Here is a 72,089-nt window from a genome sequence, read left to right as displayed (position 1 = left end):
AGAAAATATAGTCGGGCTCGGGTCGGGCTCGGACACATCAGCGCGATAAGGCATTGAAGTCCACAACAACGTGGATTAAACCTCCAAGGTTGGACAATGTACATAGTTTTGTGTCGTGTGTATTCTATTTCTCCGCTTTTGCATTATTTATAATTTATTTTCAACGTGCTCGTGCATTTAACAGCGCTTGTTTGTTTGAGCGAGTATATTTATCTGTTGATGCCTGAGTTTAATAAAGGCAGGCAATAAAAAAAAACAAAAACGTTATTATGTGTGGAATGCCGTTCTAGTCAAAATTAAATAAATGAATAAATACGTAAATACATGAAATATGCATTTGAAATACATGATGAAAAAAACGAATGAGGCAATAAATACATAAATATTAAATACATTTAATTATTTCATGGTACTTTTATTTCATAATGCAATAAATACATAAATATTAAATACATTTAATTATTTCATGGTACTTTTATTTCATAATGCCACTTTTAATTTCCCGAGTCTTATTTCATAATGCCACTTTTCATTTCCAGAGTCTTTTATTTCATAATGCCGTTTTTCATTTCCAAAGACTTATTTCATAATTCCGTTTTACATTTCACGTTCTTATATGCATGTTACTGTATGTTAGTTATTTTAACATACTGTAAGATACCGTTAGAAATGCACCATAAATTTACAGCAATTTGTTACAGTGTAGTAAAATACTCAGTAGTCTGGGACACAGAAAAAATATAAAAAACACCATCTAGAGCAGTGATTCTCAACTGGTGGTTGCGGACCCGTTTTTAATGGGTCGCCTTTGCCTGGGAAAATAAAAATTTGAATTAAAAAAAAAGAAATTGTCATCCTGTGATTTTATTTTGAAGTGACTTTTTTAATGCAGCGGAGTGTCGTTTTTTTTGCCGGCTCGTCCGTCCATGTTTTCAGCAGCGTGTGCCAGGTTTAATTTATTTTGAATTTATGCAAAAGCTGCTCCTGAAGACATTTGTTTGAAATGGATGAAGATTCTTAATTGTTATGTATGTTGGAATACCTTGTGTCCTTACGGTACACTTTGTTTTTTTTTGCTAATTGACTTTTAATGTAAATAAACACATTCTATGATCTGAATTTAACAGAATGAGTGTGCTGATTACACATACAGAGAATACATTGCAAATATTAAAACTTCTATAACTTTTCTATAAATTAGTCAATGACATGCAATGTGGAAATTAAATTTTTTTTACAGACACTGCAGTGTCTATTTAAAAAGATTTAAGTCTTGATAAAATGACACTAATACAATTCAACTGTAGGCTGTTGATGTATGCCCCTAAAACAAAACAATAAAATGCTATGTAGTTTGTCACATAATATAACTGCACTTAGGTGACTTACGTTTAGCAATAAAATGACTCATTATCTGCTATGGAGCAGCGTGCATCGGTCAGTCTGGATCAGATGTTTATGACTTAATTTCTTGGCTAGTGTGTCCATGTATTTGCAGATGATTACCAGCATCACCTCATCGGTACCTCCACCAATTGAAAGTAACCTAGAATCTCTGTAGAATCTGCTGACAAGCATGTCGCTGGTGAAGCCCATGCCTCCCCAATACTGGAGGCAGCTGTCGCCCACCTCCCTGGCCAGACGGCCGGTCTTTAACTTGGCCATGGATGCCAGTTTGGTGACATCGTTGCCTTTAATGTACAATGCTGTGGCACGGTGGAGGAGGGAGCGGAGCAGCTCCACCTCCGTCTGCAGCTCGGCCAACCTGAAGTTAACTGATTGGTAGTAGAGGACGGGCAGCTTGAAGATCTTCCTCTGCCGGGTGTACTGGATGGTCTCCTGAATGATGTTGTCCATCATGGTCACGATATTGCCCACAGCCCAGAGCTGCTCCTCCTGGAACTGAAGCATCTGATAGGTGAAGCCCATGCCTTCCTGGCCAACGATGCTCTTGCAGGGCACACGGACGTCATCGAAGAACACTTCGGCCGTGTCCGACGACCACATGCCGAGTTTCTCAATCTTGTGGACTCCTGGCAGGTGCATGGGCAAACAGATGAGGGACTTGTTCCTGTGTGGGGGCCCGTCGCTTGTGTTGGCGAGGAGACGTATCCATATCCAGGCCTGGGTACCGTTGGTGGTCCACATCTTCCCCCCGTTGATCACATATTCATCCCCTTTCTTCACTGCCTTTGTCAGGATACTTGAGACATCAGAGCCGGCTCCGACTTCACTGACCCCGAGGCAGGCCACTTTGTCCCCCGCGATGGAGGGAAGGAGGAACTCTTCCTTTAGCTCGGCTGAACCAAACCTGGCCAGTGCAGGGGTGGCCATGTCCGTCTGCATCAACTGATTTGTTAACCCCGAGAAAGCCAGCGTTTCCTAAGATCTTGAAAACTTTGTGGGCTGGAAACGTCCCCTCTGCTTCCCACTGATTCACGTGGGGGTTGATCTCCTGGTCGACGATCTTTCTGAGGGACTCCTGCAATGCAAAGTGGTCTCGTGTGTAGATTAAATGGTCACCCGCCACCTCTGTGGCGCTGGACGGGACGGGTTTAGATGACACATTGTCAGACAGCGACCGGGCGCCAACACAACAAGTAAATTTGTAGAAATTACGACTGATGGCCAGCTGGTTCAACCTGGGTGAACGTGACATTAGAGGCATGAAGGTAAAACGGATTCATTGTAATTAAAAGCCTACAATGGACAATGGACCCTAATCAACACAACACAAGGCAAGAGCAGACTGAAAGTGAAATGTAAAGAAAAAGAACATCAGCGTGTGTTTGTTGTTGTTCCAGATGGACATGACTCATTATTAGGTGACAAAGCACGTGAAAGGTTAGGCTTAACTAAGAGGGTTTACTGCATTAGCAACATCAGTGCACAGCATAATGTAGCTTCAATTGTGGATCAGTATACAGACATCTTCAAGGGGTTTGGTGTCATATTATTCACCTACACAATACAATTGAAGGAAGCAGCCTATTGCCATTCATATTTGTTTATTTAAAAGGATGCCCATTAGCTGACGCTGAGACGACAGCTAGTCTTCCTGGGGTCCACAATTACAATTACTCACATATATCATATATAAATACACACAAAAGACAAGAAAAAGTAACAATTCTGAAAGTACTGATTAAGGTAATAAAAAATAATGCAAAACACCAGGACACATGATACAACTTCGCTCAACCATTCCAGACGATGTTATGATGTTGAAAACAAATGCAGTGTTAATCTTTTTTTAAAACCAGTTTTTCCCTTGATTTCACAAACCCCAACTGGAAGATTGTTCCAAAGCACAATTGACCTATAAAACACGGTCCTCTTCATAGAGTCAGATTTAGGTGGGGGTAAAGAAATCTGATGACTATTCGCCCCTCTTGTGTAATGTGAATGCATATCTGAATAGTAAATTATATTGTCATAAAGAAATTTAGGAATCCGGATGTTAATGATTTTATGAAAATACACTAACATATTAGCAGATAGTCTATGCTTGACCACCAGCCAAGCAAGACGGTCATGCATCTCTGCAACACTGGTTCGCAAAGAACAACCAAGAACCAGTCTTGCAGCCTTATTTTGAGCCACTTGTAATTTTTTTAAATGACTGCTTGCTGCAGCACACCATACAACAGAACAGTAATCCAGAGGACACAAAGCCAATGTACGAACAACACGACTGAACAACCGTGAATTTAGAAATTGTGCACATTTACGCGTTACTGCTACAGCTCTACCCATTTTAGCAACCACTTTGTTGATAAGTATATTCATTTTCGGATTATCAGATAGTCTATGCTTAGAACCCAATATTATACTCATAGTTTTTGAAATATTTAGAACAAGTTTATTTGTTTTGATCCAGTTATACAATTTGCTCATCTCGCAAGACAGAACCTGATTAAGCTCTGAACATGTGGGGGCTGCATAATAAAGAGTGGAATCATCAGCAAACATAGTTAATGTAGCCTTACTGAGTATATACGGCATATCATTCGCAAAAATCGGAAATAACAAAGGTCCGAGGCAACTTCCTTGAGGAACACCACAATCCAGGGACTTGCTACAAGATAATGCACCATTAAAATAAACTCTTTGCGACCTCTCCGACAAATAGCTCTTAAACCACCTGATTGCTGATGAAGTAAAACCATAACTAATGAGTTTGGAAATCAAAATGTCATGGTCAATCACATCGAAGGCAGCACTGAAGTCTAGTAATACTGTACCCACTAGCATTGAGTTATCAATTGCTGTTAGCCAGCTATCCAACATTTGCGTCATTGCAGTGCAGGTGGAATGACCATTCCTATAAGCATGCTGAAACATCGTAGTCAAATTGTTGTTAGAAAAGTAATCTTGTACTTGCTCAAATACAATCTTTTCCAGTAATTTACTTAGAATAGGCAGAATGCTAATAGGCCTACTATTTGGGCCACAGAAAGTTGATTTTGTATCTTTGGGTAAAGGGATTATCTTGCCCTCCTTCCAAAGTTTTGGACACACACCACTAATCCGACATCTGTTAAAAATGTGACAGATTGGCTTAGAAATATGTCCAGTTGATAACTTCAACAGCCGACTATCCAAGTTGTCTGTACCAACAGACCCACCAACAGTTAAAGATCTCAACAACATTTCCACCTGTACGACATTAACCTGATTAAATTCAAAACTACACATTTTATCTTTCATAATACACCTTTCAATTAGCTCATTTGAGTTTGAACCAACAGTGCATTTCATTGTCTCTCTAAAGTTAAAAACCTTATTAACAAAATAATCATTAAAATAATTTATATATATAAAATAATCTGTATTGGCTTAGTCAAATAAACTCCATCCAATTCAACAAAGGAAGTGCAAGTAGATTTTTTCCCCATGGTTTCATTGAGTACATTCCACATTCTCTTACTATCTGTACCACTATCGTCAATTCTCTTCTGAAAATATTTTTTCTTTTTCACTCTATTCTCCTTGGTCACCTGATTCCTTAAAATACGATAAAATGTTCTGTCCTCAAGAGAGTCCGAAAGTACCGCAACCTTTTTAGCCTCTTCCCTTTGAGCCATTAAGCTCCTTAACTCAGTATCAACCCAAGGAGCACTTTTGGCTTTAACTGTAACTTTCTTTAATGGAGCATGATTGTTAACAATTCTCATAAAACAATCCATAAATAAATCAAGGGATGCATCCACATCATTAATGTCACTAATCGAATTCCATTCAATATTATCCAATTCATTTAAAAAACTCTCCTCATTAAATACCCTATAAGATCTCTTCATAATTATTTTAGGAGAGGCTCTAGGTAGCTTAGTTCTTCTGGAGACAGCAATACAGTTATGATCGCTAAAGCCAACTGTTACAGAAATAGGTGTTGAGCACATATCAGGATTATTAGTGTAAATATGATCAATACATTTTGATGTTAAAGATCCTGTATTGTTACTAGAAACTCTTGTTGGTTGATCCATTAATTGAGATAAACCACAGGTGTCTGTCATGGTTTTAATCTTAATCTTCAGAGGACAAATATCAGACAGCCAATCAATATTTAGATCACCCAGCCCGTATAGCTCTCTGTTTTCCTCAGTCACCTTATCTAGCATATTACATAAACCATTTACGTACAATCGGTTTTACATGTGGAAGATGTACCTGTAACCATAACACTTCAATATCATCAACCATTAAGTTGTGTCTCAATTTAACAGGGAAATGATCCCGTATATAAATGGCCACACCACCTCCAAACCGGTTTCGATCTTTTCTATAAATTGAAAACCCCCCTATATCAACATCTGAATTGTCTATGAAGTGATCCAGATGAGTTTCAGAAATCATAAGTATGTCTATTTTGTTTTGTTCAAAAAATAAAAACAGGTCTTAAATTTTGTTCCTTAGACTACATATATTTATATGCGCAAGTATTAAACCTTTAGGTAGTTTATTTGTACTGGTCATCTTTGTTGAAAGTAAATAAGTCCTATACTATGATCTAGTTGAATATCTTATACACCGAGTTATTTTATTTTCATCAAGTAGGCTACAAACATAAGTCCTGCACACATGCATGTACACAAACATATATAAAATTGAGCTTTAATGATCACTAGGTCGATAACTGACTTTGTCCATCCCTTGGGGTGATGATTCAGTTTATCATACTTCAAACTCGCTTTATCCCCTCTCTCTCTTGCAGCTTTCACCATCGGCCACAACTCTTTCCTCCTCAGTTGCACAGCTTCCGAGAAATCTTCGTTAATGTAGATCTTAGTGCCCTTTAATTTCTTGGCAGAAGAAATTAAAGGCCATATGATTGGAACATGTCATGATTCAGAGTGGCATGGCAACACTGCGACAATAGCAATGTGTCGACTGTACATGCTAAAACAAATAAATTGAGAACCCCTTTTCCAGTGACTGCTTAATGAAATGAGCGGACAGGACGAGAGGATGAGAGGACATAGACACACGTTGTTCCCATTGATTAGTCTAAATGGTTGCGGTACGTTATCAAAACATTGGTCAAATGACCATTTTCACGCTATTAGCGAATATAGAACCCCTTTATCTTCATTGCTAAAGCCTCGCATTAACAAAACAAAAAAGACACATTTTTTTAAGACGCTGTGCTACTTTCAAGTAGCTGTGTTGTGGATGAGGGTGCAAGTCCACGCACCTGCTGAACCTGATCAACATGTAATAACACATCTTAACAATTATGTTTAACTAATTTTATACAGTCAAAAATCAAAACAATTGCCTCGCAGGGCTCTCCTATGTCCTTTGCTCCTAAACGCATTGACAGGAGCAACGTGGTATTGTCACGCTTTCTCCTTTCTCCCCCAAATCGTGATAATACTACGTTTTATTTTGGCCTATTCATTTACATTGCCTTGCAACTATGTCACTAGAAACTAATAAACGAAAGGTCTTCTACATTCTCTGATAGAAGATTATGAAAATATAACGCATACTTCTTGCTAGAAATGCCATCAAAAGGCATACAAATGCCGATGCTTTCTTAAAATATAGTGTTTTTCACAGATAATAGACCGACAGTCCGCCATTTTCTTTTTTTTTAGCCGAGGGAAAGTTGATAGTCACGTGACCTAGTTGCAAATAAAACGTTGTATTGTCGCGCTTTCTCCCCAAAAAGCGAAACAATACCACGTTGGTCCACAAGATAGCTATTACACGTTTTGTTGTGAAACTGAGTTGTCACTGGACAAGAGTTGATGGACAATGCTGTGCCGAAGGTTGTGGATGAGAGAGCAGTCCCAATAGCTGATGGAAGTGCATTTATTTGTCAAATAGATCAGTCTGAAGAGGTGAGAACCTGCTCAGTCAACTTTGGTAAGTAATCAGGCTGTTTAGGCATGTCAGTCAAGACAAAGTCGTGAAAACTAACTAAAATAGAAGCAAAATGGGGTTGTACACGTATGTAGGTCTACACAGGGGATTGATCGATTGATGAAGCATAGCCTTATCTAATTTTTCAAGTTCATTTTTTCAGTATATTAAAATCTTGACAGAACTCAGTCAATTCAGATTGGCCAGAGTTGGCCCTCATCAGTGGGTAAAATATCAAACTGCATTAGGAACAAGATAGATACAAAACAAAAAACCATCAATTCTTTACCATGTTCACTATCAAGAAGTAACATTACTCAAAAGAAGCAAAGACTGAATAAATAGAAACACCATAGATCAATCATAACTAAAACACCTAACAAGTTAACAGGCCAAGGGTCAGTTAGTAAGGAAGACATCCATCTGATGAATCAAAATTGACTTAATTGTTTTAAAGTTGTTTGTAAAAGTTATAAAAATTGTTGTTATAAAAAAACACTATAACTTACACTTTTACTAGATGCAGTTAATAATTTAGATTTTTTTCTAGCAGCAATAGTGCAAAGGGCCTCAGTGTATTGTGGTTCTGCAGAGGCATATAATACATGTTTAAAATTACTCCATAAAATATTAACAATGAGAAAAACTAACACTTGTCATGTTACAAGAAGGCTGACCTCACAAAAAATCCCCTTTGATAGTACAAGCAGAGGATCATGTTGTCATTGAAAAAAATAAAATAAAAAGGCATTCTTTCTCATACAGCGCATTTACACACACACACACACACACACACACACACACACACACACACCAGGTCATGGTGCCCAGCGTGAGTGCTATTCACTCTACTTCCTATTTCAGCTTTGTGTGATAATTTCACATGGACTGAAGTCAGCAGGCCAAAGAACACACACAGACGCACACACATTAGAACAAAGGAACAGCCAGGAGGATATCCCCATTTCTTCCATATGAAGGCCCCTTTGAAAGCTTTAACTCTGAGCTGAATGAGAGGTTTCACTGAAGCCATTCACCTCAATCTGCCATTCACCTCAATCTACTCACAATCAACCATATCTGTCATACATGGCTAGGTCTAAGACACAGGAGAGATGGGTGGTGGTGGTGACGGTGGGTATGAGGGGAGTAACTTAGTAGAAGGAAATAGTCTTGAAATAACGAAAGAAACAAAAAATGTGTCAACTCAAGCATATCAAAATGGTGTCAGATTGGTGTCACACTCAACATCATTAGTTCTGCTTCTTCCACAAAGTAATACATTTACAATGGGCATTACCAGTATGAAAAAACACACACAAACACACAGTGAGTGATACAATAGTTAAAGGGTCATTTCATGGGGGACGGTCTGAGAAAGGGGAGGAAAGCTGGTCTGTAAATCCGGAAAGATGGTGTGTAAACCCTTGCCTCCTAGGTCGAGTGCTAGTGCTCCACATTAGCTCATCAGTCCGATCTTCACAATGTCACTGGCCCACAATCAGGAAATCACTAAACATTTATTGCCATAATATGTCGGACATACAAGGAATTTGACTTGGTGGTTGGTGCATAACAGCAGACAGTACGACAATGGACGTAACACAATATAGTGGCAGGCAGGCCCCCTCACTTATATCCACAAATATGCTGATGCTGAATTTTGAAATAACACATTTCCCTTTTTACACAGTAAATTCCACATCTTTATAAAATCAAAGTTTTGTGAAGTTGGTAATTGATGTTATTGTAAACACACATAAGACGTGAGAACGTAAGTCCTATAACTCAGTCATCCTGTCTCTCCATAGAGCCCCTACTACAGAGCCCCTACTACAGAGCCCCTACTACTCCCTAACCTAAATCCCCTCTGGTTCCTAAGTTCCTCCATGTACGGCTTCTTATGAACATCAATGTATCTACACACATTTATAACAAATAGGAGCTACAAGTATGAACCTGAAATATCACTTTCTAATTCAGTAACGTTACAAGCATTTAGAATAAATATACAAAGATACTGAACTTGGTGGCTTTGCTATTTTTGTTTTGTGGTACGATTTTAAACTAACTATATATAACTTGTTTTGATTTAGGGAGACAGGAGAAAGCAGCATCAAGCTGAGGGGGGAAACAATGTGGGTTGTAACATTCAGCTACCCTAGCTTGGACATATTTTGTATTATCTTAAGGTTACAGTTATATTAGGTTGTATACTATGTATTAAAAAACTAATTCTGTGAAAACCAGTTAAATTTATTTAGCTGTGGTTTTATTGACTGTATTGATTGATTTCCTGCCTTAAGATTGCAATATTACTTTTAGATGTACATTGCTTTTAACCGATTTTAATTTAATTTAAAATGACCAGAAAATGTTCTTCTCTCAGCCTGGAATTGATCATGCTGCGGAGTTGAATCATATTAATCAAATTAAATAAGAAGAAGTTATTCGGGTTATAAGGCTTTCGATGTCAAGCGTGGCAAGTTGCTTGAAGCAGCGGAGAAAAAGCACATGGCGCAAGCAAGAATTCCCCCCGTTGGCCAGACCATCTCATCTCAGGGACCACTCAGTTCAGTCTATGCGGTCATTGAAGAACCCGGCCCACGTCGACTGTAAAGATTGGGTTCTCATCAGTGTTAATTTCGTCGAAGAAAACTATGACGAAAATTTTTCGTTAACGAACCTTTTTCCCATGACTAAGACGAGACTAAGACGTGATTAAAACAATCTTAAAAAATAAAAACTATGACTAAATCTATTCTAACTTTCGTTAACGAGACGAGACGAACATGTTGGTGGTTGACGGTTGACGAACAGACAGGCAAAGTACGGCGGATATTTACGTGTCATGATGACGTCATCCACGAACCCAGAACGCGCGCTCACATCGGTGCAACGGTGGTTCTTGTGCACCGACTACGGACCGCGACGACTATTTTACGCTTCGATGAGTTTGAACGTGCACTTCCTTAGTTTAGCTCAGCTGTCTCTGTTTAGCTGACTGTTAGCAGGCTGAAGCCGCGGTGCTTCACAGAAACATGAAGACTCGTTTAACAGACTGTCGACCTTTCTGCTCTGTTCTCTGGCGACGGCAGGCAGCGTTTCCTCGGCTGAATGAGACGGCCTGTTACAGGCTTCTCCAATCACGTCTAACATAATAAACTCATTGCAGGTTCTGAAGCCAAGAAAATAATGTATTGCAACGATTGTAGGACGTTAAGGGGTCTCTTTTATTGGGACAGTGGAAACAATAAAGGACCATGAAGTTTCCGGTGGCCATGTCAAAAGCATTGCAAGTAAACAGACAAAGACAGCAAAGTGTTGCGTTTAGATCCCTGGTCCTCATGAAGTTGTTACACCTTTGCCAATTTGTTAAATTGCCTTGCAAATAAATGCTTTGCTATTTGTTAAAATCCAAATCCTTTCATGTAATGATTTTTCACATGTAATTTATATTCGCTCAAACAAACACTTCAACCATTTGTTCTTGGCTCGGCTCCTCCGTCAAATTTTACAACCCATTGTGGCCCGCGAGTCAAAAAGTTTGCCGACCCCTGCTATAGACCTGTCCTAGGAGGGACATCTAATGGACAACCAAGTACTGCAAGCTAGACTATTATGCAGCTGTAGACACAACACAGGGGGTCCCTGGGCCTGAGAAGGGAAGAAAAGGAGTTTAATATGGCTATTAAATGTGACTAAAACTAGACTAAAACTATTACATTTTGGTCTAGTTTTCGTCGACGAAAACTAGACTAAAACTAAGAAGGATTAAAATGACTAAATGTGACTAAAACTAATATGCATTCGTCTAAAGACTAAGACTAAGACTAAATCAAAAATAGCTGCCAAAATTAACACTGGTTCTCATCAGGATGCAGCCGACCAAAAGACGCAGGTTATGTGCCGTGCTGTCCTGTCGCTGTTTCACAATGTGTTCACATGTTGCCTTTGAAAAAAGTGTCATGTCCACTCCCACTATGTCCGTTCTAAACGTTCTAATCTTTTCTCCCTCAGCGCAGTCATGTGCTCTTTCATCCTAGGTGATCCCTGTTGTCACTTTTTGTAAATTATGTGAGATTATGTCAGTGTTCTGACAGTTAACACCTGTCTTGGTATGCTTATTACCCTGTGTTGTGTGGGTATTTTCAGTGGGCGGCACATAACTATGTGGGCTGTTGCCTCTACTGCTTTAGCTACGGCAGCTATGTGTCTGCGGCATCCTACCTGGCCTGTCTTAATGGGGTCTCACAATATGTCATTACTGATATGATATCAGACTTTTCTTCAACTAACTTCTTCATCTAAGTGGAAATCTGACTCGTAGTTAGCCAGTGCAACGGTTTGGGTCAGGCATTGTTTTATTTCACTCTTCACCTGGTGTGATCCACACCAGAGTTGCTTTTAGATGTCGGTGTCCAACTTGTCACCATGTCTCTGAGGGGCTGGGTGATGCTGACCGGGATGTAATTTCAGCTCTAACCCGTGAGTCCCAGGAAACTAAGTATATCTTGAAACAGCGGTGGTTTGGGAAACGTTAAGGCGAATGATTTTTGTCCAGGTTCAACCTTTTAGTTTCCTGACCGCACTCCCCAAGAAGATCACCTGACCTCTTCCTACTCGTCTTTTCTTTCTTGATTTTGTAGCCGCGAGCTGACACGCTTCTTAGCACCATTTCAGTTGCTTCTAGGCAACCTTCTGCTGGTAGTACAGCCAATACTATGTCATCTACATATTGTATCAAATTGACTGGCTGGACATTGGAGGTTTTCTACATCAAGGAAGGCAGGAAGAGAAGAGAATCGACCGATCCTCCAAAACTGCACAGGCAGAAACCGGAAAATTAGCATAGAGTATTACAGCTACTGTAAAGAAAAGGGCACCGTCTCTCGCTCTTTAATCTCATGAAGTGCTCGGCAAGAATGACAGCTTTGTTTCTCCGACGCGCCCTGAAACAAGCTCCATATCTCACGCACTTGAGCGCCCGCTCAGCATCTCGCCGTCGTAGACCGAGCTTTGGCATGTTTGGCAGAGCGCCTTGAGCGCGGTGTACAACCAGTATGGATCAACCGATTGACCAATTGATCTATATATAAGGCTCTCCGGATTATAAGGTGTACTGTCGTTTTGTGAGAAAATTAAAAGGCTTTTAAGTGCGCCTTGGAAAATGCGGTATATTTACTTTAATACTACAAGACGGCGCCCCATTTGACACTGTTTTGTTTGGCGGCAGTTTCGAGCGAGAGCCTTATTGTTTTATTAATCTGTTCGTTTAAATTGTTTGTGCTTCATCAATTAATGTTTCACATAACTAATGTGCCGCATCATAAATATTTTGATATTAATTTCAAACTTTTCAATATTGAAAATGAAAAACATTTTATTTATTTATTATAAATGACGTCTCGCGGCCCACCTGCAGTACATTCAGGGCCCACCAGTGGGCCGCGGCCCACACTTTGGGAATCGCTGGTATAGAGTATCGGCAATCCTAATCAATTCGGCTTTATTTTGTGAACGGACCTCGAGCTAGTTTGGTGCCTTTCTCCTTGAGGAAGACTGAACGTGTCATTACCAGCAATCACAGCCTTAGAGGTTTTAGCAGTACTCTGACCCAAAAGCCCGAAATGGACAGACTGCAGGGAATGTGGGGTTTAGTCGATCCGTCAAGCAAACCATCTAAAAGGGGCAGGCAAAAACGCTGGAGACCTTGGCAGGAAAACAAAACAAAACAATCTGGCGTGGGATGAGGAACCCCTCTACTCTAAATGAAGGAAACTCATACAGTAAATGGTTTGTAATGGCCTGAGAAGCAGTAAGCATCAAAGGATGCCTCAAACATTTCCAGCAGTGTTTTTATCAAGATAACCGCATTCATCTTTTTATTGCGTTTTATATTAATTGTACTTTGTTTTATGTTAGTCATGTGCTTTGAAACAATCTTACTGGACTGTACTTGTATATTTCTTTATAATTAAATTATATTGTGGATTATTATGTGGAATTATTATGGTGGATCTGGTTTGAAGACTGGGTGGAGATGGGAAAGTGAAGGGATGTGTAACGGCAGCATGAACATACTTTAGATAGAGACAATCATATTTTGAAGAGACAGCAGCAAAATCATCGACAGCCCTGAACAATGACAGCTTGAACAATGATAGCCTGCGTAAGGAACTAATTAGCAGATGTATCAGATATAAACTACGGGTTTAGGAATAAAAAAAGTATAGTCCTCCTGAATGTTAGAGCTTCATTTGTGTGTTTCTGTTTTTGAAAGAGAGGGAGAGTGAAAGACAGTAGTGTGTGGCCTGCCCTCCCTCTGCACTCTAATCCCAGTGATAGAGTGCAGATCATGAACAGCCCTCTTGCTGGACCAGCTTTCACCACTTCACCATGTCTGATGTTGAAACATTCTCCTCAAATTATCATTCCCATCATTTTGAAAAGAACCCACTTTCTTTTATCCTGTCCTTCCTCCCATCACACCATGTTTTTAAACTGAGATAATTGATGCTTTTCTCATGGAAAAGAGTAAGAAAGCAATGAAGAGGAATCCTACGTGACTAATTCCATTTTTATCTAATTCTCTCATATGTTGCGAGAGAGAGAGAGAGAGAGAGAGAGAGAGAGAGAGAGAGAGAGAGAGAGAGAGAGGATAAAGTGATTTTTTTTACTAAAACATCTTTACTAATCCACATTTCAACATTGAAACTCATTTATAAACAACTTCACTGACACTTTCTTTGAGATTTGATTGTATGAGACTAGACATGTAGTTCACTTACATAAAACTAAATGTTACCATTTGACAACATCTATGAAAAACTGCAACTGTCTGACCTGCAAAATTACCTTTTTAAATTGATAAACAATGAGCACAAAAAAAATATCCCATTTAAAAATATCATTAAAAGAAATTTACAATGACAACAAATACATTGCTCAAAAAATAAGGGTATGACATGGATTCAATAGCACTTCTCTGATAATGATCTGGTCAGGTAAGTAACAAAGAAGAAGGTCCTCAACCCATCAGGAGGACTGATATCTGATGCTTTGTGCAAGATGGAACAGGTTGATCACTGCCCGAGCCCTACAGAATAACCTCCAGCAGGCTACTCGTTTGAATGTCTCTACCCAAATAATCAAACGGACACAAGGGTGGCTCGATTGGCATTTGCTATAGAACACCAGAATTGGTCAGGGTGAACCTGTGATGGACGTCGACATGGTTCAACATGACCGGTTTAGTGGTGGGTCAGTGATTGATGCTTTTCACACAAGGGAGCAGCGGCTTGATTGGTTTGGTTCCCTTGCTTCCAGCAAATGGGCGTCTTGTTGTCTTTTTTATATTTACTTGTTTCACGCTTACAGTATGCAGCGTTGTTTTTATTATCAATATTCATTTAGTAGTTGGGGGGGTGGTGGGATCGCTATGACTTGGTCAATTGAAAAGTATCTTGAGAGTCGAAATCCAGTTTAGATTCCCTTCAGTCATTACCACCCTTGTAGCAGTGCGACCCCATCGGTTTCCACCACAGGTGGTGAGCCCATGGGAATGAGAGTTCGGGGGTGACATGTCACTCCTTCGGGCTGTGCCCGGCCGGGCTTTGCAGCAAGCACAGCCACCAGACGCTTGCCGAGTCATCGCCCTGGCTCTAATTCGGGGCCCCAGGCTTCCTCTGGGCCGAAACCCAGGACTTGCTGCACCAGGGTCTAACCATGGGTTCAAGGATTTCAATAGGAATTTAAAAGAATGCTACTTGAATTCAAAATCATGTAAATTGATTTAATTTATTTTCAAAACATCAAAATTACTTAAAGACAGATTATCAACAGAGCTGAGTGCGACAGACATGGCAAAACAAAGTAAAATAAATAAAATAAAATGAATCAATTTACATGATCTTGAATAATTCAAGTAGCATTCTTAATTCATATTAATACTGCCAGAGTATCTGTGTCGATGTCAGTATCATGTCCACTTCTATAACATCCACTTCCATAGCTACATCCAAGTCGAGTCAACTGAAGTCAAAGTAACTCTAAGCTGTTCGACTCGAAAAAAAAGTATACCAGCCCCAGCTGCAGTCTCTCGTGTACCTTTTTGAGGCCTCATCTCAAACAAGTCTACATGATGAAGCCTACATGCTGTAAGCCCTGCTAAGCCACGCAGACCTTCATACATACAACCCTCGGACACCAGAGTGCCTAACTGATTATAAGTGCTGCTGCCGCTGCGGGACTTTGAAGTCCCACATACATCCATCTTTTTCTGTTCTCACCCTTCTCTACAAGTGTCTAATGCCATAATGGTGTAAAGAGGTAGAGGAGGAGGGGATTTAAATTAGAGCACCGTCTTTCTTCCTCATTGTATTTAATGGCGCTTATTGTGAGAGCTGACCGGCCACAAGGGAACCCTGAAGGAGTTAGAGGACCACTCTTCCTGAAACTCTAAAGAAAGGATGATGGAAAAAGTTGATCAAGAGAAGTATAGCTGGTGTGATGGGGAAGACCAAAGTGGAGTGATTTGAGAGGTAGAAAAAGAGTGCAGGCATTAAGCTCCTAACTCAGAAAAAGAAAGGCAAGGCTTGTTTAGAATTTCTCAGGGTGTTTTAATTAAAGCCCCAAGAAAGGACCCTCGGCACTTAACGCATTGGAAAACTCGTCTGGATTACAATGTGAGAGGCATAACAGAAGGGATGAAGAGGGGGGCACTGAAAGCAAATGAGAGGCTGTTTACAGATAAACCGATTAACATTTCTCGTTAATTAATTAAGTCATTCATGGAAAATGAAAAGGCAAATTAACTCCTGGTTAAAAAGGCATGGGAGCCTGATGAAGAATAGGTGCTTGCAGAATGAAGATTGTGAATAGGCAATAATCCATCTGAAACTGGCTTTTAGAATGATGGATATAAATGGTCTGGGCTGTGGTCCTCCCACTAATTGACCGGCGCAGCTGGAATTCATTCACCAATCAAGCTCCAGGCTTGATATTCCCCACCCCTCCACTCATGTCTTACCTGATCGCCAGTTCACAAACTTGGAACTAATGCTACGGTTAAAATCACTTAGCAATCATTGCCACCTTGTAACTTATTTTGTCTTCCTCAGCCTGAGGTTCTCTGCCCTTCTGGATTCCCTGCAACCTGCACTGTGGACAGCCTGCTGACCATTCCTCCAGCCTGCTCACAACATAGCGGCCCGAGGTTTTTTATAATAAAGACTGTTGAACCATTTTGGCTCGGTGTTATGTGCTTGGGTCCGGCACCATAACCAAAATGACAATAAAAACCTTAACTATTTTCGTCTTTGCTTTTCTTTCTTACTCAAACTAACTCCTCCCTTTCTCTTTTCATTAGATCGTTCCTCTTTCTTTGTCTTTGTTTAGAGTTAAATGAGAAAAACTGTTGAGCCTGCGAAGATACTTCTTATTATATATGCAGAAGGCATTTAATTATGTTAGTCTATGCAATTTTTATCTCAAAACCAAAAAACTCTTTTGACACTATATTTTCCTTTGTGAAATAGTGTCAATGGTTCAGCGCTTGTAGGCTGGTCTTCTCCTGTTTTTTGGGGTTTTTTTTTCAAGATGAGGATGAGAATGTAGTGCTGCAACCAACAGCTCTGTAGACAACGTTGACTATATAGTATAATAAAAGTACTTGAGACCTACCAACACCGATCCACACGTGCAGGATTCCATTGAATTTAATCAATTTTACTTTGCCAAAATAGCAAATTACAAATTTGCCTCAGAGGGCTTTTCAGTCTGTACAAATGCAACATCTCCTGTCCCCAAACTCTCCTATCGGCACAGGAAAACCCCCAAACGATGGATAGAATGCAATGCCTATCAAGTGTACCTGAAGAACAGGAACCATTTATTTACAAGACCTTCTTGGGACAGATATTGTGAACACCACGCGCCGCAGCCAACCATTCGCTGTCCCTGACTGTGAATTTCTGTATGCAATCCGGAGAACATTGGGATAGCCGCTGCATGCCTAGCTCTCAGTAAAGTTTATTTCTAAGTTTCTTCATAAACTTATGTTCTATGTTTTGCTGCTTCAATATATTGAATTTGTGATTATGAATAATACATGCATACATACTGATCTTTGAATCAATGTCAATATCTGGGAGCGCAAATCAAACATTCGCGTCCCCCAGAGTTTATCTCTGTTGAGAGTTATGCATTCCCAGAACTATGAAAATCCATTTCTACACCCCCCCTTAAAATCTTTTTTTACGAGATTACGATAAAACGTTGATAAAAGACCTCTGTAACTATAGAAACGTGAGGTGTCACCGAAGAGCCTATGTGCTTAATACATTATTTGAAGTGATGAAAGGTGTACAGTAGCCTGTAAGGGAAATATATTGGAAACATAGATTAATGGAACACTTTAAAAACAAATCAATTATCAATGTGAAAAAACATGCTGTATAGGCTATAAATGCTGAAATAGGTTGTGTGGACATTGGAGAAGTTATACTTTTCAACTGTAACATTCTGGGCATTCTTTTTTTTTTCTAATCAAGTCCTAGAGGTGCTCTCTTTTTTCCCCCATATTCCAGGCCTACACATATTTTTCTTTACTGTTTTCTTGATATTTAATAAACTAAAACTACATGCAATATTTACACATTAATTTACTGGCATTGGTTTAATTTTACTTTAACCAGGACAGCCTTACACATCACGTCAGGTCTGTCTGATCGAAACTCATAGTTTACCCACCTCATATAATCACCATCAAATACAACCACCGTCCACAAAAACTTGTGGGTAGAGAAAGCACAAAGACTTCAGGAACGAAGGAAAGTTGGCAGTGTTGATAATAGCAGCGTAAGTGTGTAGTGTAAGCAGGGACATGGCGAGAGGCAGTAACAGCTCCTCTTCTCAAATACAGCGGACACGACAGAAACCGACTACGCCTCCCTCCAGGCTTTCAGGAGGTTCAGGTGATATATCTGCGTACCATCGCCAAGGATTTGACCGCGCGTTCGTTACATTTAACATTTACATCTACATTTAACATTTTTTTCCATTTTTATTATTTAACAACTTTGTGTTACTGCCAAACATTATCCGTGGAAAAGTTATTGCATGAATTTACATGAATTTCTCTCTAAATGTTTGAAAAAGTGACATATGAATATTGTCGTGCTTTTTTGTTCATATGATAATGCTAAATGTAGCAAAACTGCGCAGGATTTTAGAACGTGCGCCCCATAGCTCGCTCGCCTGTTATCTGCTGGTGCGTGAGTAGTTTTTCTTTGACAGATAGTGGGCGGACCCAGTGAACATTGTATCTCTACATCCAAGTTGCTGGTTGGCGGGATAAAGCTATTTTGTGACTGGCCAATGACAGAAAACGCGCAATAGCGCAGAGATTGAAAAGCGGTAGGTGGCGGGTTCCTTTTTCAGAACGGCATAAACCGATCTCAGTTTTTTTTATCTTGGCAATTTCCTTCTTTGGCTAAATACGAGGCTTTAGAAAGGAAGGTAAAGGGATTCTGTATTTGTATAGAGCCCTAAACTGGTCATTTGGCTTGTTTTGATAACCTACCGCAGCATGTCTGACTAATCAATGGTAAGAACGTGTGTACGTACGTACTCCAACTCACTTCACTAAGCCGTCACTGAAAAATGGGTCCTCAATTTTTTAGCATGAAGTCAACAGATATGTGCCTCTCGATTGTTTTTTAGCGTTAATGAACCATAGCAGTGTATTCTCTCGTGAGCTCATGAATATGACTAACACAAAAAACTACCTTTTACAACATGGCTCGAGTGCATGCCTTTCTGAGATTTATGCACTTGGATGTTGACATTGATTTGCCTCAGAGAAGAGAGTCCGCTCTGGTCCTTGTGCTTAGCACATCTGTGTATTGACCACATTTCTCACCCATAATTAAGAAATATTTTATGGAACCAACCAACCAACTGTAAAATAGAGTAATCTGCTCATGCTCAATTTACCACAAATGTGGCAAGGGTGTTTTAAGGCCAGTTAGAAACGGGATCACGAAGTAGTGTGGCTGTAGTATCTTTTTCTGTCAACCCAACTTACTAGTGCCGATGGCTACCCACCCAAACCCATTGCCACTTTTTCCATTGTTGTGCTTGTAAGTGAATGCAAATGTTGCAAATCTGACTCTGCTAGTTGTAAAGAACTAGAGCAAACTTTGGTAGATTCTGTCAGCTTGACACCTTCTGCTGTCTAATGGCATGTGTGCAAATGACGCATCGCTTACATGAAACAAAACCTGGTTTCTAATGTGTGTGCGGTTACATTGTGAGTAAGAGTGTTAGACGATACCACACAGAGCTGTGACTAAAGGAGCAAAATACAGACATTTCTCACACACGCGTACACTTACCCAGCAGTTTTTCAGCTCATTAGGCAGAGTTGCATGTCTAATCATATTTTGCATGGATGGCTCTCTTCGGAGAGGGAAGGAAGAGGAGGATGGTTCAGTACAAAGAGGCATAGAAACGCAGTTTCCAGATACACAATTTTACACAGTTTAAACTGCAATGTGAACTTTTTTGATTCAGCAATAGCAAGATGTGTTGCTAATCAATTTCATTTCAACATTTTTTTTATCCTCAAGGCACCCCAGTAACAATTTAGAAATGTCATGTATTGTATTATATATTCTGTATATCTAAAAATTAAGGACAAATGAGTCTTCTCGGCCAATAATCTCTACCGCAGCATGAGAAAAGACTCAAAAAACAGACATTATAGACTTTTTTTAACAGAATTGTATTCAATCAGACTATCCAATGCAACATCCACAATAGATGAACGCCTCTTAATGATGCAGCTCTTTTAATGCTGAATTTGAAAATTTGAAATTTTTTTGGGATTTTTTTGCCAAATTTGATTAGATGAAAAGAATTAATAATTTGTAGAAATACAAAATAAACAAACAAACGGTCTTTAGGACGTTTAAAGCTTTCAATTGTATTGCGGACACAGGGCAGGGTGTGTGGTTGAAGTCTCTAATTGTTACTTCAGTTAGATTCACATGTTTGGCAGAATTAACTCTTTGGATGAGTGGAATGGGAAAAAAATCTTTCTCCGGACCCACATTTAGAAGCCAGTCAACTCTGTTTTGTAAATTATTTACAACGCAGACAATTTTACCCTTCGCTGTGTTATGTCGATACTGATCTCTATAGCCTACAGTGCAGCTGTACTCAAGGTAGACAGGTATGTCATAAAAGCATATAGTGTGAGTCTTTGGACATGTTTTTAAATGCATACTCCGCCAAAAAGAGGATAAAATCCTGATCAAGGGAGTTCCCAAAGATGTGGAGAAGGTATCCCCTAATAGACATCATCACAGGAGGATTTCCACAGCTTGATCCTGTGTTTCACACCCAACAACTTTGTTTTCACTTTGATGGAATGTTGTAATTGATTCTTTAACCTCTTATAACAATGTAACTGGTGTTGTTACAACTGGCTCAGTGGTTACATTTTTCACCAATCTATTTTTGTAGATTGTACCTTTTCATTTCATTCCATCTGCAGAAAAAGCTCAACAAATAAAAAGTCTAAAGTAAGTTAAAAAAGTAAAAGCATGGTGAATGCATTGGAGCCCCAGTGAAAACAGACACAATTATTTTAACTTTTTATAACATAATACAGTGAACATAAAATGTGGATTGCCTTTTAAATATAAATAAGGAACAATACACACAGTACGCAAGCTTATACTTTGCCCTTGAAATGCTGTAGAGATGCATAATAATAATACAAATATAACTGTTTTATATGATTATTTTATTCATAGATTATAATTGTTTTGGTGTGTTTTAATCTGCGTAAATTTTCATACCCATTTTATTGGGCTACTTGATAACTTGAGAATCACCAAACATTGAGTTTCAGTGGATGACAATGATCAGTAGTATAGAACAAGACTGACTGAACTGTAACAGTGGCTAAATGCTCTGCTTCATTTTAGATGTTTACTTAAATAAATCACGGTCGTGGGCATGGAGCTCCTTGTCCCTTCCACCCCAACTTCATTGTTGAATTACCCAACAGAATTTCTTCAGCCATTGAAATCCAAACATGGTCTAAACTACCACCATTTTTATTTACTCTACTTGCTTTCATGCTTGTTTGTGGTCAGATGTCACTAATTAGTATAACTTTGTCATGACACTTGTGTGTAGTGTAGATCAAAATGAAAGCGCAGTTTGGCATGTGGTCCGAGGAAACGAACTGGAAGTATGTAGTATTTTATTACTGTTCATAGATAAGGTAGATAAGGTTTGCAACATTAAAACAGCCGTCTTGTGCTGCTCACGCAGGCAGTATGGTCGGGTGTTATACTATGAAGGTCTGATTCTCTTTCTCTCGCTGCAATGCAAACTGCCTCTGTCGTCTTCACTGCCAACCGTTCTGAAGAAGTCTCCTCTTGGTTTAGAGCATTGTATAGTTTTGTCAATTCAAGGGTGTTCTGCTCACACTGATGGAGTCTTTCCTATGCGCTCTCATCATATCATATTCATCAGTGTGACGCAGTGACATAGGTATGTAGTCTGTAGCACAATGAATACAACAGGGATTCAACAGTCTTAAACTATGGTTTAAGGGTTGCAGATATGTTTTTTTCCTTTCATTAAATAGAGCTTTGGGTAACACACAAATAACAGCAACAATATACATCCATATTCCATATTCACAGCAGCTTGTGTTTCACTGTGACTAGTGGCTCGCTGCAGTGCCTTGAATAATTTCTCTGATTCTCTGCGTGTCTGCTTGCAACGCTTCGTTGTCAGGGTCAATCTTTAGAGCAGCTTGGTAGTCGTGTAGGCCTGAGAAAACATGCCACAGGTATATCAGCTGAGACCACTGAGCAGCAATTCACTTATTTTGAAAAGACAGGCTACAATGATATATTCACTATACAAAATGTGTGCGTCATTAAAACCAAGACATCAAATTCAATGATGTATAGTCACGTAAAAGTGTTCCAAATAGAACAGTAACTGCTGCTTATCAAACCTTCTGCGTAGAGCTGTAGCTGGCAGAAGGCAGATCCTCGGCGGACATGGGCTCTGGTTCTGGCTGCTGCATTGGCGCAAACTGGTGGAATTAACAGATCAAGTGCCTGCAGAGAAAAGTGTTCAGAAGTGTATTCCTACTTAACATAACAGCTTAATCTAGCTTTGCTATATCATGCAAGTAGAAACTAAATCAGACTGAAATTAAAAATAGTGAATATTAAAGATGTGTCCGATGTGAAGTGTATCAACGGTGCTGCAGTGGTAGAATTCATTCAACAGTTTCCAGACACCAACATGTGCAGTACAGCTTTGACTCAATACAGTGCAATGCAGCAATAAAAATTAACACATGTAAACACAGGGAATGTACAGACCTGAGAGGAGTCCGCAATGGCCTTGTGAAGGTTTTTTAACTTCAGATGGCAGGCAGACCTGTTTGAATATAGAGCTGGGATCTTTCTGTTTAGCCGGATAGCCAGGCTGTACGCGTTCACTGCCCCCAGGTGGTCACCAGTCATAAAACATTTGCTGAAAGAAAAGAACAATTTAGGGATACCGTGGATTACAAAAAACATGTGACAAAGATTTGAGATCAGACTTCACTCACTCCCCTTTGTCCTTTAACCAATCAGGATTCCTCTCCTCCCTCTTCAGGTCCTCCAGCTCTTCTACATCTGCATTCCCGGTACGCCTGGCTTCAGCTTGTTGTTTGAGCCACTGTTGATTCAATTATAGTTCAACTCAGAAAACAGAACGGACGGACGGACACCGACACATTTTCTGCCGCGTGCTCTCTGGCTCTGCTCGTGGGAGTGTGCTCAGCTTTGTGTGTATGTGTACGTGGACGCTTGTGCCTGTGTGCATGCATGCACGTGCCTATGTGATCTGGCGCTATATAGAAAATGAAATAAGACAAAATTAACCTTCTAAGGAGGGCTGGGGGTTTCTAATGATAGGCAAAACCCTGATTGAAGTGAATTAGTGCACCATGCATGCAAAGAGACAAAAAATGAGGAGGGAAGAATAAATCATGCCATCATTTTGTCGGTGGAAATCAAAGTGGCTTGTCCACTAAAGAGAAGATTGACAGCTCCATCCCATGCTCCTCCAGTGTGTTCTTTGGTAATCAGTGTGTGAATGTTGACACTTTGGGTACTGCACTGGAGAGGATTCTCTTCATTAAACTTACTGCTGTTTAACAACACTGACAGAAAAGGAAGTCAGAAATGCTCACCTCTTCCTCCTCTATCACTCTTGTTTCCCTCAGGGCTGTTAGAAAAAGCCGCGGGGTGAATGTGACTTGGATGTTTCCAACGAGTCTCGGAGCAGGGAGGTCCTTTTTTTTGCTCTTGCTCTTTGCTTCACTGTCACTTTTCAGATCTAAATGCAGGAATGTGCTAATTAAAAGAGAAAAAAACTAGTGTCTACTTGATCGCACAGGAAGTGACTTACCCCGTTTGCAACTTGCTCCATGAGAACAGGCATTTTCCTGCTTCTCTGTCATACTCTGTCCCTGACTGTGATCTTTGAGTTGGTCTTCTTGCTCTGCTCTTTGTTTTTGTCTCAGTTTCCATGCTGTCAACTCTGCTGTGCTTTTCTCTCGCTCTTTCTCCTTGATTTTCTGGATACCGTCTTTTTTCTCCTTTTCAAGCTGAGATCAAGTAAAATACACTGAATTTCCTTCTAGATTTCCCAGCAGATTTTATCTTGGTGTGATGTGTAAGTAGATGAAGCTTTCACTGAGTATGTTACCTTCATCATTCTCTCCAGTGCATATTTCTTATCTGCATGCTGTTTCTTTGCCTTTGATATGGACTGTGCAGAGAGCTTCTCCTGGTACTTCAATAGAGACCTTTCTCTGACCTCCTTCTTTTCTTTATCATCTGAAACATATTAAGTAGTAATTGTGAAATACTTTGCATTGGAGACTTTTAGTCAAGCGAACATTTCGCCTTCAGTCCGTCTGTCTGCTTACGTCTGTCTGTTGGTCTTGCTTATAGCTGTCTGTGTCTACACAGCCCTGTCTGTTATGCTTATTGCTGTCTGTCTGCTTATGGTTCTATGTCTTTATGCTTATGGCTGTCTGTCTGTCTACATGGCCCTGTCGGTCTTGCTTATGGCTGTGTTTTCTGGCTGAGGTTCTCTTTTTAAAATATTGCTCCCTCGGTGTGTGGGTGTCTGTGTTTGCATAACCATTTGATGAGCAAAGGTTGCTATTTTGGATTACCTGAGTGATTACAGCCCAATAACTCAATCAGAAATCATATTATCTAGGCCCAACAGTATCCGCCTCATTGAAAGTGCCCTATGGTCCTGTCATAAAGTCCATTTTATGAGAAGTACTAATCACAAACCACAACATTTGTCCGGTCCTGGTCCCTTAAAATTAGAAGAATCATCAAATCTTACCATTGTTGATCTGACCGTGGTGCATGGAGTACAGAGGGTGTGCTGTGTCGAACCCTGGTTGCTCCATGTCCCCCTATCTGCTCCCTGGGCACCCTTGCAATAAAATTTGCTGTGGCTAAAAGCGTCACCTAAATGAGATGACCTGGAAAAAGTCTTTGAGGCTTTTGTCTTGTCAAGACTTGAGCCCTGTAACTCCTCCTCTCAAGTTTATTATCTCACCTGCAGCTAGTTTTTCAATTTTCACTTTTAAGTTACATATGGGTCAAGCCTCAAAGTATATGTAATGAATGTTGACCGCTTATGGGCAAGCTCAGAGCCTTGATCCTCAGGGGAAAACAAAAGGGGGCTGTGCTTTGGAACGAGCTGGCTGAGGAGATAAGCCTCCGACAATCTCTTTTTAAATCACTTTTTTTTTTTTTACATTCAACAGAATGACTCATTCGGTTGAAAATTTAGTTTTTCCTAAATTTAATTAACTTTTACCTAATTAATAAATCCCTTTTCAACAGTTTTTTTTAGGTTCTATATAACAAAGTTACTGCTGTTATGATAATTGTGCATGAAATTAATCTTGGCCTACAGTGACCGACCCTTTGCCTTTTGGTCATATAATTGCATATCATGTGCATCATCATTTATAGTGATTATATTATATACTTGTTTTTATTACAGCACGTTGATCTGCAGTTATAAGTTATGTATTATATTACCAGGCGTAGCTGAGGTTTGTGCAGGTTGTACTGGGCCCTAGTTGAGCTGGTTGAAATGTGACCCTAGTATTTTAGACTATTTTTCTCCACATGGCCACAATCGTGAACTTTGTACACCGCTGCTCCAATTACTTTATATTAGCGTATATAAAACCGGGCCCGTGTTTTTCTTCACTACGGGTAAGAAGGCTTTCGAACAGTCTCTAGTCAGGTTTGGGGGGTAAAGCTTTGATCCTGAGGTTGTGATGTTTTAAACCTTAAGTCCATATAAAATGCATGGACAAAATACCTGAATTTGACCGGTAGTTTCTATTTCCGTTGACCAAGGGTCCTAAACAAATAGGAATCGGGAGTTTCTGTTAGCCATGGACCGGTAAGTCCAGGAAATAGAAGTTGTGAGTTCACTGTTACCGTGGCCGGGGAGAGTACTAAAAACAGGAATCGATTTGTTTCTATTAGCCGTTGCCATGGAGTAATACAAATTAGAAATCAGGTCTTTCTGTAGAACCGTGACAGTAAGAAACAGAAATTGGGAGTTCCTGCCGTGACAGTAAGTCGTAAAAATGGAAATCGTTTTATTGTTATCTGTGTCAGTAAGTCGTAAAAACAAAAGCTGGCTTCTATTAACCGTCAGGACAGTCCTGAAATAGTTCTAGATACAAGTGCTAGTAAATAATAATAATACATAGAATGGAGCCGCTCCCCAGCAAAAGATGGGGAGCGGCTCCATTCTATATGTATTATTATTAGAAGTTGGAAAATTCTTAAAAGTCGAAGATGATAAACGAGAGGAGTGTTAAAACACTTAAAAAGTTGAAAAAAAAAATAATATGGGATTGACATGAAGTTGACAGTTGTAAAATATCAGCTTCTGAAGGGTCAAATCGAGCACAGATGCAAAGGAAATCTAGGGAAAGAAAAGAAGGTTTAACTAAGGCAAAGCCATGGTAAAAGTGACTAACAAGATAATTGATAATGTGAAATAATCCTCCTGATTGGTTTTTGACATACTGGAGACAAAGCCTCCTCGGCCTGTTTTTCCTCCAACTCACTCTCCAGCCTTCATCCACCCGTCACATCCTCCTCCACCTCCTCAATCCCCATCACAAACCACAACCCTGGTCCCACAGAGCCAGAGCCCAGACGTGTGCTTGCATTAAACAAAGCTATGAGCCAGAACTTTAGCATCCAGCTACAGGACAGAGGGACTGGTAAGCAACAAATACCAGTACATTATTCCTGGGATTCTATGGACTCGAATCCCCAAACAAATGTGTTTATACCAGCCTCAATGGTGCTGCGGAGCAGAGAAAAGAAAAAGAGAAACAAAATAATTAATATGATGATGATGAAGTATTATCTAAAACCTGTCTGTTCTTATATGTAGTCCTGAGACAAATAGGGACGCGGAGGCCCGCGGACTAGGGTGCTGGGGACAAAATGAGTGGAGCAGGGAGGAGGCCTTCAAAAGACGGGATGGTGTTCGGGTGGAGGACAAAGAGGAGAGGACAAGCGGAGATGGTCTCCTGGGGAACAGGAGTCAAATATGTGTGTTATGTCAGAACTGTGTTCGCCTTTGTGTACACCGGGTGGGGGTCCACTAAGCACTAATTAGCTTGAGTATTTAGGTTGTGGACTTGCGGTGTTTGTCAGGTGTTTGACAACGGAGGGGTTTTTGACCGTGAAACCGGATGTTTGAATCTACCACGAACTGTTGCCTGTTAAACTGTAATGAATTGACTTTAAACTGTACCAGTGGACTGAATCTAATGTTTCCCACACAACAATGGGAAACCAAACGCAACATGCAGAGAGGTTGCATCAACAAGGTTGCTGTACGAGGGTGGGGGCCAACAAGGCAGCCTATAGGTTAATCCTCCTTTCTTGGAGTAACTCAAGCAAATTCAAGAACACGCACAGTGTTGCATTCAACACTGTGTGTGTTCTTGAATTTGCACAGTGTTGCATTCAACACTGTGTGTGTTCTTGAATTTGCTTGAGTGAAATGAATTCTGAGTGCAAATATTTATCTGGAATATAATTGGATTATGTACTTAATGTACTTGATTATGTTAATTAAATACAAGGGAATTCGTTTTGGCCTTTAATTTAGAAGAATAAGATCATAATTTCTGCAATGTACAAATTTACAACAAAACAGAAGCACAATTCTTAAATAGGAAAGATAAATAGGGAATAAAACTAAGTATGTCTAGAATTGATAGAAAATAGAAGACTGAACCTTGTTGTTTTTGTTTTTATCATTCGAGGATATGTTTGAGTGGATCCTGGACTCGACTTCGCTTCGCCGCCACACCAAGGATGAAGAAGAACCAACAACTACAGCCCCAATGAATATTACAAAATGCTTGGATGATCTGAGCGAGAGACGACAGGAGTCTGACGAGCAAAGAAACCAGGACTCATTTGGCGAGTCTGAAGATCCACAGGATTAAAGAGAACTTTTACTCCTTTGGACGTTGTCATGGAATTGAAACGTCAAGGAAGCAGACCTTTTGGAGAACAAACAAAGGCAGTTTTGTCAGCACAAACGATTCCAAGCTGACAAAGTAAGAACCCTTACAAAAGCAGCAGAGAAGCTGTACCAGGGACGAAGAAAGAAGAAACATTGTTGGGAAAAGACTTTTGAAACACCCCAGTTGAGAATGTTGTGTGTGATCACTACGGCAACGTAGACATTGAAGAATGTCACTGCCTTAGAAAACTAAACGAAGCTAAAGATACCAGGCAGTCCCTGGTAAAGATAATATTGATATGCGAACAGTTCAGTCTCAAACACATGTCAAAAGAGTCTAAAGAACCAACAAACAAATAAGCAAGCAGTTTTGAAAACTGTAACATCCAAATGTCTTTTTGATGAAACCATTTGATTGGATTTCTATTCATTATATATTTCTGATAACATCGGAAATAAATGTAAGAATCCAATTTTTGCATGGATTTTGTTTAAATGTGTATTACACTATTTTTGCGTGAAAAAATATTTTGGTGAATTCATTGAAATTCATTTGAGCCCACAATGATTGTACTGAAATGAGTCCAACCCGCAGTAATTTGGTGTCCAACAGACATCAAATACTGTATACATGTAACGGAGTTAGAAATACACTGTCATTTTCAATCTAATGTATCTTATTTTTGGTTATTATTCAACAATCTTGTTGAGTGTGTGTGTGTGTGTGTGAATTTTATTTTGATGAGTTAAATTTGCGGAAATTGCGATTCATCTCCCCTGCGCCTTCTAGGCTTCCGTAGTCCCGTTTTGCCTTCACAGAAGTGTTACTCTGTTGAAGGTAACATCAGCTACCATTAGCGTGGGTAACAGGACCACGGTTTCAGCTGTGGTGCGTCATTATTTTAGACGATGGAGTGGTGATAAAGTATACGTTTGGTCATTGTTTAATTTCGCGCCGTTTGTACTCGCTACATCCGGTCGTCCTGACGTATACGTTTCCCTCTATAGACCCTGTGTTTAGGGAGCTGATGTGCGGAGACCAGAAGGCAATGTCTGTTTTATTGTCTTTTGCAGGTATGTGTTTTCTTTTGTTTTAATGCTGGAATTTTTGCAGTTGTCACTGTTGTTTATTTTTGTCATAATTTGGATCTTTGACAAGCTATAATTTAGATTTTGCGTAAGTCCCGTTTTTCCTTCACAGAAGTGTTACTCTGTTGAAGACCCTGTGTGTAGGGAGCTGATGTGCGGAGACCAAAAGGCAATGTCTGTGTTTTATGGTCTTCTGCAGGAGCAAATAAATGCTGAAAAGATCAGTACCCGAGTCGACTACTTCCATGCCCTAAACACATCTGTTACATACACATATTTAATATTAGTATTTTATGTCAAGAGGATTAAAAATTCTTAACACTAGCCCGGCGCTGTTTGGCGTCTGGAGGTGGGAGGGTAATAAAGTGAGGAGGAGAAAGGGAAGAGAGGAAGGTAGACTTGAATATGAGCCTGGAGGGTTGCTGTGAGAACTGGAAAAACCCAAAACGTGTTGGACTGAATTATTTCCTCATAACTTTAACACTTAATCCAGTTGTTACAGCAACCCTAGCCTCACCATCAAGTCCACCCCCTCTCTTTCCTTTCCTCTCTCCCTCTTGACATAAAATATGTCTATACAAGATGACACAATTTTACTCTTACAACAATAATGATACAACAGAAAGTAATAACTAGAAAAAGACACTGGTGTAGATTAAGTGGATACAACCGACATTAGTTCTTGGTGTAGACACCTACGGGCTGAAAGGCATCCCAAAACACTCACACAAACCCCACCCAAAAAACACACCATACAATCTTCTCAAAAGACCATACTTTCACGCAACTATGTTTTCCTGTGTCTGCTTTTCAGTCCTACTGTCTGTGATTATCAGTCCCTAAGAATCGGCCCACTCAGCAAAAATTAGACAAGCCCATCTCCAAAAAAGAAAAGAAGAGAGGCATAGAGCAGCTGAGAGGTGCTCCACAGCATGTGTACTGGTAGTGATGTTAGCAGTTAGCTGTTAGCAGTTAGCTTTGTTATAACAATCAGTAGGGAGTGAGAAACTGCTAATAAAATGTATTTTGATAAGAGTTTGAGTCTCTGAAACAACACACAAAAGGGTTTGGAGCACACAGCTTTGACCTAAATATTAAATAACTTGAATGGAAGACAGATTGTAATGAAATGGGGTCAGCCAGATGCTCTTACTTGTAGTTGTCATCAGATGCTCCCAGACTTTATTGGTTCTCTTTGGCATACTAAAAACTGCAACTCCATCTCCGACCTTTGCAGTGCTTCCATCATCATCAACAGGTTCAAATAGGAAGGCTTCAAACAGATACGGTGGGTAATGCACCTGTGCAGGAAATAAAGAGGAAAACATTTCGTACTGTTTGGGAGGCAAGCCTAAACAAATAAGAGGCTAAAAAGAGGAAGAGATTCAAGGAAAGGTTTTCTAGATTCAAGAGCTGCCTTTAATCTACTGTATTTAGGCGTACGATTTGAGGACAGTTTTTTGCATTTGATGTCACCTAAGAATACATCAGGTGAGATTTTTTTTTAACCTTTTTAATAGAAATACTTTTTTGGCTAAGAAATTATGATTGAAAAGCCTTAGGTTATAAAACATGTTACTTTGAAATCATTTCTCAGCCAATAATTTTTGTGAACAAAAATAGGAATGCACATTTAAAACCACAGTGGAGGACAACCAAAGGGACTGACTGGATCATAACAATTGTATGTTTATGTGAAAGAAAGCCCTTTTAATACACTCAGAAAATATGGCTAGTGCCATTTCTATTTTGCATTGCATAATAATCACGGGAATACATCCGCGATTTTGGTAGTTATCTTGCTTCTCCCCCTACCCACACACACACACTTACTTTCTCCATACATGGAGAAAGATGGTAGGCCAGTTATTGTACAGCAGCTGTTAATAATTTAATATAGTTTTGTCATGATCAGCATTGTTAGAATTTAATGAACTCTTTTACACTTAAATAGGAGTTTTTTGTGATTACTTTGTGTGTGTATAGTGATAAGCATTTTGTATCTCAGCTCCAAATAAAGCCATTATACACTCTTAAAATATAACAGACCTTTGAGTGATAAGCATTTTGTATCTCAGCTCCAAATAAAGCCATTATACACTCTTAAAATATAACAGACCTTTGACTTAATTTTGTTTTTTGTTCTTTCCTTCAACGGTCTACTATTATTGTCTCTTTTTGAAGGTTATTCTTTTGTTTCAGTTTAGTTTATTTAATTTAATAATTTAATATTTTTTTATCTTATATTGTATATAATGTGTATATAATGTATATATTTTTATTCTATCTTCCCTGTACATGCTGCTGTGATAACAAAATTTCCCTCTTGAGGGATCAATAAAGTATCTATCTAGTTATTTAGTCTTGAATATAGTTTGCTTATTATTATTTGGGTAATTTGATCACCAATTGGGTAATGCTGTGGGCACCTGGTCACTTAGGGGCATAGTCAGGTGGGACCAGCATGCACCTGGGTGACAAATGTTGTTTTTTTACCAGTGAGGCACAGCGACAGAGCACTGCATAGGAAAGCAGACAGCTTTAGTGTATGTGTTTTGGTGGATTCTATGAAATAAATGAGAAACAAAAAGAAACATTTCCCTGGACGATATGCTTTCTTACTGCGTGAAAGGAAACAAATCTAGGTGCAGTAGTGGTCCTTTGACATTTAAAGATTTGTAGGACAAATGGCCACTACGATTATAAATACTACTAATAACTAATTAGCAATACTGTTAATTTCCTGAAGTCTTTGTGCTTTCCCTCCTCATGGGTTTCTGTGGATGGTGGTTCTATCTGATGGTGGGTGCATCCAGTGACGTGCGGTCAGGTCCGTGGCTGGGGAGTCTTTCAAAGCCAGATTCACAAATATATCAATTCAACAAAGTAGCATAAATTCACCATTCAACTGGCTGCCTCTACTTACGTTTCATATCCCGTATCGTATATTAATGTGTAATACGGGTAGATGAAATCAAGCGTTCTGATGGTTGAGAGTTCGTAACTGGGTGTACTGAATGTAGCCATAACATAGAGTACCTGTTTACATTAACCTGAGCGTTCCATATCAGTGCGGCGATTAAAAGAAGTCAGATTTTGCGAGACCGTAGGTTGCCATTTCATTTTTTAGCCCGGTGGCGATCGACTAAAAAATACGTCCTGAGCGATGTGAATGAATGAGAAGGTCTGATATCTAGCAAGGAGACCTGGGATGTTTGGGACGCACACATTATTGTCGATTACCTAGCTAATCATCAACCAACTTCTGGTGCCAGGCTAACACGTGATGTCTCCAACGCTGTTTGTCTGTTGTATAGCAACAGACACACGTACGGGGACTATTTTCTCTAGACTCCTGAAATGCGATACACCGTTTGGTGGCTACAACTTGAACTGAAAGGCAGCTATGTAATGTCACTGGTAACCGTATTATTAAAGCAATATGGTCGAGGCAGCCTAACAACACGCTTGAACTGTAACATTATTGACAATAACGTACAGCCTCTCGTACCATATTGCTTAAGTTAATTAACTTTAGCTGAGGTAAAGTTACAACAGCCTAACGTCTATCCGCTAACCTTACCTTCAGGTATTCATCCGTAGACAGGATGTCCACGTTACTAACTTTCGTTCCTTTTAGTGGCACAGTTAACCAGACCGCGGAATCCGTCTGTGTCCACAAGTAGTCCGTTACTAGCACCGGCATCTTCGACGCAGTTTCCTCTTCGTGTTGTGCTCCGGTTGTAGTTTTCTATTTGAGGTTAGAGGTTTTCTTCTGCTGCCTAATGGCGTCCTGTTGCTATGGCGACGATTACCCTGCCTTCACGTTGTCAAAAGTTTAAAGGGTTAAGATAATAGTAAAGAAGAAAATCCCAAAGAAATGCTTTAGTTTCCGAGATACCCCTGCCCAAGGTACATTAAATACAAGGCATGCTTTTTCATAACTCATCATTTCAAGATTTGTTTTAAATGGATGGTTGCGTAAGAGCCATTTTGTTATTGCTTTTATTGTAACCTCCCACCACTTAATGGGTGGAGCTATGTTTCCATTAGGCCGCAAGGCCCATATAATCAGCAGGGATTCCCTGCCACAGGTGTTTTCGAGGCAAATCTTTTTAGTAAGCAAGACTTGGAGGAATGTTTTAGGATGTTTTGATGGTGTCAGTAGTGTTATATAATGGTGGAATGATCACAAAAAAATCCTTTTCCTTGGGCCTCCGTAGTTGAACAGGTCTCTCACAGACTTATATATATATATCACACATTAGACATATCACATCATTACAGACATTTAGAATGCAGTCTATAAGTAGTATGGTTTACTGTCTGGAATAATGATCTCCACAGCATCTTTGTAGAAGTATCTTTTTGTGAAGGGGCATCACGATTCTACTTGTGACAATGTCTTTCTTCGTGGTTCTTAAATTTATACGTATTTTCATGCAGTTTGCTGACAGTGATACTATATCATGAATGCTGCTGAATGCTGATGAATTCAGTTGAATCTAGTCAGTGAATTCAACCAGCGAGGTGAACCTATATTTGAAAAATAAAACGCACAGCAGCCCTTTGATTACAGCTGGATGACCTTTACAAAAAACAGGTTGGTAGTATGCATACAAGGATGCATTTTCTTGAAATGTAGTAAATATATTTTAGTGTTATTAAGCCTACAATTTATTACAATATTAAACACAGTTGCTTCTCTTAAATGCTTATTGTTTGCTACCAAATTTGAATCTACTATCACTATACTCAACCTGATCTCCAAAACCTGTTCGTAAAAATGTATACGAAAATCTTGAACATACAAATTCGTAACAATACATACGAACTGGCGGTGGTTAACCACGCCCCTTGAGTGAACAACATGGCGGATTATGTTAGATTCTTGAGTGAACGTCTCTCCGCCATGTTGTATTTTTTGAGGGGGTTAGGGTTAGTATTCTATTCTTACAATTTAACATTGATTTCTCGTTAAAAATGCAATCATAACACGTTAGACTTCACAAAGTGTGTTTACGGGGTGCAGGTCCCCATTCACTTTGAATAGGGTGACGTCATCAGTTGCAGTTCGTATTTATTTATGTATCACTACGAATTTGTATGTTCAAAATTTTCGTATACATTTTTACAAACAGGTTTTGGAGATCAGGCTGCTATACTTGTATGTAAAAATAATGTAAAGCTAATACACGCATATGTAGCCACTTGGTGGCAGCGTAACAATAAAATGCATGATGCTTGCCTGAACGCTCTGTACTAAAACCTCTCGAGTTTGGTTCTGTCAAAGTAATTCCCAGAAAGACTTTTATAATGACATGTATGTAACTTCAAGTGCAAACTTTTCTAAAAACACGCCAAACAGAGGCCTACAACGCACACTCTTTGAAAGAGGTCTTTGACAGTTTCTAACAGGACAACATCGCTGCGCAAATAAAGAGTTATGAAACAGCTATCCCACCTTTTTCTGGAGAATTTAACAACATATATTTTTTTTCCTTCTCCCTTCTGCGTGGACATCCACAGCTGCAGCTGGAGCTTATTGAGCTGCAGTGTGACCACGAGTGCCGTGGAAAAAAACAGCAATGTGCTCTTTTTAACGGCAGCTAGACTTTACCCTCTTTGCAAAAGGTTTGAACACCCCCCTGGTCTAAGGTGACAAACATATGTACAATCTCTATCTGACTCTATCCACTAAGACAGACAGGGGGCGAAGTGTAAGCTTCTTCTCCACAGTTCAGTCATGTTATCAAAATACGGGGATGCCGTGAAGCCCTGTAGTGGAGACATAACATTTTCCCCCCTCTCCAGGGGAGATCCAACTCACATCCCTAAGTGGGAGATAACACAAATGACAAATCATATCAATAGAAAACCCATAGTAGGTATCATTCAGAATACATTGTTAATGACTTCAGTCCAGCCCGAACATATCATTACAAGACTATTTACAGCTAGCTTCAGCTTGTCGTGGGCCTGTTTGTGGGCCGACCACAGCTGGTGCAGAGCGGCAGACTTTGGCGAAGTAGTTGTCTTTCCTGGAGCACTGGCATACTTTTCCCCTGGCTGGGCATGTTGGGGCTCTGCTCATGTGTGAAGAGGAGCCACAGTTGCCACATGCTGTGTTAAGGCGGGCGGAGAGAAACCGCGGGGAGCTAGTTGTGATGTCAGCTCGGTAGGGTTTACGATTTGCAAGGCTATTTCCAGCGCCGTTTTAAGAGTCAAATCATCCGGTGACATAATCAACTTTTCACAAATTTTGGGGTGGGTTGCATGTTCTGCAAGCTGGTCCCTTATCCTTTCCTGTCCCATATCACCAAATTTAAAACAGCTAAGCTGCAGAGGTTGGCTATATAGTGCTGAATTGACTCACCCACTTTTTGGTTGCGCTGCCGGAAGACTATGCGGTGGAGAATTACAGTCTATGGAGCTGCAAAGTGTGCTTCGAGTAGTTTTGTAGCTTTTGTAACCATCCTTTAATGTTTTCTTAGCTTAGGTTTAACCTAATTCTTACTTTAACCTAAACATTTCAAATTTGCCTACAGAGCCAAATGTGTGTGGAAAAACTGGTGAGTCAGTCCAGCTGTCACTGTGGGGCATTTATAGAATGTATTCATAAACAAAACAATTCGGTAAGTCCATTCGGTTCATCACATGAGGGGAGAAAAATATGGAAAAAATATATAATCCACTTTGAGGTCCTTGGAAATGTTTTTAATGTACTTGTCCTACCACGTCTCCACAGTAATGGAAGGTTGGTCCATCTGGTATCTCCATCTGGTATCTCCCAATGGTAACCCAGTACCTGAAATGTGGTTCAGGTACTGCTCATGTCCTGATTCAAAAACCTGACCTGAAGAAGGTCACAATAATAATTATCCTCCAAAACAATAACACGTATCCACAATGATTACATGGCTATTACAAACAGAAATAATCACAATGCAAAACATACAATTTATAGTTGCCCACAAAAATGCTGATTGCTAAGCTTGCTGGCTGTCCTGCTCGAGTGACCTCAGCCCGTTTCCCGACATCTTTTTTTTTAGACAGCCTATGGCGCAATGTCCTGCTTGACCACAAACAAAGCAGTAGGGGCAGCTCATATTTCCTTGTTGTACACAGTCATTGCATCGGCTCCTAGTCTCTGTTGTTGGTGCCTGAGGACGGACTGCTGGTGGGCAGGGGTCCTTTGGTGTCGCACTGTCAGTAGGTTTACCCATCTGGGCCAGATGTTTGATCAGTGAGGACACTTGTGCCGTCAGTTCTGTAATAGCAGCACGATTAGCCTGTAACTCGATGTCGACTTTAGCTTGCTTACTTGAGTCAGTCTCGTTAAGGCTGAACTGTGCTTACCGTCACTGGTGGGGTTTTAGCTACTGTGCCAAGGCGTTTTAGTCTTTTTGCCTCCTCAGTAGTAGACTTAGTAATTTGATCTAAGAGAAAATCATCACTAACCTGTAGGTCTTTGAGGGGTTTTAAATCATGTCGAACATGTTTTTTTTTTTCATTTAACCCTTGGTAAAGTGTGTGGAGAAAAGTACCTTGAACTAGCCTTTTGTCATATCTAAACTCCGCACCAGGCTGTTGGGACTCAAAAAACACTCGCTGCTTTAAACCCATGGTTTTGTACAAAAACTGCCGTGGGCTCTTGGAAAGGCTCAGTCGTATTTTTATCTGTGATGTGAGCACGGAGAAAGCGCTTTAGCTCATTAACAGTTAAGTCATCTTTGTTAGTTAGCATATCTCTGAATGAACCAGGTTTTGTGATCTTAATCACAGTGGTTAGCTTCTACCACTTTGGAGTCTGTGGCCAGCAGGTCACTCTTCGAGGAGCAGAAGTTGGAACATCCCTCCATCCTCCAGGTCTAACAGTTTTTCACTTCTGATGTAGTCAACAATCAGGTCATACAGTTCTGGTTCGCTCAGATCATCGATGTTGGCAGTTGTACCCACATCATCAATTGAACTCGCAACTCTCAGGAGTTGACTTACACTCAAGTCAGACAGCTCTTACAGTGGCCATTTTACCGTTACCATGGTGAACTCTGCTCTCTGGATTCCGCACTATATTGCAGCCTTCCCTGAAGCTTTTGCCACAGGTTCACATTGTTTTAGCACCCACTTCACCTGGCAAGGACGCTAGATAATCATGGACGAGCCCCCAATTGTTACCGGCACCAGACCTAGGGGTAATCCGGACCGGCAGCAAAGGTTACACAGGCTAGGAAGCACTGTGTAGCCTGTGGATTAATATAGAGAGAGGACACACGTTATAATACAAGGCTCGACAGAGCTGTGACTCTGGACCTGGAGATGTTTTTATTTTTCTCTATTAATGATTGATGAGTAATAAGATAAGATGCTCTTGCGTTACGGAGAGCCTTCTTATATGTTTTAAGACTGTCTTGCCAAACTAGCCTAGATCCTTCTGATTTGGTAGAACGCCGTAACCGTTCAAGTTCCCACACAGTTTACTGAGATTTTACGTTTTCATAATCATCATTGTCAATGTCATCAATAAGAACAAATAAATTTTCCTTCAGCCATGTGGATATTTCTTCAAAAAATATATCATGGATAGCTTTCTTTGGATGCATCTTGCTTTCTCAGCTCCTCCTCGGGTAGAGAAAACTCAATGAGCAATATTTTATGGACTTCAGAAGCCTTTTGACATAGGCCTTTAAATATTTTTAGATTTTGTTGGACAATAGAGGTATTTCCCTTGGAAGCCAAGCGTCTTGTGATTTTTGTCGTTATTTTCTCTGCTTGTACAAAGTAGCATTCCTTTCCATTTGAAGCCTTTCCCTCACCACTGAGATTGCTTTCGACGTCAACCTTTTTGTTCTTTTTTCCGTGGGATCACATTTTATTTCTTTGGCTTCTTTTTCAACAGTATCATGATACACATCATCCATTTTTCACAAATTGTTTATTGTATACAATACACAGTGCCACCTGGGGTCAACCTGCAATTGGCTCCCAACACGATGTGGCACAACAACTCCCAGAGTCAGCAAGGCAGCGGGTCCCAGCTCAAGGGAATGAGGCTGATTGCCCTCACGACAGCTAGGGGTTCGGAAGAACAGAAAAGGTGAGGAGTCGAAAAGAGGGAGAGATGGTTGACGTCCTGTTACCGAAGAGATTTATGTTGATAAACAATGTTTTTGTCAGATTTAAGTTTTACATTTGTTAGGAATACAAGATTTGAAGTTTCGAATCATTGGTTGTCGTCTTTATTTTGGGCACCCACTTACCCACTCGCGATCCCAGCCTGCCGAGACATCACACTATAAAATTAGCTTATACCCTCTGCAAGAAAAAAAAGTCTGCATACAAGTTAATAAATATGTTTGCTGCTGTGGTTGTTATTGACAGCAATAATTGATTTTCTCTGCCTTAAGATTTTTTATCTAAAAGTACATATAGTTTTACTGTTGCATCAGAAGACATCTTATAAATAAGAATGAACGCTTCTTAAAATAGTGACAATTGTGGTTTGGGGTCTATTCGAGGAATTGACCTCACATGGAGCTCAGCCATGTAGAGTATCTCAAGATACTCTACTCTACTAACAGTGGTGACCTCCTGACTTTTAATCCGGTGTAATCAATTCCACGTTTCACTTCGTTCAGTACTTGACAGTCCCATCACCTCCATGGTAAAAAATAAAGCAAACACTATTAGTTTAGTCTCTTATTCGGACTTTGACCCAACAATCAAAGTAAGTGATGCATTTATCACACAGTTATAAATAACAAGGACACAGTGAGTATCACAATAATCCAGGTGTTTTTTAATAGCTCTTCTTATTGTAAGCCTGTCTTTTCTTTACTGGATCCTATTGTAAACCCTCTGATGCATTAAATATATTTTTCTTGATAGGATGTTAATGATGCATGTCAATAATATCTCAAAGGATAGTGTGAGTTGTGAGAGAGAAACCTTTTAACATTTGTCCTTGTGCATTGTTAGCTCCATGAAGCTCTAGCGTAAATTCATTTAGCCACACTATAGTCTTGCATGCCAACGATCGTGGATTATTCGTTAAACTCTTGCCTTTCACTTCTTATGAATGCTCACTCATTTCTTTCCCTGCTGTCATTGTTCAGCGCTGTCAATCAGGATATCAGCTGGTTAGATCAGCAGGTCTCTTCTTCCATAGCAAGATGATTGTCTCTCCTTCAGTACATCCATTTATCTGGCTGCTGAGCAGACACCCATCTTTTACAAAACTAACTGCAGATTCCAAGCACCAAATACTTTGTGGAGACTTTTGTCCTCAAATATAATCTGTTAATAATCAACAATTATCTTATTCCTTCATTGGACTGAGTGAAATAGAATATGGAAAATTTCCACATCGTTCTCACTTCAAAGGAAATGCTGCACATTGAAGTGTTTTATTGTTCTTCAGGTACAGCTGACCTTGCAGTGTTCCTTGCTGTCAGAGCAGTAAAACCCATATACTATCTACTTTAGGGTTTTACAGTGCTGTCAAGGTGAAGGTGTCTCTGTTTTCACCGAAAGGGAATGATAACATCGACATGTGACGTTTTAACCAGGCGCTGAACAGATCACATCACTTTAGTTTTGTTTCTTAGTCTACTGCCTGTCACATAGCAATAGCTAATGGTTGTTGTTATTATTTCCCTTTCTAAAGCTTGATAGCTTGATATAGTTTCAATTTCAATTTTGTATCGCACAAATTACAAATTTACACATGATACACCCTCTGTACATACCTCGGCACAGGTACTTTCATGCATTTTATTTAAGGAAAGTAATTTACCCATTGCATTGTTATACGGCTATGGTGGTTTCTGTCTCTCATTTGACTCATTTACATAGTTACAAAATTGATATCTTATAATGCCAGAGCAACCAATCATCTGGGGCAACAACTATTTCTTAAAGTCTTCCAGAAAGGTATGAAAATTACCTAATACTAATACCTACCTGGTATTAGATATTGGAACTATAAAAATGTTTCGCCTTCTTTAATACATTTGTAAAATTATTCGAGGAAGAACTGATGATTTTTGAGAGCTGCCAATGGATTTCACCTTTCATAACTCCTCTCTTCCTGGTCATAACGATAGCTTTATAGTTTTATTGCTGTTTTATGAATGTCACTAAGTGACATTCATAAAATATGGAAACTGCCTCTTTGTTAAAGTCTAACTAAAGAGTGGAACTTGAGATAAACCACTTGGAGAGGATAAAGGGCAAAACATCATTATAATTATTATTTTGAAGAAAATTGAAGAGCAAGACAATCTTTGAACTAATATTATACAATTATTTAACCAGTATCTATTTGTCATAGAGATAAGCAGCTGATTATAATTTTAACAAACCTCCCGTTGCTTCCTTTTATACCAGATTGTAAATGATTTGTTTAGTTAAATAATGTTAAAATAATAATGATAATGATAATAGTTGAAAGCCAACACTAGGTTCTACACACTGGTAACTCCCTCCTCCGATCAGTTGGCCCACTGTAGTTGAGCTATAACTAAGTCAGGGAGAATGTTTTGTGTTTTGTTTGTGATCAGGTGAGAATGATATTTACAATCCCACTGTTAATGTATCACAGATTTGAGTGAATGGGAGGGGAGAGGCTACCCATGGCTACATATATCTTCCACCCGTACATGAACTGTGAGAGTGCGGGGCTGCACTACAAGCAGACAACATGGGGAAAGGCTTCTTTATCGGGAAAACTGTTGGGATAATGGCTATCATCCTGGGTTCAGCTGCCCTGGCTACTATCATTGCTCTATCTGTTGTCTACTCACAGGAAAAGGCAAAGAATAATAATCAGGTCTTGCCAACAGATGGGGGAACAACATCCAGCCCCCCTGTCACACCGCCGCCGTCCAATGAACCATGGGACAGGTATCGGCTGCCCAAGAGCCTGGTGCCGGTACACTACAATGTCACCCTGTGGCCTCGTCTGACTGAAGATGCCACAACTAAACTCTACATCTTTACTGGTAAGAGAAAATGAATCAATACACAACTATTATATTCCTTTGAGAGGAAAAGGGACGGCGATTAAAGACTGAACAACGGTGGCTAAGCAGCTAAAGTGGGTTGTTCTACATAATCAGAAGATCTACTGTTTGATAGCCGACTTTGCAGGTGAATGATTAGAATCTGATGTATGTCAGGCATGTACAGTACTAGTCGAAAGTTTGGACACGTTTTTCTCATTTAATTCATTCAAAACTAAACTATTGACTGTATTATGTGGTTGAAGTTTAGAAAGAAGTTTTGAATTGACCAGTGTCGATAGCACTCAGGCTCTCCAGCTTTCAGCGGTTAAGCCTCTCCAACCCAACGTGTCCTGGACCAAACCTCGTCGGGGGGGGGGGGCGATTTATAGCTGCTCCAGAGAAGTCCGGCCCACCCAGTCCTCACTCCCAGCCCATAATATAGCCCATAATGTACTTACTTCAGTATATATACCCAACTACGTTACCACAAAACCGCTACACCAATAAATATACCCAACTTTATCCATCCATTTTCAACCGCTTATCCGGGGTCGGGTCGCGGGGGCAACAGCTCCAGCAGGGGACCCCAAACTTCCCTTTCCCGGGCCACATCTACCAGCTCTGACTGGGGGATCCCAAGGCGTTCCCAGGCCAGTGCAGAGATATAATCTCTCCACCTAGTCCTGGGTCTTCCCAAGGCGTTCCCAGGCCAGTGCAGAGATATAATCTCTCCACCTAGTCCTGGGTCTTCCCCGGGGCCTCTTCCCAGCTGGCCGTGCCTGGAACACCTCCCTAGGGAGGCGCCCAGGGGGCATCCTCACCAGATGCCCAAACCACCTCAACTGACTCCTTTCGACGCAAAGGAGCAGCGGCTCTACTCCGAGCTCCTCGCGAATGGCTGAGCTTCTCACCCTATCCCTAAGGGAGACGCCAGCCACTCTCCTGAGGAAACCCATTTCGGCCGCTTGTACCCGTAACCTAGTTCTTTCGGTCATAACCCATCCTTCATGACCATAGGTGAGGGTAGGAACGAAGATTGACCGGTAGATCGAGAGCTTTGCCTTCCAGCTCAGCTCTCTTTTCGTCACAATGGTGCGGTAAAGCGAGTGCAATACCGCCCCCGCTGCTCCGATTCTCCGGCCAAACTCACACTCTATCTTCCCCTCACTCGTGAACAAGACCCCGAGGTACTTGAACTCCTTCACTTGGGGTAAGGACACATTCCCTACCTGGAGTAGGCAATCCATCGGTTTCCTGCTGAGAACCATGGCCTCAGATTTAGAGGTGCTAATCCTCATCCCGACCACTTCACACTCGACTGCGAAACGCTCCAGTGAGAGTTGGAGGTCACAGACGGAAGATGCCATCAGGACCACATCATCTGCAAAAATCAGCGATGAGATCCGCAGCCCCCCGAACTGTAGACCCTCCTCCCCCCGACTACGCCTCGATATCCTGTCCATGAAAACCACAAACAAGATTGGTGACAAGGGGCAGCCCTGGCGAAGGCCAACCCCCACCGGAAACGCCTTCAACTTACTGCCGAGCACCCGAACACAGCTCTCGCTTTGGGCGTACAAGGATTGGATGGCCCCAAGCAAGGACCCCCTCACCCCGTACTCCCGCAGCACCTCCCACAGTTTCTCTCGGGGGACCCGGTAATACGCCTTCTCCAAGTCCACAAAACACATGTAGACTGGATGAGCATGCTCCCAAGCCCCCTCTATGATCCTGGAAAGAGTGACGAGCTGGTCAATTGTTCCACGACCAGGATGAAAACCGCATTGTTCCTCTTCAATCCTTGGTTCGACTATCGGCCGAACCCTCCTTTCCAGCACCTTAGAGTCGACTTTACCCGGGAGGCTGAGTAGTGTGATACCCCTGTAATTGGCACACACTCTCTGGTCCCCCTTTTTGAAGAGGGGTACCACCACCCCGGTCTGCCACTCTTTTGGCACTGTCCCAGACTTCCACGCAATGTTGAAGAGGCGTGTCATCCAAGACAACCCCCCAACACCCATTGCTTTTAGCATCTCTGGACGGATCTCATCAATCCCCGGGGCTTTGCCACTGCGGAGTTGTTTGACTACCTCAGTGACCTCCACCAGGCCAATTGACGATGATCCCTCTTCCGCCTCCAGCTCCGCCTCTACCAAAGAGGGCGTAGTAGTTGGGTTCAGGAGTTCCTCAAAGTGTTCCTTCCACTGCCCGATAACCTCCTCATTCGCGGTCAACAGGGTCCCATCCTTACTGTACACAGCTTGGATGGTTCCCCGTTTCCCCCTCCTGAGGTGCCGGATGGTCTTCCAGAAGCACTTTGGTGCCGACCAAAAGTCCTTCTCCATAGTTACCCCGAACTCCTCCCATACTCGCTGCTTTGCCTCCATCACGGCAGAGGCTGCTGCCCTTCGAACCCAACTTTACCATACCCAAAAAAATTTGGCTAAGTTTTAAACTAAGTTAGGCTGTTTTGTTTCCCTTGCTTAATTATAGTTTTGATTTCATTCATTCATATTGTCTTGTTTATTCGTGTGTACTGTATGTTGAGACTACAGTGAAACCTGTGTCAAATTCTATGTACAGTATGTCAAAATCAGCTTTACTGGCTATGGATTTTGATTAGTGACGAGGCTAAGAACAACGAGGTGGAAAATAGTTATCCAACTTTATATAAACGATAGAAAAGTCTGGATTTATATTTTCCAATATCCAGCAACTCGAAAATTTGAATTTGAGCCAATGGATTTCTTACTATTGCTGATCACAGTTAAAGTTATTTCATGTTGTTTCAGGTGAGTCCAGTGTGGAGTTTGAGTGCACTGAAGAGACTGACCTGATTCTTATCCACTCTAATAAGCTGAACTACACAAAATTGGATAACGTCCACTTGGCCCGGCTCACATCAGTCAATAGTGAGGTCAAAGCCCCCTCAATCAAGAACTCCTGGCTCCAGAATGTGACACAGTATCTAGTCCTGCAGCTGGATGTTAAACTGATTAAGGACCACAAGTACCACCTGGAAACAAAGTTTCAGGGAGAGCTGGCAAATGACCTTGGAGGCTTCTATAGAAGCGAATACATGGAGGACGGCATAAAAAAGTATGTATTCATTGACCTTGAAATATCCCGCGGGCAAAAATCTGTAACATGTTCTAAGCAGCAACAAACAATAAGAAATAAGTTATGAAGTAAGACTATCAGCAATTCCTTTAGAATCTTCTAAAGGAATTGCCTGTCAAGTATCTGGGGTCATATTAGGCCTTACTTCATCAATGTATGTTGGGTTCAGACTGATTGGTATCAGCTTGATAAGCCCGACCTAGCAGTCGTAGAGCGCTTGATCAGACAATGGGTTTTGGGCGCAACAACTGGTTTCAATGGTTTTATCCTGTGTAGTGTGTTACACTACTACAGGGGTCTCAAACTCTGGCCCACGGGCCAAGTCCGGCCGGCTGGTACCGACTTTGGCGTACCCCCCGTCAACGGTACCGTTCGCTGCCGCCCCCACCCCTGAGTTACTGAGTTTTGACCGCAAAAATGACTGAAGCAGCCTGACTATATTTATTCAGTGGAGAAGATGGTCTGGGTGCAAAACACTAATGAACTAATATTTTCAACTTTGTCTACCGCCTGCCAGGGTTGTTGCTACTACTCAGATGCAACCAACAGATGCCAGGAAGGCCTTCCCCTGTTTTGATGAGCCAGCTATGAAATCTGTTTTCTACATCACACTGATCCACGATGTTGGAACTGTAGCCCTTTCCAATGGCGAGGTAAAACGTAAGTTTCACTAGAATAAGTAGAATAGTAGTTGTGCAGGATCATTTTGAAAATTTAAGACAAAATCAATGAAATATATGAGGAGATATTTGTGGACGTAAAGTCATTCTACGGGTGGAACTGTTGACAGTTGATAGAAAAAATTGACTTGAATTCAAAGTAAGTTAAAGATTCCAAATTCAAGCAAAGAAATCTAGGTCTATTCAATTTTATATGTTTCCAACAGAATCAAGCAACGTCACCATAGATGGTCACAATGTGCAAATGACCATTTTTGAGCCAACAAAAAAAATGTCCACCTACCTGTTGGCGTTCATTGTCAGTGACTTTGACTTCATCAGTAATACAGTTGATGGAGTTTTGGTAAGTGATTTTGGCTTATCATTTGCGCTAGATGATCATGTGCTGTCTTTGCTCTGCAATACCAATCCAACAATCGTGTTAGCCAAATTTTCCCCGGACTAGTTAAGTTTGTTCTTAATAAACCAACAAGATATTTCCAGATGTTGTCAAGAGATTTTGAATAGTTGGTCTAATTATTAACACGAGCAGTGCAATATTATATATACAATATTATTTGACTTGATGGGCTTCTACACCCCTGGTGTCTATAGCAAGTTCTTAGATGGTTACCACAGCATGTACCAATGACCTTATGGCAACTGCAAAAAGCCGATTTGCCCACACTTATTCCATAACTCATAACTCACTAATATCCAGCTTCCCCTCGAATGCACTAGAACATTTCTTGTAGGCGGGAGTTGAAGACCTTGCAGTCAGAGGCTTTAGTGTGATAGTTTCATTGATCTTATGCGATCAATGAGTTGACGATTCCAGTCTACCACTAAAACTAATGTACATAATGACACTGTTTTTTATTTTGCGTATTGTTTTAGATTCGCATATTCGCAAGGAAGCCTGCTATTGCTGCTAAACAAGGAGATTATGCCCTTAACAAAACTGGACCTATCCTTAAGTTCTTTGAGAAGTATTACAATTCCAGTTACCCTCTGCCAAAGTCTGGTAAGTCCAAGAATGATGATAGTATTAGGCAATTTTGTAATTTCGATCCTTTTCATATGCCTTTGTTAAATGTATGTTATCAAATGTGCTTCGGGGAAACCTTTCATTGTTTTGTTGTATATTTACACACAATACACCAAGATATTCATTATTCTGACTTCTAATCTGATTAAACCATTCTATCAATGGGCAGTAGTTTTGGCAATCAAATTAGCTTCATTTTTGTGGTTAACCTCAAAAACCTCTTTTTCTAGCCATTTGCTCCCACTTTCAATGTATCAGCGGTGTTACTCATTCTGAACACAATGTTATTGATGCAAGACATACAGTATGTGTTTATTACAAGGGTGACAGTGCCTTTCAGTTTTAATTGATTCAAGCCAGGGCATTGGAATAGTGATCTGAGATGATTCGGTATTCCATACAGTATCACTTATATAGACCTCAAACTTGATCCTTTTAATGTGCAGTTGTTCATCACATTCATAAACCGTTGTCGTCCATTTGTAGGTCAATATATTCAGAACTTCCTCTCATTTTGTTACATTGGTACAACATTGATGCCGTTAGAACTCAACTAACAAGCAGTTAATCCAATTGTTATCAATCACTAATAATATATCGCATCATACAGATCAAATAGCTCTACCAGACTTTAATGCTGGAGCCATGGAAAACTGGGGTCTGATCACATACAGAGAGACAGCACTGCTCTACGATGAAGCGTTCTCCTCCAACTCCAACAAGCAAAGGATTGCGACCATCATTGCTCATGAACTGGCTCACATGGTTTGGATTTAACAGTAGAAACTGTATCACTTCACAATGTCTATTGAATCTTGCAAAACAGATCTTTGATGGGTTTGGTTACACAAGTTATAACTCCCACACGACAGGTCTGGAGAATTATGAATTTTTAGTATCATTACATTACATGTCATTTAGCTGATGCTTTTATCCAAAACGATTTACAATAAGTCGCTTTCAACCATAAGGATATAAACCCAGAAGAACAAGAAAGTGCAATTTCATCAAATAAGCTGATTTACAACTTGCTATGGATAAGAGCCATAAGTACAATTTAAGTGTTACAATGTGTTTAGTGTTTTTAGTAGGGCTGTCAATAGATTTAAAAAAATTAACTAATTAATCGCACATTTTGAAATTCATTAATCTTGATTAATGGCGATTAATGAATGTTGTTGTTGTTGTTGTTACGTTGTTTTTAATCAGACTGAATCTTAAAAGTAATGAGTAATCGCTAGAAAGTGTGTATATCAGACACTGTTTGATATTTTAAACACAGAACGACACACATTTGATCATCTTGGAGACAGTATTCCACATGGGTGGAACATGTTGAACTAGTGACTCTACCTGTTGTCTGTGCACTTTGCTCTCAACTCTCCATCATTTAACGGCTCTGTTTGAAGTGCCAATAATCTCCCAAAATTTAGCCAGAACGTTTTCAAACCACGGTCTTTTAGGGACACAGTGGTGGCCCTCTGCTGACTGTGTGCCATGCAGGGTAATGTTAGAAGTTGAGATGGAAGTAGCATAGCAGCTAGCTTAGCCTAGCAGCAAGCTTAACAGAGCAGTGCTTTAAGTGCTCTATTTGCCTCTCACCCATGTTTGACACATGGATTAATTCATCTGCACAGTTCTCTGCTCTATGTCACACCACTGTTTGTTTTACTTCCAATGCAAAAGGCTCTTTATTTCCGCGGTTAACTTGTGAAACAAACAAACATATATTTATATATATATATTTTGTTAATTATCGCCCGAAGTTGGCTGGGACTCCAGCCCCACCCCCGCGACCCTGTGTGCAGGATAAGCGGTTTGATGATGGATGGATGGATGGATGGATTTTGTTAATTAATCTAGGCCACATTAGTCACATAGATTAATGCATTAATGTTGACAGCCCTAGTTTTTAGACAAGGTATAGTCTGAAGAGGTGTGTCTTTAGTTTGCGGCAGAAGATGGAAGATGTAAAGATTATCAAGATCAGTTATTACTTGGCACAAGATTCACTTCTTTTTTCTTTGCTGTTCCTTTAGTGGTTTGGTAATCTGGTGACCTTAAGATGGTGGAATGACCTGTGGCTGAATGAAGGCTTTGCCTCCTATGTTGAGTACCTGGGAGCACACGAGGCTGAACCCGACTGGAATTTGGTAAGACTTTCATTGCGACCCTATGGCCACCCCATGGCCTAAATAATGTTGCTACTGATCAGGGCAGTTTGGGCCTTAATGTCTGATATGTCTTATAATAGAAAGACCTCATCGTGCTCAGTGACGTCCACAGGGTGTTTGCCGTCGATGCTCTGGCCTCTTCTCACCCCCTTTCCTCCAGAGAAGAGGACATCCAGAAACCTGCACAGATCAGTGAGCTGTTTGACGCCATCTCATACAGCAAGGTAACCTTATACACTCAATCCTCAATAGCAGCGCCATACTTTAGCCATCTCTGATCTTTATAGCAATCCATTCAGGTTGTGCATTTAATTTCTGTCATTGAAAACCATATATTAATCTTTACATTCTTTTAATTATCTTTAATAAGGATTTAAATTGTGTTTGGTCATTCTCAGGGAGCATCTGTTCTGAGGATGTTGTCGGACTTCCTAACAGAAGATGTCTTCAGAGAGGGACTAATGGTATTGACTTCATTGAGACATACAATCCGATATTTACCTGAAAAATACTTAATGTTAGTGCTAGTGTCTTCTCCCTTTGTTTGACACAGTAAATCTATAAATTGGTTCCGTAAACATCCAGGGCGTGATTCGTGATCTATGGTCTTGACCAATTGATTCTCTATTAGAATCTTGGTAGACTATATCTGATAACTGAAAAAGCAAGTAATTACAGAGTTTCAACCATAATGGTCAGCTATGTAAATGGAGTAATTATAATTCCCATCAAAAGGATTATCATCTAAATTAAGAAAATATGGAATTTAAAGTGCTGCGTGAGCAACAAAGCTTTCAGGGAAAGCAGTCAGAAACCTCCAATATCATGTTTTTCTCTCTGCCCCGCAGACTTACCTGGATACATTTGCATATGGGAATGCAGTATACACAGACCTATGGAACCAGCTGCAGATGGCATGTTCATCTCTGAAGACTTAAATATATTGAACATTGAGCTAATGTGTTAATCTAAAAGATATCTAGTTCCTATCAACCTACTGTTGATTTACTTTATAATTTCTTCTTCCACAGGCTGTTAATGCTAGCAGAACTCAACTTCCTGACACTGTTGAAAATATCATGAACACATGGGTGCTGCAGATGGGCTTTCCTGTGGTTACAATTAACACCACAAGTGGGGTCGTGTCCCAAGAACACTTTCTCTTAGATCCAGACTCAGAAGTTACGGCTGTATCTCCCTTCAAGTATGTGCAATGCCTTTTACGTAGTTTCCTCCCTCTTGACAAATTCATTCTCTATTTCGTACATCTTGCTATATAATATTGATTTTAATATTAATTTACCATTCTTTGGTGCTACTCATGATTATACTAACAAACTAGTTTATACCTTAATTTATAGTAGTACTGCTATCCTCAATATTGTTATATATTTTGGTATTGTTGCAAACATTTAAGCAACCAAGACTTTAAGCAACCAAAATCAGTAGGCCTAATTCCTAATCATTTTTTAAATCATTGTGATAAAGGGGATACAGTCCAGTTCTTGAAAGATAAAACATAATAATAATAATATATATATATATATATATATATATGAAATAAAACAATTGTTTGTCCTACAGATATGAATGGATTGTTCCAATCAAGTGGATGAAAACTAGAGACATTCAAGAACCGCAATGGTTGAGGGGTAAATCAGGTAGGTTCTTCAGACACTAAACTTGACTGCGTGTATCTAATGACTTTAGAAACACCCTTTTCTCTATTTTAATGATTTTAATATTACTTAAAATAAAGAAATGCACGTCGTGACAGAGTTCACCTATAAAAGCACGATTGATATTTAAATGTAGTGTCTTGGAATTGAAATTTAAAAAATGTCATTGTTTTTGTGCACATGCATAAAAAATATATGGTGCAAGTGTTTGGCTATTGGACTCCATCTTGAAGTAGAATAATAGAGTAGTAGTGATGCTAATCCCTATGATTTATAATGGATTGTCTTATTTTAAAGATAATCTTCATGACTGAACTGACTGAATGTAAATGAAGAAACTGGAGATCTAAAAAATCTACATCCGAGTTTATATTTAACCAGACAAACTTTGCGCTTCGATCCCGTCTCTTCTGGCCAGCATGTGTCTTTGGGAAAGATTGGAATGTGATGTAACTGATGGGCAGATGGCTTTGTGATTGGTAGCTTTGTGAATGGTATTTATTAATTAGGTGGTGTTAGATTGCCCCAGGAAGGACTGTATAATTCTACTAGTGGCCATCAGTTAGAATGCTCTCCAGACAAGATGTTCCTTTGATACTAGTCAAACAGCTTGTGTGGTTCTGAAACTGATCTACATGAAATATATATATATAAACCTCTAATGTATCCCTAATATGAACAAATACAACCACTGGTAGGAGAATAACAAGCAAGCAAGGAGAACTTAGCAAAACGGCAGTTACTGTACTGTAAATCCATAAGTGTATCTTTTCCTACATTGTGCAGCGTTCAACGAAACTAATGTGGAACTTTAGGCTTGGCGGTGATATATTTATTATTATACAGCTGTGGTTTCACATTAGAATAGAGAAAGAACAAAACACAGGCAGTGAAAAACGTTTATGGGATTCCTAGGGTCGCCACTAAGCAAACAGTGACCTTGTGCCATAATATCAGACTTAATTGTCGGGCAAATGATATAATGTAAACCTTACAATGAAATCAACTAACACCAAACGTTATATTTGCTTACTAGTAGTTTCCATGAAAAAATAAATTCTGAACAGCCACATGACACTTAAAAAGATCTTTGAACAGGGCAGTTCTTTTGCACCCCCGAAATCACTTGGCATATCTCTTGAAAAACCTCTTCACCAACTGTTTCTGCTCTGCTGCCTTTCAGAAACCTATCTTTTCTCACAATAAGGCTTATTAACGCATCAATACTGTGTAATATATTTTTAAGATGTTCATTAGGTTCAAGATGAACAGTATGATCAACTAAAAATGATACACATACATATTAAACCTCATACTTTGGTGACTGTTTTATCAATTCACCCACTTAGAATGGTTTCCATTAATACGTTGTGTTTTGTTAGCATGAGAGAATGTTGTTGCTTGGACCCATTTTTTTGCCAATAAAACAGACCCATATCCCCTTGATTTCTATGAAGAAACTCAGTTTTCTACACTGATTAGCTAGCTTGCATTTGTTAAATTCTGCCATCCGTTACAAACCTTTTCTTTTATTGCGCTTATTTTTTGGAGTAGCTGCCTTGTTCAAGATAATAACTACACTTTTGTAAAACTAAAAAAGAAGCACAACTGTGTCAAAGCACAAAGTTTCATTTCTGTGCCATATGCCATGATATCCTTAGAATTTGTACTCACTGAACTACACATGACTCAGCATGCCACACTAGCGTTGCGCACTTGGCTAACCGGGGCCATGTCATGCAGGCTGCGTTGTTGCAGGAAAGGATTCTGGTGCATAGGTCAGTCTGTTTTATCTAAATACCTGTCTTATATTGCCATTGTATATATTTACTAACACATCTAAACAAGGTCACACATCAACTTTCAAGAGAAGGCACAGCTCTTTTCGAACGAGCCTATTGAATCCATGGGCATGTATTCTGGGAAACTGAGCTGATGACTCAGTGCCAATAACGATCACGACTAACTCCAAACTCTTTTTCTTCTTTAGCCACAATAAATGAGATGAAGGCATCAGGAGGTGACTGGGTTCTGGCCAACCTCAATGTAGTCGGTTACTACAGAGTCAACTATGATCTAGGCAACTGGAACAGACTGGTAGAAGTTCTGAGCAACAATCATACGGTATATATTTAAAGCTTAACTAATAAAATGTGAGATGCGTATTACATTAAACAGGATTCCTGATTTAAGTTGTTGTTGTAGTAATAGTGACTGGCATACTCTTGTTTTTCAAGCTTATTCCAGTTATCAACAGAGCTCAGTTGGTGGATGATGCCTTTAACCTAGCCAGGTAAGTCCTGTTAATATATGAGAATACATAGACGGTCTCATATATTAAGAGAATAATCTGCAATGCTGATCGCTGTTGCTACCTCCAGTAAAGTAGAAACACTTTACTAAAGTTGGTTGCAACAATATTTAATACCATTCAAATTTGGATATTGGATAACCCATTAATTTTCATAATTTTGTAACCCCAAAAGAGCAAAGATGATTTCTACGGTACTGGCCCTGGATACCACCAAGTATTTGATCAAAGAGACAGACTATATGCCCTGGGAGTCAGCCCTGAGTAACCTGGACTTCTTCTACCTCATGTTTGACCGCAACGAGGTTTATGGTCCCATGCAGGTGGGCTTCCTTACCGCCAAACATATCAGCAACAATGAAAAGAAAATGTCCAAAAACACTAATATAATTTGAAAGTTGTATTCGCTCTGTTTTTGGTTTTTGTAGAATTATTTGAGGAAACAGGTCACCCCTCTGTTTGAGTACTACAAGAGAATGACTTTCAACTGGACTATCGTACCTCCTGGACACCTGGATCAGTGAGTATGGAAAAAAACACAGTACACTACAGTTCCAAAAGTCATACCTTTTTAAGGGAAGAAATAACATGACATTTGCAAACTAGTTGGATCTTAAAGAAAAGCAAGCTAATCAAAGGCTTTGTTTGCCTGGCTTCCTGAGCCTCTTATTCACCGTCGCAACAGTCAGCAGATTGATTTCAGCCACACTCACTCAGGGGTTTCAGCTCCTCTCCTTTGGTTGCATTCCTCCGTGGCTAGACCAGAAACCTCACTTTTCTCTCTGTCTCTCATCATTCCAACATTTGAATAGATTCCAAATACAAAAACTTCCAAAAAACCCTCTTTGGGGAGAAAATTTGAGAAATCCATAAGGAAGGATTTGTCAGGGATGTGGGTGGGAGGCAGGACTCAGACGCAGAGTTCAAAAAGAAAAGGGACTTTAATAGTCAAAAGCAAAAACAAAAGGGCAAGGGGCAAAACGGGAGACAGGAACTGCAAACGACGAGAGACAAGGACATGCGTGGCGAGAGACAAGGACGCGACAAGTGACACAAGAGACACACGGCTTAAATACACAAGGGAGGTGCAGGTGATTGGACACAGGTGGAAACTATTAAGACGATCACAGGGGATGACGGGACAAGGCAGGAAGTGAAGTTACCCGGGGACACGAGTGGCAGAAAACTACAAAATACAACAGGAAGTGAACCACACCGTGACAGGATTAAGGGTCCTTCCACCAGGTTTTAACGTTAGGATGTTGTGTACAGTAATTAAATGACTATGAATTGTGTTTAATTCATATTGCAGTTATTAATCAAACATACTAATGTAATTCCCAGAGGTGTCAAATAACAAAGTACAAATACTTTGTTACCTTACTTTGTCACGATCGGGTAGGACCCAGATGCAGTGTTGATAACAAAAACTACTTTATTAAACCCAAAAATCCAAAATAGACACCAGAGTGGGAAAAACACAGACAGGGACCAGGAACCAAGCCATTCAGGGTTGAACATTTAATAACGCGACAAGGGACAAAAAACACACAGGGCTTAAATACATTGGGAAGGTGCAGGGGATTGGACACAGGTGGAAACAAGAGACACGGCAGACAATCACAGTGGATGACAGGACAAGGCAGGAAGAGAAGTTAACTGAGGGACTAGGCAGAGGCAGGAAATTACAAAATAAAACAGGAAACAAATCCAAACCGTGACATACATAAGTAGAAATTTTGGGTGTCTTAGGGTAACATTTGGGTAACTTTACTGGAGTATTTATTTTTCTGACTTTTTACTTCTACTCCTTACATTTTCACGCAAATATCTGTACTTTCTACTCGTTACATTTTAAAAATAGCCCCATTACTTCCGGCTTGTCGTCGTTCAAAAACACACACACAAAAAAAAACGAATCGAGATAAATCCCACCACCTGGATGAAGTGAATTTGATTGTGGTTGGATGAGAAGTTTAACCATATACCATCCAGACACCCTATTGGTTTTCTCCTCAACGCACCCGCAGATCAGAGTGACGCCGGGTGCGAAAAGTGGTCGGTTCCTCCGGTGGTCGGATCCTTTTTCAGAACGGCACAAGCTTGAGTTGATACTACTATCTATACTTCTACTTGAGTAATGAATGTGAATAATTTTGACACCTCTGGTAACAACTAATCTAATAGCACACAAACTACAATTCTAGGCGTGCTCTTCTTAAATCCCTAACCTGGAGAGGGAGAGAGATTTATATTTTTTATTTAGCTGACCCTTTCATCCCAAGTGACTTACAAGAAGTGCATTGAACCAAGAAGCTACAGACCACGAATAACAAGAATCAAGTACAATTTCCTTAAGGAATCCAAACTACAAAGTGCTATGAGTAAGTGCTAATAAAGTACTAGTCCAGGTATAGTTGGAAAATGTGTGTTTTCAGCTGTCTAAGCTTTCTGCTCTCTTTATGTCATTTGGGATTACATTGCCCCATTTAGGAGCTAGGACAGCAAACAGTCATGATGTTGATGAGTATTTAGCTTTGGGTAGAGACATTGGTAGAGGCAGGAGTCATTAGTCAGTTCATTGTGACGTGTGTCTTTAGTCACTTGGTCATTAGTCACTGTCTTTTCTTGAACCTATGTAGTTTTGATCAAAGTTTATTTTTAAAGGTTACTCTGCATGTAACTAACCTATATTTAACCACCATCATGTTGAAAACATATACGAAAGAGGTACCTTGTGCTTTTCTACCAAGGGGGACTCATCAAGCCTCAGTATTTGAAGGTTTGGGAGTGAGAACGTGTTTCGATTTCTATTATTGGTCTCTGTTTTTGATCACGGCTTATTCAGCCGCACTCAGTCTTTGGGCATCATCTTTCATTTTTGTTCTTCCTGAAGGTACAACCAAGTGAATGCTATCAGCCTGGCGTGCAGGACAGGCCTTGAAGAATGCCAAAATCTGTCCCAGGAATGGTTCAATGAATGGATGAACTCAAGTGAAAACCAGTGAGTGTATTGCCCATCATGCAACATGTTATAGTTTCACTGTTTTAATCTTCACTGTATTTTTAGAGCATCTTTCCCTCCATCAACTATGTTGTACCTGTCTTACTTCAGAATCCACCCCAACCTTCGCTCCACTGTCTACTGTAATGCTATTGCAGCAGGTGGCGCTCAAGAGTGGGAGTTTGCTTGGTCACAGTTTGAGCAAGCCACCATTGCCATTGAAGCTGACAAACTCCGCTCTGCCCTGGCCTGCACGAAGCAACCCTGGCTGCTTAACAGGTCTGCTCACAAACAGCTTGTTAATGCTGTCATGCAGTGTACAACAGCATATAACTGACAATTACTGACCAGTACACTGATGTGTGTGTGTGTGTGTGTGTGTGTATATATATATATATATATATATATATATATATATATATATATATATATATATATACACACTCTTTCTATTCTGTTTTTACCCCTTTGAGGTTCCTGGAGTACACTCTTCATCCAGACAAGATCAGAAAACAAGATGCCACCTCCACCATTGTTTACATTGCTAACAATGTGGTTGGACAGTCTCTGGCGTGGGACTTTGTCAGAGCTCGATGGTCATTCATTTTTGCAGAGTGAGTACAATCCACAATTGTTTTTTCGACCGCCGCCTGTCCACACTTAGCTCTTTGGCCAGGGCCATTTTGGTTTTTGTTCATTGCCATATTGGCTTTTTGCAACCAGAAGTGAGAGAGTCAAGCCAATTGCAAGTGAACAGTCACTAAAACATTTTTAGCTAAGCTAAGACGAAATCACGGACATTTCCAAGACTACGATACACACTATGATAGCACCCTGTAAATCACGATATCCCCTTACCTAAAGCATCACCGGCTTAACTTCATTATTCATAAATTAACATTTCAAATGAAGATTTGAAATTGGGGCTTGAGACACTGTTGTGGAAATTGGTGGATAAATGTCCCTTTGAGAATTCAAAACTATCTTAAGCTTGTTCGTGATTAAGTATTTAATACAGACTAACATATAGAAAAATCATCAAACACAAGCCATGAGGCCATGACACAATTCAGCTGAAAATGGACAGAGGGTTCCTTCTCCCGCTGAGGAGCAAGAAGGTCTGACAAAGCTTGCTGGGGTAAGGAGAAGCTTTAATACACATCAGAGAGGTCCTCGTTGTCCCATCAGAAGGAGAAATCCTGCACTTCCTGTTTACTAAAAAATAAAATAATAAGTCAGCAGGGGCCAGGCAAAAAGAGATAATGCATGTTTAAGATCCTTTCGCATTGGTTTCACTTTTCATAACCGGACGTTGACCGTGATCTGTAAGTGTTGGTCATATAGGTAGATTTAGCAAATATTACATTTCTGATGATTTCTTTGTGGAGAAATGCTTTTCACCAATTGTAAAAGCTTTTATTTTTCTGTCATGTCTTGACACAGGTATGGTGGTGGATCCTTCTCCTTCTCCAACCTCATCAATGGAGTCACCAAGCGCTTCTCCACTGAATTTGAGCTTCAGCAGGTTAGATATCCTCTACCTTTTTATCCCCAAATCGTTTCTTAGAAATTTATTTGGCCCAAATTTCACCAGGAATCAAACATATTTTACATCTATTTTGAGGGATTGTTCATGTTACCAAGTCCATGGCGCAAAATGTATTCCTTTGTTTGCTTGAGATCATATCAATGGTAGATGAAACGGGATGGGAGTTTAGATTGTTGTGTCAAAAAAGATGCAATCCTTTTTGTGCTCCATTTAAATCTAAATGATCCCTCGAAGTTAATGCCCACCTGCTAACTAGCAGGTGGGCATTAACTTCTTTGTTGTTTCTTGATGCTGTTGAAATCAGTTGACGGACTTTGTAGTAGCTGCTGTATTATAACTTTTTTACTCTGGATTAGCAGTACATTCTGAACTAACCATGATCTTGCCCTGCCCATTTGAGAGAAAAACATTCAAACTGAATTTCCAACTGCAACTCCAAAACACAGCTGGTTAGCATGATAATTGCTTTAATTATGACAATATCAGCTAAATTTAATATAGAGATGAACTTTTTGGATTTCAGGGTTGGGAAAATATCTTATGTTTATATTGCACCACAGAAGCCACAGCTACTGTGTTGTGCAGATTAACACACAGGGAAGCCTCACATGTGTAGAAACCGATGTTAAAAGGGGGTAGCATGGCGCATGATGTAGTGAGGGTGCGCTGGGAACCGCCGAGTTGTTGGTTCAAACCCGGCTGCTCCATGCCGAAGTGTCCCTGAGCAAGACACCTAACCCCTAACTGCTCCCCGGGCACCTTTCTGGCATCACACTGCTCTGCACTGTGTGGGATGGGTTAAATGCAGAGAAGCATTTCGTTGTCTCAGTACCTGTACTCTGTGCAATGACAATACAGTCGAATCTTTTCTCTTTCTAAAAAATATAAGATTTATTGTAAAAAAAATCCCAAGTACCTAAAATGCTGTCCTCTGTTTTTTTAAATCGACACCAGCGTGACTTAGTGATGGGAAGTTCGGATCATTTTACCGACTCGGTTCTTTGAATCTCGTTCAGTAAAATGAACGAATCTTTTTTCGAGTCATTCATTCATTTCGGGGGGGGGGGGGCATAACTATTACGCTGAACTCTAAGTAAAGTACAAAAAAGTTCAAATAACGAAACCTGTAATTATTACTTGTGAAGGAATATCATTCACGTCTTACAAAACCTAGCCATGCGAAAGTGAACGAGGTAAACAAATCCTTTCTGTTTCCTCTTCTGAGCGCAGGTCACGTGAAAAATTATCCTAAGATCCGTATCCGAAGACCCAGTCAAAATGAACGAATCATTTATGTTTTCTCTACCAGTGCTGACCCTACGCAGGTCACGTGAAAAATGATCTACAGATCTGTATCCGGCAGATGAACGAATCGTTCACCTCCCGACCGTGTCTTCGGGTCAATGATTCGTTCATCGTTAATTTTTCACGTGACCTGCATAGGCTCAGCACTGGTAGCGAGTAGATCAATGATTTGTTCATCGTTCATTTTTCACGTGACCTGCATAGGCTCAGCACTGGTACCACTTGGTTGGCAGAAGGATAATTTTCCATGTGACCTGCATTCAACGAATCATTTCTGTTTCCTTGGCTTAGCCTATGCAAGTCCCGATGCGTGGCCACGAGAAAATGAACAAATCTTTTTTTGAGAGGACTCGTTACTCTCGAGTCCTTGTAAGGATTCGTTCAAAATGAACAAATTGTTCACGAACGACACATCACTAGCGTGACTCTATATTGTTATTTGCTGCTGCCTGACCTCAGATGACTTTATCCCCTTCCAAAACAACTCACCTGTGTTATTTTTTTTGTGACAGCTGAAGCAGTTTAAGGCAGAGAACAATGTGATTGGTTTTGGCTCTGGGACACTGGCAGTGGAGCAGTCCATTGAGAGAACCGTCAGCAACATAAAATGGATCACAGAAAACAAGGAGAATGTTCTAAATTGGTTCAACAATGCATAATAGCTCTATGTATGACATGCAATTTATAGAGGTTCTGTTTTCATCAACTACATCTTGCATGGAGGGGGACAAGATTTCACAAAACGAGTAAATCTGACCAAAATGGGCTGGATCTGTTGCCACTGTTGGGTTGAACAAAAAATGATAAAGAATCATTGAAAGTTGAATAAATAATTATGAAAGAAATAATTATGAATTCAATATTATCTCTGCATGTTAAAAAGAGACAAGATGAAAACATTTGCATTATAGTCATAGTTTGAATTGATTTCTTTGCGCACATTTTTATTTTAAGTTGGATTTTTTGTGATTCAGGGTTGCTTTGTAACTTGACACTTGACACGTGGCTTGAATGACTAAAATACATAACGAAACATAAAATGATCTAGCACAATAAAAAGACTACCACTAATGTCTATTCTTGTAAAATTATTAAACACATTTATTAGGAGGAGACAAAATTGACACACATACAAGTCATGTTTGTATGTGTGGTCTTGTACAAAGATCATTTCTCTGAAATAGCTGGAAGACAAACATACTAAAACTGGGCAAAACCCAAATGCTGGTAATCCATCTTGCTGAACTTGACAATAAACACCTTAAAACACAAAAAAATACAGATGGAGATCTTCTCTATCTGTATTTTAATTTTAATTTACGAAGACATTTAATTTACGAAGATATGATTTACCTCTGGAGCATGATGTAGTCCAGGCTGAGACAAGAACATTTTGGGGTTCTTTTAAATTCAAAAACCGAGACCCACTGAAAAAGACAACAAATACATACATACTCTGTAAACCTATGCACACGCATACATAAGAGCTTTTTAGTATTATGTATGAATGAAATCTCAGAAGGTATCTCAATCACCGGAAGGAAAAAGAGCAAGTTTTGAACAAGAGCCCCCCTTGAAGGGGATTTCTCCTTTTGCACCCACGCCCAAGAGTCAAAAAGAGTCAACAAGTTTAAAAATGATAAAGAATGTAATAACTAACACTGCATGAAAAGTGGGATTTTCGGCAGTATGCGGCACTGTAAATTGTCGTGGAATTTCAGGTTTGCGGCAATTTGCGGGCAACGCCGAAAACTGCCGTAAATTGTCAGAAATTGATGTGGGCCTCCCTTGGCAGTTGTCCCCCCATGACCCCCCTGCTCCTAATCCTAGGGGAGGCTTTGACATGTAAATGAAAAATGCTGTGAGCTATACAAATGCAAATCAGGGTCGCAGAGGGAGTTTTAGCCCAGGTGACATTTTTTTAAAAGGTAAGAAAATCTCTGGTACAAATAGATCAGGCTCAGTAGCCTAATTATAGACTCTTACATTTTAGCTTGAATTGATTCATTTAATTAAAATATGCTACATTACTGTGTACGCCATTGGCAATGGCAAATGTTATGTAAAAAAGATACACAAAATAACTTCTTTAAAAAATTAGTGTTAATAAAGGTAAAATGAGCATTCCATGCAAACAACATTTGAATCAGAATGAGGGGTCTGCAGAGATCACAGTCTCCTAGAGCTCAACTACAGTGCATAGTGGCAGGACTACAGTGACATTTTCTTTGGTCTTACTTAAATGCACAGAGGATGTATTAACCACACATCTTCTAGCAATGCGCTCAACTGGCAGAAATGATGCTGGGTATGACGTGTCTGTTCCCTGCAAGCCCCAAACTTCTATTGGCTTTCCATAAAAATGTCTGTCCGGGTGGGGATGAAGCCAGGAAACCTGTGCAAGAACATGTTTAAATGCCGTACCATTTGACACAACATTAACAACTATAAACTGCTTTATAATGGCTGGTCGTAGTTCTGCTAGAGGGTCAAGGACGGGTTCCTCAAAACTGTTAGTGTTTCCACACCACTTATGAACACATGCTGACCTTTATGCTCTGCATCTATCGATTGAGTAAGTTACATTCATATATGTTACCCGTTTACATGTCACGGCAAAACATTCAACCTCAGTGACACAAGGGTACATGTGATGATACATTGTCAACATTGCATGTCTGTCAGACTCATCCAAGATTATCTGGTGGAATGGAGAAAGAGGCACCACTGTACAGTTTTCTAGGTAAAGTCGTTCCGCTGACACCAAAACACTGCTTTACATAAAGCATATCAGCTGTTTCAAAGTCCCAACCATTTGTCTTCCTAAAATACAGGTCCTTCCGTATAACAATAACCTCGTATGTGATTGGAGGACCCTTAGACTCCTCGTCCAATCACGTGTGAGATCATAGGCATGACTCAGACAGCAGTACTTGCAAGACGAGCATACAAATAGTTACTATAATCAGAAGAACTGTATCTCCAGTTCCTTTGTTTGGTTTTTGCTGGTTCGTGAATAATGGCTGGACGACGTCTCGCGCTCAACTCGCCTTCAACTCCTCTCCGCGGTCACCAACTTTCGGCCAGTCCGCAGACAGACGAGAAGAAGTTGCTGAATGCTCTCAGTGGATCGTCTCGTCAACTCCAACAACAAACTGCCGATATCAACGAGCGGTTCGCTCCACTGGAGCGTTCGGGACTGCGGGTTTCTGTCCATAGAGGAGAGGAACCGACTCAAAGAAGAGGAGACGGGCGCACAATCCCAAGATAGCGGTAATAATACGTTCGATGACTGCTGGCTAAGCTAAAAGTAGCGTAGCCTCAAGCTAAGCTAAGAGTAGCCTAGTAGCCTTACAAGTGAGCAGAAACAGCTTTATTAAAGTGTGTTTTCTTTGCCGTGTCGTTTACAGGAAGCGGTGCGCCGTCTTCACAACGCCGAGACGAACTACAGGCGCCACGAACCGGAGTAAGGGTAACATTTAAAGAATATGCTTTCATTCTGCGGTATAAGGGAATATATACGTATAGATACCGATCATAACTGTACATTTTGTTTTCACAGACTAATCTCGCCTCATAATGAGGTGGTGACCTCGTATTTGCTCCGGGAAAAGTCCAGATTTAGACGACGTCATTGTGTGTAAGTGACACTGTTTACTGTTTCTCCTTCCTTGTTAAATGTTACTGTGACTTGGGTTTGATTTTTTTTTTTTTATTCATACCACACTCATTTAATCCTTTTCCAGCCGCCTGTGAGACGTATTTTGGAGGACAATGGAGCTTCAGGTTCAGCCAGAACACTCATTGCAGGCGGAAGCTGCGAAGGATTCAGCGCGGAGTCGAGCGAGAAGAAAGAGGGTCAGAGTTTATTTGCTGACTTGTTTCAGGTGCATTGATAGATGTGTTGTGTCCGTACGCATCGCATCGCACAGTACTGATTCAGTGTTGTTTTTACAGCTGCTGGAATCGAGACAAAGTGTGCTGGCTGATGACGAGGTGGAACTCCGCCACCGTAGAGCTCACGTCGGACGGAGGGGACGGCGTTGTTGGCGGGGTCTCGGGGTGGATTGTACGGTCGCCACACACACGAGGCGCCTGCACAACAGACCTGCCTCGGAAAACACGGCGCCAGTGACGGTCTACAACCCCGAGGAGGCAAACGGACAGTTTACTGAGCTGTAGTTTTTAAACCGCCGTTACCCAAGTGTGGGCAGATCCTCACTTTGTATGTAGTTGTTGTTTGTGTGTTGTTAATAAAGCTCTTTCTTTGCATAAACATGTGGCAAATGTTTATTTTCTCTATAAATTCATTGATGTCCTGGTTGGTATCCTAATAATAGTGTAGTAGCCTACATAGGATAACAATGAAATGAATATACAGCATAATATGAATATATAAATAAAATGAGGCGGGTGACCAATAGCGACAGATCTGCCAACCAATCACGAGTGATTGAAAGTTGTGGTTTCATCCAATCATGAACAAGGAAACTCAAGCAGGAAACTCAAGCCTGGTCTGCCCACGTGTGGTTTTGCTGCCAATCACGAGTGATTTTATTTGTTAGTAAGTTGTGGTTTCATCCAATAAGGAGTAAGGATATTCAAGCCCACTCGGCTCGGCCACCCGCGGTTTCGCTGCATTCATATGCTAATTCGGGCCATTCGCACCTCCGCCAGCTCTCCCCCTACGTCATGGTTCGTTTCCGACAATTTGTGGCACAGACAAACGCGACGTGCGCGGGTTGCAAATTGTCGGAAATTGTCGGAAATTAGGGAGATTTCCGGGCGTTTACAGGGACGAAAATCTCACTTTTCATGCAGTGTAACCGAAGCAATACAATTACAAAGGGAAATAAGGTATCCATCCATTGTCAAACTGCTTATCCTGCACACAGGGTCGCGGGGGGGCTGGAGTCTATCCCAGCCAACTTCGGGCGATAGACGGAGTACATCCTGGATTGGTCGCCAGCCAATCGCAGGGCTAACACAAAGACATACTAATTGACATAACAAATTCCTTCCTCTCATTGGGAATGAAACATCATCATACAGTCATATCCATACACCGTGTGTGTCCTTTCTCATCATCTACTACCAATTTCCCTGGATAAAGAAGGAAAGAGGAAGGTTGTGTTTTTTGCTCTGCATAATTATATATGTATCATTTGTCTTCTAACTAATAGCAGGGAATTATTATTAGTTATTACATTTAAAAGTCTGCTTCAAGGGCTTTTTTACTGGAGAGAGGCTAATATGGAGCTTCAGGATCCTGGATAAACTGTCTTCTCAAAGCAAGGTAAAGACTGAGAGAATTAATTAATGTAAAAGGCCGCAGGAAAAGCAAAGGACTGGGCCTGAGATGGTGACTAAGATGTGAGAACGATATGCAGCAAGAATGCCCAAATACTCTGCTTTCCGAAAGATATGGTTTCTAATATGGGCATTGTGGCTGACCATCTGAAAAAACATCATTGTGCACGTGGGAAGCTGTGATACTGTGAAACAACAGTGAGTCTGAAGTTGTGAAGCAAGACTTGATCTGTTAAACACAGCAGCTATGTCAATGCTGAGGTGTTTATCAGTGGTTCTCTCCCTCCAGTCAGGAATCAGGAATCAGGATCAGGAATCAGGAAACATTTATTAGAAAAATATGTCAAACATACAAGGAATTTGGGGCGTCACGGTGGCGTGGTGGTTAGCACTGTTGCCTCATAGCAAGAAGGTCCTGGGTTCGATTCTGCCCAGTGACCTTTCTGTGTGGAGTCTGCATGTTCTCCCCGTGTCTGCGTGGGTTCTCTCCGGCTTCCTCCCACAGTCCAAAGACATGCTCTGGGGATCAGGTTAATTGGGGAAGTTAAATTGCCCGTAGGTGTATGAATGTGAGTGTGAATGGTTGTATGTCTCTGTGTTAGCCCTGCGATTGGCTGGCGACCAATCCAGGGTGTACCCCGTCTATCGCCCGAAGTTGGCTGGGATGGACTCCAGCCCCCCCGCGACCCTGTGTGCAGGATAAGCGGTTTGACAATGGATGGATGGATGGATGGATACAAGGAATTTGTCTTGGCGGTTGGTGCGTAACAACACAAAACAGACAATAGACAACAAGACAGCAGTGCACAAGTAATAAAATAAAATGAAATGCTAATGCAATGGGTTAGTAGAATAAGGCTATGGGTTAGTATTTTATTTAAAAAGTTAAAAAATATTAAAAATAAAGTGCACTATCGAACAAGTGACAAAGTGACGAGTGACTACAAAGTGACGAATTAAAAAATACAGTTAAAGTGACATGTGCAGTATGAAGGAGAGTAGAAGAAAGCAAGAAAACTTAAATTGAACAAGAAAGGTTGGAAAACTATTCACAAATCATGACACCATCATAAAACATATAAATGTACTTTCCTGAGGTGCTAGTTAAAAGAAAACACTGTTCAGCAATGCATTCTTGTGTTTTGTGCGTTTTTAAGCCTCCTCTCAGCCTGCAAACGCCTAAATAGTGAAGAAACCATGAAAACTTAGTTACAACCATAAAGGTTGGAAAACTATTCACAAATCATGATACCATCATAAAACAGATAAATATACTTTCCTGAGGTTCTAGCTTGACGAAAACACTGTTAACCAATGCATTATTGTATGCAGTGCGTTTTTAGGCCTTCTCTCAGCCTGAAAACGGCTAAATAGTGAAAAAAGCAAGAAAACTTAGTTTGAACAAAAAAGGTTGGAAAACTAATCACAAATCATGATACCATCATAAAACCGATAAATGTACTTTCCTGAGGTGCTAGTTTAAAGAAAACACTGTTAACCAATGCATTCTTGTGTTCTGTGCGTTTTTAAGCCTTCGCTCAGCCTGAAAACACAAACGCCTGAATAGTGAAGAAAGCATGAAAACTTAGTTTGAACAAAAAAGGTTGGAAAACTATTCACAAATCATGATACCATAATAAAACAGATTAATGTACTTTCCAGAGGTGCTAGTTTAAAGAAAACACTGTTAACCAATGCATTCTTGTGTTTTGTGCGTTTTTAAGCCTTTTCTCAGCCTGCAAACGCCTTAATATTGAAGAAAGTAAGAAAACTTAGTTTATACAAAAAAGGTTGAAAAACTATTCACAAATCATGATACCATCATAGAATAGATAAATGTACTTGTGGTGGAAATTTGTGGATTTAGCCCATGTGAGAAATCAAAAGTATCTTGAGCTTGCTTTGTGATTAAGTATTTATTACTAACTAGAATATAGGAAAAAGATAAAGAATACAGAAATCATCAGCACAAGTCGTAAGCACAGACAGAAGTCAAATGACTACAATTCAGCTGAAAAGGGACAGATGTTCCTTCCCCCAAAAGGAGCAGGAAGATCTGACCAAGTCAAAGAGGAGAACAGGAGGTTTTATACACTTAGGGGGGGTTTGTGCTGCCTCAGGACAGGACAACCCACCCCTCAAAAGGAATGTGGGAAAAGTAACAGATGATGTAGGGGTGACCCTGTGACCCTCCCTTTATGGTCCCAGACAATCAACAACATCTAAAAGGTCAGTCAGGGCACGCATGTTTTCATCCGTGTCTTATCTCTCCCTGGACTGCCTTAAGTCACCGGCTCCCATCAAAGGTAACATTCCTGAGAGCCTCACCCTATGCGGGCTCAAAAATTCTCCCCCAACAGTACTTTCCTGAGGTTTTAACTTGATGAAAACACTATTAACCAATATATGCTTGTATGCTGTGCGTTTTTAGGCCTTTGCTCAGCCTGAAAACGCCTAAATAGTGAAGAAAGCATGAAAAGTTAGTTTGAACAAAAAAGGTTGGAAAACTATTCACAAACCATCATACCATCATAAAACAGATAAATGTACTTTCCCGAGGTGCTAGATTTAGGAAAACAATGTTAACCAATGCATTCTTGTGTTCTGTGCGTTTTCAGCTTTCTCTCGGCCTGCAAACGCCTTAAAAGTCATGAATGCACCAAAACTTAGTTTGAACAAAAAAGGTTGGAAAACTATTCACAGACCATGATACCATCATGAAAAGGATAAATGTACTTTCCTGGGGTGCTAGATTTAGGAAAACACTGTTAACCAATGCATTCTTGTGTTCTGTGCGTTTTCAGCTTTCTCTCGGCCTGCAAACGCCTTAAAAGTCATGAATGCACCAAAACTTAGTTTGAACAAAAAAGGTTGGAAAACTATTCACAGACCATGATACCATCATGAAAAGGATGAATGTACTTTCCTGGTGTGCTAGATTAAGGAAAACACTGTTAACCAATGCATTCTTGTGTTCTGTGCGTTTTCAGCTTTCTCTCGGCCTGCAAACGCCTTAATAGTCAAGAAAGCACCAAAACTTAGTTTGAACAAAAAAGGTTGGAAAACTATTCACAAACCATGATACCATCATAAAATAGATAAATGTACTTTCCTGAAGTGCTAGTTTTAGGTAAACACTGTTAACCAATGCATTCTTGTGTTCTGTGCGTTTTCAGCTTTCTCTCGGCCTGCAAACATCTTAATAGTCAAGAAAGCACCAAAACTTAGTTTGAACAAAAAAGGTTGGAAAACTATTCACAAACCATGATACCATCATAAAATAGATAAATGTACTTTCCTGAAGTGCTAGTTTTAGGAAAACACTGTTAACCAATGCATTCTTGTGTTCTGTGCGTTATCAGCTTTCTCTCGGCCTGCAAACGCCTTAAAAGTCATGAATGCACCAAAACTTTGTTTGAACAAAAAAGGTTGGAAAACTATTCACAAACCATGATACCATCATAAAACAGATAAATGTACTTTCCTGAAGTGCTAGTTTTAGGAAAACACTGTTTACCAATGCATTCTTGTGTTCTGTGCGTTTTCAGCTTTCTCTCGGCCTGCAAACGCCTTAAAAGTCATGAATGCACCAAAACTTTGTTTGAACAAAAAAGGTTGGAAAACTATTCACAAACCATGATGCGATCATGAAAAGGATAAATTTACTTTCCTGAGGTGCTAGTTTTAGGTAAACACTGTTAACCAATGCATTCTTGTGTTCTGTGCGTTTTCAGCTTTCTCTCGGCCTGCAAACGCCTTAAAAGTCATGAATGCACCAAAACTTAGTTTGAACAAAAAAGGTTGGAAAACTATTCACAAACCATGATACCATCATAAAACAGATAAATGTACTTTCCTGAAGTGCTAGTTTTAGGAAAACACTGTTTACCAATGCATTCTTGTGTTCTGTGCGTTTTCAGCTTTCTCTCGGCCTGCAAACGCCTTAAAAGTCATGAATGCACCAAAACTTTGTTTGAACAAAAAAGGTTGGAAAACTATTCACAGACCATGATACCATCATGAAAAGGATAAATGTACTTTCCTGGTGTGCTAGATTAAGGAAAACACTGTTAACCAATGCATTCTTGTGTTCTGTGCGTTTTCAGCTTTCTCTCGGCCTGCAAACGCCTTAAAAGTCATGAATGCACCAAAACTTAGTTTGAACAAAAAAGGTTGGAAAACTATTCACAGACCATGATACCATCATGAAAAGGATAAATGTACTTTCCTGGGGTGCTAGATTTAGGAAAACACTGTTAACCAATGCATTCTTGTGTTCTGTGCGTTTTCAGCTTTCTCTCGGCCTGCAAACGCCTTAAAAGTCATGAATGCACCAAAACTTAGTTTGAACAAAAAAGGTTGGAAAACTATTCACAGACCATGATACCATCATGAAAAGGATAAATGTACTTTCCTGGTGTGCTAGATTAAGGAAAACACTGTTAACCAATGCATTCTTGTGTTCTGTGCGTTTTCAGCTTTCTCTCGGCCTGCAAACGCCTTAATAGTCAAGAAAGCACCAAAACTTAGTTTGAACAAAAAAGGTTGGAAAACTATTCACAAACCATGATACCATCATAAAATAGATAAATGTACTTTCCTGAAGTGCTAGTTTTAGGTAAACACTGTTAACCAATGCATTCTTGTGTTCTGTGCGTTTTCAGCTTTCTCTCGGCCTGCAAACATCTTAATAGTCAAGAAAGCACCAAAACTTAGTTTGAACAAAAAAGGTTGGAAAACTATTCACAAACCATGATACCATCATAAAATAGATAAATGTACTTTCCTGAAGTGCTAGTTTTAGGAAAACACTGTTAACCAATGCATTCTTGTGTTCTGTGCGTTATCAGCTTTCTCTCGGCCTGCAAACGCCTTAAAAGTCATGAATGCACCAAAACTTTGTTTGAACAAAAAAGGTTGGAAAACTATTCACAAACCATGATACCATCATAAAACAGATAAATGTACTTTCCTGAAGTGCTAGTTTTAGGAAAACACTGTTTACCAATGCATTCTTGTGTTCTGTGCGTTTTCAGCTTTCTCTCGGCCTGCAAACGCCTTAAAAGTCATGAATGCACCAAAACTTTGTTTGAACAAAAAAGGTTGGAAAACTATTCACAAACCATGATGCGATCATGAAAAGGATAAATTTACTTTCCTGAGGTGCTAGTTTTAGGTAAACACTGTTAACCAATGCATTCTTGTGTTCTGTGCGTTTTCAGCTTTCTCTCGGCCTGCAAACGCCTTAAAAGTCATGAATGCACCAAAACTTAGTTTGAACAAAAAAGGTTGGAAAACTATTCACAAACCATGATACCATCATAAAACAGATAAATGTACTTTCCTGAAGTGCTAGTTTTAGGAAAACACTGTTTACCAATGCATTCTTGTGTTCTGTGCGTTTTCAGCTTTCTCTCGGCCTGCAAACGCCTTAAAAGTCATGAATGCACCAAAACTTTGTTTGAACAAAAAAGGTTGGAAAACTATTCACAGACCATGATACCATCATGAAAAGGATAAATGTACTTTCCTGGTGTGCTAGATTAAGGAAAACACTGTTAACCAATGCATTCTTGTGTTCTGTGCGTTTTCAGCTTTCTCTCGGCCTGCAAACGCCTTAAAAGTCATGAATGCACCGAAACTTAGTTTGAACAAAAAGGTTGGAAAACTATTCACAAACCATGATGCGATCATGAAAAGGATAAATTTACTTTCCTGAGGTGCTAGTTTTAGGTAAACACTGTTAACCAATGCATTCTTGTGTTCTGTGCGTTTTCAGCTTTCTCTCGGCCTGCAAACGCCTTAAAAGTCATGAATGCACCAAAACTTAGTTTGAACAAAAAGGTTGGAAAACTATTCACAAACCATGATACCATCATGAAACAGATAAATGTACTTTCCTGGTGTGCTAGATTAAGGAAAACACTGTTAACCAATGCATTCTTGTATTCTGTGCGTTTTCAGCTTTCTCTCGGCCTGCAAACGCCTTAAAAGTCATGAATGCACCAAAACTTAGTTTGAACAAAAAAGGTTGGAAAACTATTCACAAACCATGATACCATCATAAAACAGATAAATGTACTTTCCTGAAGTGCTAGTTTTAGGAAAACACTGTTTACCAATGCATTCTTGTGTTCTGTGCGTTTTCAGCTTTCTCTCGGCCTGCAAACGCCTTAAAAGTCATGAATGCACCGAAACTTAGTTTGAACAAAAAGGTTGGAAAACTATTCAAAAACCATGATACCATCATAAAACAGATAAATGTACTTTCCCGAGGTGCTAGATTTAGGAAAACACTGTTAACCAATGCATTCTTGTGTTCTGTGCGTTTTCAGCTTTCTCTCGGCCTGCAAACGCCTTAAAAGTCATGAATGCACCAAAACTTAGTTTGAACAAAAAAGGTTGGAAAACTATTCACAAACCATGATACCATCATAAAACAGATAAATGTACTTTCCTGAAGTGCTAGTTTTAGGAAAACACTGTTTACCAATGCATTCTTGTGTTCTGTGCGTTTTCAGCTTTCTCTCGGCCTGCAAACGCCTTAAAAGTCATGAATGCACCAAAACTTTGTTTGAACAAAAAAGGTTGGAAAACTATTCACAAACCATGATGCGATCATGAAAAGGATAAATTTACTTTCCTGAGGTGCTAGTTTTAGGTAAACACTGTTAACCAATGCATTCTTGTGTTCTGTGCGTTTTCAGCTTTCTCTCGGCCTGCAAACGCCTTAAAAGTCATGAATGCACCAAAACTTAGTTTGAACAAAAAAGGTTGGAAAACTATTCACAAACCATGATACCATCATGAAACAGATAAATGTACTTTCCTGAAGTGCTAGTTTTAGGAAAACACTGTTTACCAATGCATTCTTGTGTTCTGTGCGTTTTCAGCTTTCTCTCGGCCTGCAAACGCCTTAAAAGTCATGAATGCACCAAAACTTTGTTTGAACAAAAAAGGTTGGAAAACTATTCACAGACCATGATACCATCATGAAAAGGATAAATGTACTTTCCTGGTGTGCTAGATTAAGGAAAACACTGTTAACCAATGCATTCTTGTGTTCTGTGCGTTTTCAGCTTTCTCTCGGCCTGCAAACGCCTTAAAAGTCATGAATGCACCGAAACTTAGTTTGAACAAAAAGGTTGGAAAACTATTCACAAACCATGATACCATCATAAAACAGATAAATGTACTTTCCCGAGGTGCTAGATTTAGGAAAACACTGTTAACCAATGCATTCTTGTATTCTGTGCGTTTTCAGCTTTCTCTCGGCCTGCAAACGCCTTAAAAGTCATGAATGCACCAAAACTTAGTTTGAACAAAAAAGGTTGGAAAACTATTCACAAACCATGATACCATCATAAAACAGATAAATGTACTTTCCTGAAGTGCTAGTTTTAGGAAAACACTGTTTACCAATGCATTCTTGTGTTCTGTGCGTTTTCAGCTTTCTCTCGGCCTGCAAACGCCTTAAAAGTCATGAATGCACCGAAACTTAGTTTGAACAAAAAGGTTGGAAAACTATTCAAAAACCATGATACCATCATAAAACAGATAAATGTACTTTCCCGAGGTGCTAGATTTAGGAAAACACTGTTAACCAATGCATTCTTGTGTTCTGTGCGTTTTCAGCTTTCTCTCGGCCTGCAAACGCCTTAAAAGTCATGAATGCACCAAAACTTAGTTTGAACAAAAAAGGTTGGAAAACTATTCACAAACCATGATACCATCATAAAACAGATAAATGTACTTTCCTGAAGTGCTAGTTTTAGGAAAACACTGTTTACCAATGCATTCTTGTGTTCTGTGCGTTTTCAGCTTTCTCTCGGCCTGCAAACGCCTTAAAAGTCATGAATGCACCAAAACTTTGTTTGAACAAAAAAGGTTGGAAAACTATTCACAAACCATGATGCGATCATGAAAAGGATAAATTTACTTTCCTGAGGTGCTAGTTTTAGGTAAACACTGTTAACCAATGCATTCTTGTGTTCTGTGCGTTTTCAGCTTTCTCTCGGCCTGCAAACGCCTTAAAAGTCATGAATGCACCAAAACTTAGTTTGAACAAAAAAGGTTGGAAAACTATTCACAAACCATGATACCATCATAAAACAGATAAATGTACTTTCCTGAAGTGCTAGTTTTAGGAAAACACTGTTTACCAATGCATTCTTGTGTTCTGTGCGTTTTCAGCTTTCTCTCGGCCTGCAAACGCCTTAAAAGTCATGAATGCACCAAAACTTTGTTTGAACAAAAAAGGTTGGAAAACTATTCACAGACCATGATACCATCATGAAAAGGATAAATGTACTTTCCTGGTGTGCTAGATTAAGGAAAACACTGTTAACCAATGCATTCTTGTGTTCTGTGCGTTTTCAGCTTTCTCTCGGCCTGCAAACGCCTTAAAAGTCATGAATGCACCGAAACTTAGTTTGAACAAAAAGGTTGGAAAACTATTCACAAACCATGATGCGATCATGAAAAGGATAAATTTACTTTCCTGAGGTGCTAGTTTTAGGTAAACACTGTTAACCAATGCATTCTTGTGTTCTGTGCGTTTTCAGCTTTCTCTCGGCCTGCAAACGCCTTAAAAGTCATGAATGCACCAAAACTTAGTTTGAACAAAAAGGTTGGAAAACTATTCACAAACCATGATACCATCATGAAACAGATAAATGTACTTTCCTGGTGTGCTAGATTAAGGAAAACACTGTTAACCAATGCATTCTTGTATTCTGTGCGTTTTCAGCTTTCTCTCGGCCTGCAAACGCCTTAAAAGTCATGAATGCACCAAAACTTAGTTTGAACAAAAAAGGTTG

General features: G+C 40.0%; 2 protein-coding genes, 1 long non-coding RNA gene and 1 pseudogene across 6 annotated transcripts; 2 read left to right on the top strand and 2 right to left on the bottom strand.

Annotated features, from left to right (window-relative positions):
• Positions 1-1,081: 1,081 nt before the first annotated feature.
• Positions 1,082-2,668, bottom strand: LOC120809590 (putative acyl-CoA dehydrogenase 6 pseudogene; annotated as a pseudogene). Its single transcript, XR_013451192.1, has one exon. The product of XR_013451192.1 is annotated as a putative acyl-CoA dehydrogenase 6 pseudogene (transcript).
• An 18,355-nt stretch (positions 2,669-21,023) lies between these two features.
• On the bottom strand, positions 21,024-33,116 carry dnaaf4 (dynein axonemal assembly factor 4). 2 transcript variants are annotated; one of them, XM_040163504.2, is made up of 9 exons: positions 32,690-33,116; positions 30,260-30,407; positions 24,175-24,305; positions 23,875-24,073; positions 23,657-23,802; positions 23,030-23,139; positions 22,797-22,950; positions 22,421-22,526; positions 21,024-22,230 (listed from the first exon to the last, which is right to left on the bottom strand). In XM_040163504.2, exons 1-9 carry the CDS (start codon positions 32,810-32,812, stop codon positions 22,121-22,123), a joined length of 1,227 nt encoding a protein of 408 aa, XP_040019438.2. In that variant the 5' UTR covers positions 32,813-33,116; the 3' UTR covers positions 21,024-22,120. The 2 variants fall into 2 exon arrangements, with proteins under 2 accessions (XP_040019438.2, XP_077938231.1); XM_078082105.1 differs by lacking the exons at positions 30,260-30,407; positions 32,690-33,116 and adding an exon at positions 24,832-25,033.
• LOC120809713 (aminopeptidase N-like) lies at positions 28,911-59,035 on the top strand. 2 transcript variants are annotated; one of them, XM_078082095.1, is made up of 22 exons: positions 28,911-29,091; positions 40,950-41,108; positions 43,904-44,210; positions 44,749-44,891; positions 45,118-45,254; positions 45,788-45,914; positions 46,549-46,703; positions 47,978-48,091; positions 48,193-48,336; positions 48,511-48,576; positions 48,961-49,026; positions 49,144-49,316; positions 49,697-49,773; positions 51,782-51,915; positions 52,029-52,084; positions 52,278-52,425; positions 52,531-52,622; positions 54,999-55,106; positions 55,218-55,385; positions 55,580-55,720; positions 56,550-56,631; positions 58,473-59,035. In XM_078082095.1, exons 1-22 carry the CDS (start codon positions 29,046-29,048, stop codon positions 58,617-58,619), a joined length of 2,790 nt encoding a protein of 929 aa, XP_077938221.1. In that variant the 5' UTR covers positions 28,911-29,045; the 3' UTR covers positions 58,620-59,035. The 2 variants fall into 2 exon arrangements, with proteins under 2 accessions (XP_077938221.1, XP_077938220.1); XM_078082094.1 differs by lacking the exon at positions 28,911-29,091 and having other exon boundaries at positions 40,789-41,108.
• A 2,068-nt stretch (positions 59,036-61,103) lies between these two features.
• On the top strand, positions 61,104-62,055 carry LOC144383656 (uncharacterized). The gene is made up of 5 exons (XR_013451078.1): positions 61,104-61,233; positions 61,371-61,426; positions 61,523-61,600; positions 61,707-61,818; positions 61,918-62,055. It is a non-coding gene; the product is annotated as an uncharacterized LOC144383656 (long non-coding RNA).
• The last annotated feature ends 10,034 nt before the right edge of the window (positions 62,056-72,089 follow it).

Source organism: Gasterosteus aculeatus, chromosome X, assembly GCF_964276395.1.
Source record: "Gasterosteus aculeatus chromosome X, fGasAcu3.hap1.1, whole genome shotgun sequence".
Lineage (NCBI taxonomy): Eukaryota > Metazoa > Chordata > Actinopteri > Perciformes > Gasterosteidae > Gasterosteus > Gasterosteus aculeatus.
The sequence above is the reverse complement of the archived record's forward strand: the minus strand, read 5'-3'. Positions and strand labels throughout refer to the sequence as shown.

Coding starts and splice junctions, on each gene's coding strand:
- LOC120809713 (XM_078082094.1), top strand. CDS start 40,808: ATGGGGAAAGGCTTCTTTATCGGGAAAACTGTTGGGATAATGGCTATC. Junction 46,704..47,977: donor CTCATGAACTGGCTCACATG/GTTTGGATTTAA, acceptor CTGTTCCTTTAG/TGGTTTGGTAATCTGGTGAC. Junction 56,632..58,472: donor CTGAATTTGAGCTTCAGCAG/GTTAGATATCCT, acceptor TTTTTGTGACAG/CTGAAGCAGTTTAAGGCAGA.
- dnaaf4 (XM_040163504.2), bottom strand. CDS start 32,812: ATGCCGGTGCTAGTAACGGACTACTTGTGGACACAGACGGATTCCGCG. Junction 30,408..32,689: donor CTACGGATGAATACCTGAAG/GTAAGGTTAGCG, acceptor TTTCCTGCACAG/GTGCATTACCCACCGTATCT. Junction 23,140..23,656: donor GAGTGATAGAGGAGGAAGAG/GTGAGCATTTCT, acceptor TTGAATCAACAG/TGGCTCAAACAACAAGCTGA.